This window comes from Solanum lycopersicum, chromosome 3 (assembly GCF_036512215.1).
Source record: "Solanum lycopersicum chromosome 3, SLM_r2.1".
Classification (NCBI taxonomy): domain Eukaryota; kingdom Viridiplantae; phylum Streptophyta; class Magnoliopsida; order Solanales; family Solanaceae; genus Solanum; species Solanum lycopersicum.
The window spans coordinates 11,527,890-11,599,978 of record NC_090802.1 but is presented as its reverse complement, the minus strand read 5'-3'; the positions used below and the strand labels follow the sequence as shown (position 1 = coordinate 11,599,978).

The 72,089-nt window shown below is 34.0% G+C and overlaps 4 protein-coding genes and 1 long non-coding RNA gene across 5 annotated transcripts; 1 reads left to right on the top strand and 4 right to left on the bottom strand.

Moving 5' to 3' along the window:
* Positions 1-37,823: 37,823 nt before the first annotated feature.
* On the bottom strand, positions 37,824-38,336 carry LOC109119706 (uncharacterized). Its single transcript, XM_019212617.1, has 2 exons — positions 38,081-38,336; positions 37,824-37,975 (listed from the first exon to the last, which is right to left on the bottom strand). The coding sequence occupies exons 1-2, from the start codon at positions 38,334-38,336 to the stop codon at positions 37,824-37,826; spliced, it is 408 nt and encodes a 135-aa protein (XP_019068162.1).
* A 1,898-nt stretch (positions 38,337-40,234) lies between these two features.
* LOC109119814 (uncharacterized) lies at positions 40,235-42,461 on the bottom strand. Its single transcript, XR_002027299.3, has 2 exons — positions 41,713-42,461; positions 40,235-40,578 (listed from the first exon to the last, which is right to left on the bottom strand). It is a non-coding gene; the product is annotated as an uncharacterized lncRNA (long non-coding RNA).
* Positions 42,462-43,432: 971 nt separating this feature from the next.
* LOC138347399 (geraniol 8-hydroxylase-like) lies at positions 43,433-44,672 on the top strand. Its single transcript, XM_069295697.1, has 2 exons — positions 43,433-43,445; positions 44,338-44,672. The coding sequence occupies exons 1-2, from the start codon at positions 43,433-43,435 to the stop codon at positions 44,670-44,672; spliced, it is 348 nt and encodes a 115-aa protein (XP_069151798.1).
* A 2,140-nt stretch (positions 44,673-46,812) lies between these two features.
* Positions 46,813-50,108, bottom strand: LOC104646245 (uncharacterized). The gene is made up of 4 exons (XM_010319539.2): positions 48,734-50,108; positions 48,414-48,614; positions 47,884-48,296; positions 46,813-47,763 (listed from the first exon to the last, which is right to left on the bottom strand). The coding sequence occupies exons 1-4, from the start codon at positions 50,106-50,108 to the stop codon at positions 46,813-46,815; spliced, it is 2,940 nt and encodes a 979-aa protein (XP_010317841.2).
* Positions 50,109-50,837: 729 nt separating this feature from the next.
* Positions 50,838-55,534, bottom strand: LOC101250966 (methylesterase 10). Its single transcript, NM_001322328.1, is given in 3 exon segments — positions 50,838-51,240; positions 53,134-53,271; positions 55,111-55,534. Coding segments are annotated over 3 exon segments (825 nt in total). The 5' UTR covers positions 55,513-55,534; the 3' UTR covers positions 50,838-50,955.
* Positions 55,535-72,089: the final 16,555 nt, after the last annotated feature.

Here is a 72,089-nt window from a genome sequence, read left to right as displayed (position 1 = left end):
ACTTGATGTACATATGTTTATCACGACAACATTACAAGTGAAATGAATGCATTTCTTTTGTTCTTCCCCTTCAGAAAACAAATGCAGTATTGATTTTAATATCCTAAAGAGAGGGGGGAAATCGAAAGGTATGGTAAGCTGCTTTAAAGAGAGCTGATGCTAAACAATGAGTCCATACATGAATAAATCGGAACCAAAAATAACATTTCCAGTTACTAGAAAACAAAATCAAGACATATCTCATACAAAGTATATCGATATATTATGAACTCACTAACCGTTGATAACTATACTAGCCCCTAAAAACAAAAGTTTTTTTGAGGAGTACAAAGGGAGAGTAAATTGAGGAATGGATACCTTTATTAACACAGCGAACGCAGGGCAATGAGCTAGCAACTATAATCCTCCCACCACGAAACAAAACTCTGAGAGATTCGATTTGAAAAACAAACAGTAAAGGCAGTAAACAAAGTGAGTAGTGTTCTGTTTTCCTCAACTTACTATATCTCTTTATATATTTTCTCTGTTTCTACCTCCGTTTTCTGTCAGAATTTTCCTTAAACTTTCACGCCTAAACAAAAATTTTACAATTCTTTTTCTGGAAAGCTAATAATAATTTTTCCCTTCTAGTATTTGCCTCCTCTCCCAAAAATCTCTAACCCTAAACAAATGAAGAAAGGGGGATATTTATAGGGGGAAAATAGGTCAAAAGGGAAAGTTGGGGAGATGGGAGAATTTTCAAGATATCTGGGGTGTAAATTGCAATTCCCCTACCTCTCCATTCAATTTTTCAGCAAGGACAGAAAAACCAGCTGGCTTTGGACGAAAATCGACCATAAATCCTCCAAAACTCGAAAGGGGTACGAAGCAGTGAACTTTGGGGATTGATTTGCTCATCCTTGCTACGTGGTTCAATCTCGCTATATCAAGGACGATACGCATGATCCTGCCACTGTCCAAAATCGCTGCAATCATACAACTTAAAAAGAGACGTTAGAATTGACGTTGTTGATGCTGTGAGCTGATTTTTGTCTACTTAACGTTGACATGATTAACACGGTGGATTCCGTCAACTCTCTCTCGCGTGGAAAGGGTGAGGCGCATAGGTGTCGCTGGAATCGTCATGATCCGGGGTGAAAGCACCGTGAAGATCACTTTGTGAATTGCCCTGTTTCTAGGGTTCTTTACATGCTCAAAAGGAAAGAGGGTTGGGTCGGGTTAGGAAAAATGGGTCAAGGGAATAAAAGAATTAGGCTGATTTGAAGGGTTGGACTAAAAAAATCATTTAGCTGGGGCCGCTGATAGAAAAATGGGCTTGGGAAATTTGAGAGGAGTGGGCTGAAACAAATGTTTATGGTGCGCTAAGCCTGAGAACAGAAATGAATAGGAGAAAAGGGTTGCTTGCCAGTGTCAAGGTTGGGCTGGGAAATAGGTCACTAAGTTGCCCAAATCTGGTATTAAGAAAATTACCCATTTAGCCAAAATAAAAATGTGATTGGCCAAATAGATTAAGGTTCAATAAGACGAATCAATATAATTAGTTAACAAGTTTCTTAAGGTTAATAAAAATAAAATAAATAATTCAAACAAAACTAACTATTCAAAACACAATCTAAAATAATTAACCAAATATTTATATAAAACCAAGTATTACTCTTAATATCTATTTTTTTTATTTCAAAAATTAATAAAATTTAAATAGTTGTACGAATAATTTCTTATGACATATACATTAGCTAAAACAATATAAGAAGCGTCAAAACCTTATTTGAAATAACTCGCAATCTAAAATTTTATTTATTACTATTATTTTATTATATATATATATATATATATATATATATATATATATATATATACTTATTTATGAAATTTATTATTTTAAATTATCTAAACTCGAAAATTTTGCTAGTTAATTATTATCGAGGAGGGCCAAAATTGGGTCAACAATTATCCCTCATTTTACTTGGATTGATGCAAGAAATTTGAGGAAAATGAAATTGACCAAACCAATTTTGAGTGACCACCCATTCATATTTAAGCAAGGAATTTGGTACAGACTTTAAGAAATTATGGCCGAACCCCGAAATGGGTTTCCTACATATCTCAGGTATATGAGACCCAGGACACTTGTATTTCGATAACACTTGATTTAACGCACGATTTTGATAGAACTCAAATGTCTTTTTGATACCGAAATGCTTAAGAATAAGATTCAAGAGCGAATGTTGGATTGCAGTCAAGTTTTCAACATTGAGCCCGCCTACATATCCTTAAACTGTAGGAATCAGGCTGCTTGTAGTTTGACTCGATTGGTTGAAAAGAAAATCTATTATGCTAGATAATCCTTGGTTCTAGACAAGTGACAAACTAAGCGAGAATGAAAATGAGGCTTGTAACATCTTAGTCATGAAGGTGGAGTTCTTCACACCGATAGGTAAGAACTTACACACACACAATTTCCAAAACTCTTGGCGCATTGTCACTCAGATTGAAAACTTGCTTCCAGCGGATATCAAGATTTTCGAATATGAGACCGACACTGACAAAACCCAAATGAAAACCCACATGCCTTCTTATAAGGGTGTGGTTTGATTGTGGTGGTAGTCACTCTTCTGCTCGCGTCCTAAGAGTTTGAAACTCCTCTTTGGACTATGTCCCAGTTCGCTGCTAAGAAAAAGTTCCACATTGTGCTGCATCCTTTTTGATGTCGTCCGCACCTGTGGTTTGTTTTTGGAGAATTCATCATTTTGGATTCTCTCGACAGAGACTGATATAAAACTCATCACGATAAAAATGCAATTAAAATGAGAGAAAGTGTCTTTAACCATCACTTAATAGTTCTCCTTGACATTTGACGTCAACTCGATCGGTTTTGACGTAAAGAAAATGAAGCTTATGTCTTATGTTTGCAATGTAATCTTCAATGTACTCTTCATGTGATGTAAACATAAATAAAAGTTGATGCAATGCTAATATTTATTTTGATGTCAGTGTATTCTTCATCTGATGTTGACATAAGTGAAAGATGATGCAGCGCTGATATTTCTCTTGATGTTGTCTTCGATGCTCTTCTTGATGTTTACTTTTATCATAAATAAAATAAATGTAGCTGATGCCGGTGAGTAAATATTTCTCTTGTGATGCATGACTTCTACCCTGGTAGTGTATGATTTCTTGTGGAGCATGAATATCTTCCCGCGGTACGTGATTTCTGCGAGACATGAATATCTTCTCGCGATGCACGAATATTAACACGCGATCCATGATATTCCACAATACATGCATGATCTTCTACGGGTTATGAATATATTCCTACTATGCATAAATTTCTATGAGGCATGACTATCTACTAGCGATGCATAATTTTTCGCGAGGCATGAATATTTTCTCGCGATGCATAATTTCTGCGAGGCATGAATATCTTCTCATGATGCATAATTTTCTTCGAGGCATAAATATTGACTCGCAATGCATGGTCTTCCGTGATAAATGAATATTGACTCGCGATGTATGATCTTCCGCGATGCATGAATATTGATTCGCGATGCATGATATTCCGCGATGCATGAATATTTACTCGCGATGCATAAATATTAACTCTTGATGTCGTCCTTGGTACCAAATGAAGATAGTGTTTCAATCGAGCAACATAGTGATCTTTTTGGTGCCTTCTGGATAATCATATCGTCTCAATTGAAAATAACGATAAAATGATTTTTCAGATAGTGTATTATCTCGATCGACAATAAATTAAAATGAACCCTCCAGGTAATGTATAATGTCATATCCGATATTATGCTGCAAATGATGTCCTTTACAAAAACCGCAAACTCTTTCTTGAAATTTTTGCTTGATTCAACCTCGAATCTAGCTGGACGTTCTTTATAGAGTTCATGTTGTTGGAAATTGACTTAAATAAACCATTCATACTCCCATGTCTCTGGCATGAGGAGTGCAAAATAATTCCTGTGTCTATAGAAACTCGTTTAAATTTTGGGAGAGCTTCCTCCTCCCCTCGACTTCTCCATATTAATTGATCAGAGGAATTTCATGATATCGAATGAAAGCTATAAACCTGCATCCAAAAAAAGTTGTTAGTTTTAAAACAAATTGATCTTTGTCAATTTCTTCAGTTGCCTACTCCTTCTCGTGCTATCTCAAGTTGATCTTCCTGATCTTCCAACTCTTGATAGATAAGAGAAAATATTTTATGCCAAAACAAATGAAACATAAAAGGAAAATATTTTAGGAAAATAAATTTTTGAGAAGTAATATTTTTAAAAGGGTCACTGCCAAGTGTCATGTCACGTTAGACTTTGTGAACTTCTTTGAACTGATGCTCTGAGGTATATCTGATTATTCGATGGGGGAGTATCCAAAACAATTCTAGACTGTCTATAAACTCATGTTTGAAATTTTGAGGCCACCCTCAAAATTTCTGTCCCTGTTAACCGTATCGGCTTATCTTCGACTGTCGCTGAATAAATTGCTTAATTTTTGAGATCCTCTCAAAAATTCTGTCCCAATTGCAAGTCTCGAAATATCTTCAGACTTGACTTGTTCAGAAAAATCTTCTTCTTGAGAATTTTTGAGTCCCTCTCAAAAATTCTGTCCCAGTTTCTATTGTAAAGAGGAATAGAAATTTACGGGAATTTGACAGAACCCTTATGGCGCATACGTATCCCGTTGAGGCAGGAGTCAGTTCAAACGTAGTTTCAAACACACTAAAATATTAAAAGGGGATAAATGGGGTGACCCAGGCAGACATAGGCTGCCTATGTGTCTCATTCTTGAGAATTAAGGTCAAACGTAGTTCATTACAAGAGGGATAAAATTTAAACAAAGAAAATACAAGCAAAATAGAACAATTATAAGTAAATGACAGAAATACAAACTGAAATTGCAGATGTAGTATCTCTTGACAACATCTAAGTTGATCGGCTTTGGCCACACAGTGCCATCCACCTCCGACAGGACCAAAGTATCTCTAGATGATACTTTGCAAACCATGTAAGGACCTTGCCAGTTTGGTGGAAATCTTCCTTTGTACTTGTCTTGATGAGGAAAAATGCGTTTAAGGACCAACTTACAAACTTCAAAAATTCTAGCTCTGACTCTCTGTGTAAATCACGAATCATTCTCTGTCGATATAATTCACCATGACAAACGGCAACCATTCTCTTCTCATCGATCAAAAATAACTGATCAATTCTCTTGCTAACCCATTCAGCATTACTAATCTCAACTTCTTGGATAATTCTCAAAGATGGTATTTCAACTTCTCTGGGTATGATTGCTTCTGTTTTGTATACTATCAAATACGGAGTAGCTCCAGTCGACATTCTAACAGTCGTTCAATGACTCAACAAAGCATATGGCAGCATATCATGCCAACCTCAGTGATTATCAATTATTTTCCTCAGAATCTTCTTGATATTCTTATTGTAAGCCTCTACAGCTCTATTCATTTGGGGACGATAAGCGGTTGAATTTCGATGAGTGACCTTAAATTGCTCACATATATCTCTCTTCAAGTGACTGTTGAGGTGTGCACCATTATCAGTAGTGATGGATTCTCGCAATCCATACCTGCATATCAGATTGTTGCGAACAAAATTAGCTACAACTTTGTTTTTCCCCGACTTATATGAAACTGCTTCAACCCACTTGGTGAAGTAATAAATGGCAACAAAAATAAATCTGTCCATTAGAAGTGGCTGGCTCTATCGGACCGATGACATCCATTCCCCAAGATACAAATTGCCAAGGTGAACTCATGGAATTAAGTTCGTGAGGTGGCACTTGGATAAAATCACCACGCACTTGACATTTATGACACTTCTGCACAAACTTGCAACAATCATTCTACAAAGTCATCCAGAAATAACCGGCTCGAAGGATCAACTCGCCAAAGTGAGCTCATTCATATGTGTGCCACAAACTACAGCATGTATTTTTTCAATAAGTTTTGCATCTACAACAATATCGACACATCTGAGAAGACCCAAATCTGGAGTCCTTTTATAAAGGATTTCTCCACTTAGAAAGAAATTGAGAGCCATGTCTCATCTTCAGGATAACTCTCGGACTCCAAATACTTCTTTATATAGAAATACCATGGCGAATCGTCTGGCTCTACTTCAACATGTGAACAATGGATTGGATGTTCTTTAAGCTTTATATCCAAAGGATCAATATAATCAGTATCCGGATGTTTAATCATTGACGCAATTATGACAAGGGAATCCGCCAACTCATTATGTATTCTAGGAGTATGTCTGAACTCGATCTTACAAAACCTCTTGCACACCTTCTGCACATATTGCACGTATGATATAATCTTCGGGTTGTTCACGACCCATTCTTCTTGAAATTGATGAATCAAAAGATCTGAATCTCCAATAACCAACAACTCGTAGAAATTTATGTCTATGACCATTTTCAACCCAAGATTACATGCTTCATATTCATCTATGTTGTTCGTGCAATTATCGGAGCTTAGTCACCATGGGATAGTGCTGACCGGATTCTTGCACTAAAACCGCTCCTATACCTTTCCCTTGGTGATTGGCCGCTCCATCAAAGAATAATCTCCAACCTGGATACGCTTCAGAAATATCTTCACCAACAAATGACACTTCTTCATCGTGAAAATAAGTCTTAAGCGGCTCATACTCTTCATCAACAAGATTTTCTGCAAGACGATTATCCAAGGCCTGTTGCTTAATTGTTTTCTGAGTGACATACACAATATCAAATTCACTCAATAACATTTCCCACTTAGCTAACTTTCCGGTCGGCATCGACTTCTCAAAAATATACTTCAGCGGGTCCATTCTGGAAATGAGATATGTAGTATACGAAGACAAATTATGTCTCAACTTCTGAGCAAGCCAAGTCAAAGCACAACATGTTCTCTCCAACATAGTGTAACGAGACTCATATGGAGTAAACTTCTTCCTTATGTATTAGATAGCTCTTTTGTTCTTCCATGTCTCATCGTGTTGACCGAGTACGCATCTGAATGCCCTATCTGATACGGACAAATACAACAACAAAGGACTCCCTTCTCGCGAAGAAACCAACATCATTGGATTTGTTCTTAATAGCGTTGAAAGCAGTCTGACACTCTTCATTCCATTTTTTCGGGGCATCTTTCTTCAGCAGCTTAAAGATAGGGTCACACACCATAGTCTGATGTAGTTCAACCTCCCTAAGAAACTCATCACCTATTTTCTCGTCTTCGGCAGAGGTTACTCTTGTATTGCTTTGATCTTGGAAGGATCGAGCTCAATACCTCCTCTGCTAACTATAAATCCCAATAACTTGCCATCTGGAGCTTCAAAAGCGCATTTGGAGGGATTCAATTTCAAGTTGTAATGATGCAAATGATAAAAGAACTTCCTTAGATGTGTCAAGTGATTCGAACTCTCGCGGGACTTGATTATGATGTCATCTACATACACCTCGATCTCCTTATAAATCAAATCATGAAATATAGTCTTCATAGCCCGCATATAGGTAGCACCAACATTCTTGAGGCCAAATGGCATCACCCTATAATGATATACACCCCAAGGTGTAATAAAAAGCTGTATTTTCTGTATCTTTCTCGTCCATCAGAATCTAATGATAATTTGCGTAACAATCCACGAAGGACTGCATCTCATGTTTAACACAATTATCGATCAAAATATGAATATTTGTCAATGAAAATTTATCCTTAGGGCAAGCTTCATTGAGATATCTGTAGTCGACACAAATCCTAATTTTCCCATTTTTCTTGGCAACCAGAACAACATTGGCTACCTAAGTCGGGTATTGTGTCACTTCCACCAATTGAGACTCGATCTGCTTGGTAATCACTTCTTTGATCTTTAAACTGAATTCAATCTTGAACTTTCGAGCCTTCTATTTCACCGGACTAAACCCTGGATTAATTGGCAATTTGTGAGATACAACATTAGTACTCAGCCCTTGCATGTCACCGACTTCCCAGACAATCACATAAATATATTCAGCAAGCAAATGAATTAGGTCATTCCTCTGAGTTTCATTCAAGTGAACGCTGATTTTGGCCTCTTTAACACACTCTTGGTCTCCTAGATTTACAGTTTCAGTTTCCTCTAGATTCGGATTATTCTGGTTTTCAAACTGTACAAATTCTTCAACAACATATTCTGGTACCTCATGTTCTTCCTCGTAACCATCAACCTTGTCATCACCTGCCTCATTTTGTTCGTTCAGCTTGTGACATGACACGACATTGGTAGGTTTAAAACATACATTATTAAAACCATAAACAAACAAAGTATAACAGATGAATAAATAAACAAATTTTAAAATAAATGAGGCCTTCTTTCAAATTGGGAAAAAATGGTGCAAACTTTGTCCACGGCATAGGTCCATGTTGCATTTTCAAACATCACGATGGAAAATTAAAAATTCAAACAATTAAGAAAATTCAAAGTGGTGGGTCTCGGGCCTCTTTCGGACTACCACTGATATAAATATGCATAATACGATGCCCTTCTACCAAGGAGTTTGGGGAATCAGGATGGGCGTGGAGGTTCAATTCTGCAGCATCTCTCCTGGCTCAGCATCATGGAATACTGTAAGATCAACCTCTTCTTCAATGATAGCATCAATCTCTTCAAAAAGACCACATATTCCTTCCCTAGGGTCCTCCTGCTCCACATATTCACAGACTGGAAAGGATTGATATAGATGAGGGATTGGCTTGGCCAATGCTTGATCCTTCTTCTTCTTTGTATTCTCATCATCATCGGTGTGGACGTACCCCAATCCATACCTTGAACCTTTGACAGGAACTTGAAAGGGCTCAATAATTCTGTGGGAATTCCTTCCCTATCCGAAACCTGGTTCAAATCCACTTTGCAACATCACAGTAGCAATCATTTTATACACAAAAGGCCTGAAAGGCTGTAGGGCCAAGTCTTCACCAGTGGCATTTACAAGCTCCACCGTGTAGAAATCAATACCTCAAGACACTTCATCGATAATCGGCGCCTGTCTGCCAAAATGAATGCCTTCGCCATGAATGACTAGCTCTTTGTTCTTCCAAATGAGTTTCATCATCTAATGCAGGGTAGAAGAAGCACAGCTCCAGCCATGTGAATGAAAGGCCTTCCTAGAAGAAGGTTTTAGCTGGTGTAAATATTGAAATTGCGCGTTAAACTTGGCAGGGCCCAATTGGATAACTAGATTTACGACTCCCAAGGTATTTCTTTGGACCCCATCTAAGGCTCTCACGTTGACTTGATTTTGCTCAAGTTTTCCCAAGTCAAACTTTAACTTCCTTAAGCGTCAACAACGGGCAGATGTTTAGACCAGATCCATCATCTACTAGGATGCGATTGATAACCTTTTCGCGATAGACAAAAGTGATAAGCAGTGCCTTGTTGTGGGACTTGCCTTCAAAGGGAAGCTCATCGTCATAAAAGTTGATTCGATGCTCTCGAATAACCTGGTAGATCATAGCGGCCCTATTATCGCTGCTTGTGCCCGCGGGTACATACGTATCATAAATCCTTCATCAAAGTCTGCCTGTGCAATTGAGAACTCATCAGCAAGGCCCATACAGAAATCTGGGTTGGAGTCTTCTCTAAATGCTTGACAATAAAATAATCTTTCGGCTGCGTTCTTCTCTAGAACTCCTCTGCCTCACCCTCGCTTATTGTCCTTTAGATTGATCCTTATTTTGACCTCCGAGAGAAAGCTTCTCAAGAGTATAAAATCTTCCCAATCGAGTCATGCCTTGTGCAATAGCACTATCAATCACAAATATTGGTTTGATAAGATTTTTTGACGGTACCAAGGCAACAACCTTTGCGGGTGTCAAGATAACAAACTCTTTCTTCTCTTTGATTTTCAAGAAGCTACAACCTTTTCCAATTCGTCATGAACGATTGCAGTCACTTTCATCCACACCAATCATCGTCTGTTTCTATCATACTGATGTTAACGCCTCCATGATTCGGCAAAGGATTGGTATTGACATTAGGTGCAGCTGGTTGGAGAGAAACCATCTCTTGGTCAATTAAAACCTGAATATTGTGCTTGAGGTTGATACAATCCTCAGTATCATGCCTAACACTGTTAGAATGATAAGCACATCTCTAATCTGGCCTATAGAATTTCAAATTGATATCCATGGGTATAGTGTTCACTAGGTAGATATATATTCGGCCGCAGCCAGTTGGTTGTACATCTTTGTTCCTCTTTGTGTAAGCGCGGTGAAATTAATTGAAGGTTTCTTCTCGAAGTGAGGTCGAAGGGGATCATATCTTCCTTATGGGGGAGACATCTATTGATAACCTCGATTGTTCGGACGGGGAGCTTGATTTCTGGGATATGAGTTTTTCCGGTACTTTAGCATTGGATCTTGGTAGTTCGGGTGGGGATTTTGATATGGTGGAGCTTGGACTTGATACGCAGGAGAGGGTGTTCGGTAGCTCGACTGCATGTTATCACACTTGGGAGCAACACTCTGGTAGGAGATAGAATTTGGTAGGGTGGAGGATTTTGAGTAAATGGGAGATGAATTTTGGTAATTCGAGGGTGGACTTTTGTGTAGTCGAGCTTTGATGTTTGGATAAGTGAGGTAGCATTCTGTTAAATTGGAGGATTATTGGGATGAGTAGCTTGCGTGTAGCAAGCTTGGTAGAAATTTTGGGAAGGCCTAGAGCGACCTTGGGAATATGAAGAGCTTCTAGGGGTTTTGTTTTCCTATATGAAACAACAACAAATTTCTTCTCTTTTCTTCTTAAACGTTCCTGATGATCTGGGTGATGCAGCAACACGGGCTTTCTTTCCTGTTTACGACTCATCTTCGATAGTCTCACCAACTTTGACTATCTCGGCAAATTTTGCTTTTACCAGCAACAGGATTCGGTCATAATACTCGAGCTCTTGCACCCGTACGAACACTTCTACAATTTCCTTTTCTGACATTGATGGTTTGACCCTTGCAGCTTCCTTTCTCCACCAATAAGCAAATTCTATGTAGCTCTCGGTAGATTTCGGCTTCATATTCTCCAAAGAATATCGATCAGGAATGATTTCAATGTTATATGCAAACCGATTGATAAAATCCTTTGCTAGAGCATTCCAGGTGGGCCATTGTCTGGTTTCATGTGAGGTGAACCACTCAAGAGCTTCTCCGCACAGGCTTCGGCTGAAGAACCGCATCAATAGAGCTTCTTCCCTACCAACTCCATAGAGCTGGTCGCAGTAGGCTCTCAAATAAGCCATAGGGTTCCGCACTCCTCCAAAAGTATCAAATTTCAGGATTTTGAACCCTTTTGAAAGATCAAATTTGGATGAATACATAAATCTTCATAGCTAAGCCCGGCGATATCAAGGATGCTTTGGAGCTCTTTCATGGATTTTTTGATCTCCTCTTTTATGTCCACTTTTGCCTCTTCTTTTTCCCTCCACTCCCTTTCTTGTTCCTCATAATGGCCCAGCTCAGAACCGTGCATAGCATGGACGTTAATTTGGAAAGTGGTTATTTTAGGTAAAGGTGGATCTACAGTGGGACTCTGAGAATTTTGAGCAGTTTGATAATTCTGTGGGTAAGTCTGAGAATTGGTGTTGTGATTTAAGTGGTGGTGGGGTATTGGGGGATTGAAAGTATTTTGGTTTTGATTTTGCGGTGGTGGAGAGGTTTGATGGTGGGTATTGAGGATGGGGTGACATTTGGGGGTGGTTGTTTTGAGGAGGAGGTGGAGTTTGGTAAGATGCGGAAGCATATTGGGGATTTTGGGTAGTCAGATCTTTAATTGATAGATTCTTAGCAGGTGTAGATGGCTGGTTCTGAGCTGTATCCATATTTGATGAAGGGAAGTAGATTGAGGTCTCCGACCAGCAGCGTTAGCAGTAAATCCTGGTGGAGGCAGATCCTGTCTCCTTTGCATTTCTACCCTCATCTCTGCAATCTATTGCATCAGTTGCAGAATCAACTCATTTTGGTCCTCTATGGTGGGTTGAGACACCATAACATCAATAGGACTTACTTTTTCATTACTATCTCCCATAACTGTCTTTTTTTGTCTGAATTTTGTTTAGAGAAGGAATCTGCACGACCTATTGATCAGGTGAAATAGGGATGATCTGCCAACTTTTGATCAACACAGATCTGTTTCAAAGTACCTGAGAAGGAAAACAACTCACAGGCAGATTTGCTAGTGCAGATTCAGAATACAAAATGCCTAATATCGCATAGAGAGTAGATAAATGCACAAGTTGCTTTGTTTGAGGATATCTTCAACTCACGAGTAAGGACGGAAACACATTTTTAAAAAAGTAAGAGTTTGCTTGTTTTACTTTTTACACTGTCTTAGAAAAGCTAAATCATGTTGAGTTGTGGTCTTCTTGTAGCTGCTCTTTGACGTCCGTTAATTTGGTCTTCGTATCTTCTCGTAACATGAATGGGTAGAATGAAAATTTTTAAAGATAGGGGCCAGGCCTGGAAAGGTTGCCTACGTATCTCAAAGGAGAATTCAGGCCCAACGTAGTTCGAGTACAAGATAAAACATTTTAATTCATTTGTTCATTACGATTACAAGGAAATTGAAAGGAAACAATAGAGATTTTAAAGATAAAATAATGACGACACGTTAGTCATTTTCCTTTTTGTTGAAGTATTAGTCTATTCCTTCCTGACGGCCCTGGAATGGAGGTTTCTAGACGATTTCCTCGTTGTCGACTTCCCCGGTCGCTCCATGGTTAGCGTTATCGGGATCACTATTAGCTTCCTGCTCGTAAACGGGGTATTTTTCGAGCATTCTCTGAAGTTTATCAATCATGTTGCTATAGAAGGCTTTGTTCTTCTTCCTTAGTGTGCCATCATTTCTCTCATGGAGGCGAATTCTTCCATTTCCACTGTAAGCTCCTTATCAAGTGACACACTTTTATCTAACAAAGCGATGGTTTCCAATTCTATCCTCGACTCTCTCGCTTCTCTTTCTTGCACTTTCAATTTCAATCGAAGCATGTCCAACTTCACTTGCAAGTCCTCTGTCTCCATCTCAAAAATTTTCTTTCTCTTCATCTGTGATGCCAGTTCCTCATCCAACGTCACGATTGCAACTTTGTAGATTGCGGTAGCCATGTTGACTTTGCGCTCTTCCTCCTTAACCTCTTGAATTTCCCGAGTGATTTGTTCGATCTTTTTTGTAGTTCTTCTTTAGTGAGTTCCATTTGGATGTTCTTACCTTTGTCCGTAGCAGTGATTTTTTCCTTTCCTGAGATGGTAGAGTAATGTTTTCGGATTTGTGGTATAGGAGGTGTCATTTGAGTGAGAAACTTAAGACTCTGAAAATTTTGGTCGGACATTTTGTCATAGTGACTTGTACATTTCTGGGAATTTCTTCCAAGGAGTGGGTTAACGATATCCTCATTCAAAGCAACATATCACATAAATAGTTAAAACACATATATCGCGTCCTAACCATGCATGTGACCCTTTTGTGGCAAAGGTAGTCCAAGCGATATGAAGGATGTATTGCATTATTTGAAACATATTGTTGCAACCCCCAAAATAAACTTTGCTTAAAATCATAACGTCCGTTACATAGTTTCAATCAAATCGGGTACCTTCAGGGAGGGGAACACAATGCGAATACAGATAAAAAACAATCCTGCACAGGGGAATTAGATGGTCGACGACTCTGCTCCTTCTCTGGCTTTCTCTACTTCTTCAGGGATGATGCACTTGCTTGTTAACACGTACGGCTCAGCGAACACAACTTTGGAGGATGTCAGCACGGCTTGTAGAGTGTTCATATGCTCATCTACGATCGCATCCAAATGCATTAGACAACCCCTTGCAACGGCTAGTTCTTGTGACGTCACAGCTAAAACCCTCTGTCTTTCTAACTCTTTTGACTGATACTCTTGCTCCTTTCGCTGAAATTTTTGCTCCTTTAAGTCCCATTCTTCCTTAAGATGGTATGCATGGATATGAAGCCTTGTTTGTACGTTTTTGATTTCTCGACCAACGCGCGATATTGGATTCATTACACTATGAAGATCGTTCGGCAACCATATCTTGTATTCATCGACATACCTAACTTCATATTTGTTTTCAGCCATGTCCCATTTCATGTTGGCATGTACGGCCCATTCTTGAGGATGATCTTAGCAAAAAGTATTTTGCCACTGTCGCTGTAATCGACAACAAAAAAGCTAGCATCCCCTTGGACGGGTATGATTTGTGTTCTACCAAATTGTCGTGTCACTCTTGCTGGGTTGTAGGGCTGCAATCCTCTGATGAGAGGAAGGACTAAAAATGGAAGTTTGACCCCCTGTACTGCTATCCTCTCGGACTTGAAGTTTGGTAACCCATTATATATCTCCTTCTCTCAAATCATAAAATACCCTTTCCCACGCATCCTGGTGGTATGAATTAGGAATCTGCAGATGCTTAGGTAGAATTCATAATTATCGAGAGGACTTGCCTAGCTTGGCTTGGACAACTCTTGTGGCTGGAACCCATTCTTACACAAACTTAAAGATCGATAAATGTCGGCCAAAATGACCAGAGCCAAACTACAGTATTTCTTTTCTTCTTATTTCTTACCAATTCCTATGAAGATGGCGTCTACTACCATCACGACTCGGGTGTCGATTTCCTTTACTTCATATTTAGGGAATACCATTGTTCCGAAAAGACATGCAGAGAACGCAATGACCTGAGTTTGTCTCCATGTATTGTGATCATGGTATTCGTTTGGAAATTGCACGAAATAACTATCGTGCCCCCATCTTTCGAAGACTCTCATTAGTGGTATACTTTTGGAATCTAACCAGCTAGCCCTTACCAATAACAACATGTCTCTTAATTGTCCACTAGTTGGCCTTTTTGGCAGAAACATGTGATGATCGGGAAATTTTATCCTCTTGCCACATGTCCCAATAGAGTTCAAACAGTCCTTAATTTCCTTTAGTGTTGGTGTGGTTTCGACATCTCCAAATCAAAAAAATCATCTTCTTATCGTACTAGAACCGAGTGATAACCTCAATAAACGTGGGCCAAACATTGAAGTCCATCATTGAAGTAAGTGACTCAGGTGAATCAAGATTTCTCTCTTTTGTCAATCTTTGAGGTTGTCCCACCATACACGGAGAATATTTGGCATCTTAGTGACCATGTTGAATTGGAGGAACTGACTCGATATCTATGAAAACATACAACTAGTTAATTTCCACTCCTACAATACAACAAACATTTAAAAAACACTACCTCCTTTAGATTTAACACGCAAATATGATCGTCCTATCGAGCCGTGGGCTCTTTGGACTTAAGGCGGTCTTTGTAATAGGCCCAACACTCCTTGGGTGTTGGGTCTTCTTAGGCCAATGCGCTATTTTTTGGGATTGGTTTTCACTCTATTTTGGTTTAACTAGAATTGGGTTGTATTTTAGAGTAGAAAGGGTAACCCAAGCGGACTACTTAGGTTGGAACAGTTAAAGATCGTTGACTATCAAGTATCCAACTACACTCGTCAAGGTGCCCCGAGAAAATTTTGGTTAATGAATGACTGTGAACCCGCATAATTGTCCTTTAGTGGAAATGAAAAAGTCATCGTTTGACGGAAAATGTTATGCCATAAATGCAACAGTTTAATAAAGCGATAAAGTAAGCAAATAAACAATTATGCATATAGCCAAATAATGTCAATTTTAAGATTAGAATCCTTCTGTCTCCCCAGAAGAATCACCATTTCTGTTTTATCAAAAAAATAATTTTTAATATGTTTTCGACTTTTTAGAGTCGCCACTTAATTTTCGAGAAAAATTAAGAAAACTTCTAATTTCAAAAGACTTAACAGAAAAATCAATTGAAAATAATTTTAAAGGGGTTCGGGGATTCCTATTAACGTCTTAGGAAAGATTAAAAGCACCTAAGATGTCCACTAACTTGCGGTTATCTGACAACTAATTTATTTTGGCAAAACTTAAAATCACGATAAAAATATTTCTTACAGTTTTTTGAAAAATGAATGCCCAAATCATTTAGGATTGTTTTCAAAGTGAAAAATTATTCATCTAAGTGAATTATAATTGGTAAAAACCTTAAGTCATTTACTTGATTTGATTGAGTCGTTAAAATCAAAGTGGCATTTTGCGGGGAATCAAATTTTCGTAACCCATAGAACCAACAACAAGTAAAACAAATAGCTAAATAAAAGCAAGTAAAGAGAGAGCGGGAAAGATATTTGGGTCCAAATCTGGGTTCTGTTTGCCTGGACCGGATTTTGGACCCTCCTGCTTTCGAATTTTGACTCGTTTGTTTTGGTTCTTTGGCCCGCTTCACATGTGTCTGTCCTAAATACTAATAATACAATAAGAAAATAAATAAATGGGATTAGGCCCAAAAACAACAAAATATAAATTTAAAAAAAAATAAAATTTGGCTCCGAATGACCCAACTTTCTTCAACTTTTCAATTTACTTGCTTCGGATTCTTCAACTTTGGGAAGTGCGAGTATCTAAGTTAGCACTATTTTAAATTAAGCATAGGGTGCTGTGCGCACACCACTCATCTCTTGCTTGTCAATGTAGTGTGTTGGGATGAACGTTGACATATCTTGCTGGTACTAATGTTATGTCATAACAGCCCAGAAAAGTTATGGCTCATCCATCACAAAAGAAGCGGGCAAGTAGCGTAAATGTATTTATAGAACTTCCGACTACAATAGGGAAAAACAAGAGGTATGGAGCCAAAGCAGTGTCAAAAGAAGGCAAAAATTGGCATAAGAAGCATACTGAGGCTTCTTACTTTCTCTATTGTTTGTATTGATCTTGATAGCCTAGGTCGTGAATTTCCTTAGATCTTAAGGCGGATGCGAGAATTGAGAATAAATTTTAAATTTTCTGAGCCGGATGAATGCAACCTTAGCTTCGTTCATGAGTTCTATGTGAATTGGGTGTCGGAGACTCGCTCCCATTATGTCACTGTCCGAGGAATGAACGTGCCTATCACGCCTGCAAGCATCAATGCCATCTTGGGCACGTATGAGGAGACAAACCCATTGGTTTTAACATGGATGAACATCAGACTTCCCTACCAGGACATCCAACAATTGCTTTGTGGACCACAGTCAATGGCTTAGTGGACCAAGCATAGCAACAAGAGATATCACAAATCTCTTTGTATGCTCACCTGCTCCAAGAGATACGTGTTTTGTTGAAGGTAGTGATCAACTGTCCGATTCCAAGTTAGCACTACACGGATATCACCCATGACCAACTGTGTTTTTTATATGCGTTGATGACAGATACAGGGCTCAACATAGGGCCATCATTAAATCAACAATGCAGAAGGCTCAGGTTTACAAGGGCTACACGTATGCATTTGGGGGGATCATTACGAAGATGTGTCCTCTTGCAGGTGTTTTGGAGGAGAGACTGGATTACATGGCACGATTGTACCCAGTGGCAGTGGATATAAATCGTACGAAAGGGTCATACACTAATTTAGGCCCTACTCTCATAACTGTTGAGCCCTACAGAACAGATGAGCTGATCATGGCAAGAATGTACGGCTTGGAGATGCTATGGCATAGAATTGGTGGTAGGTCATCTAATGTGGAAGATCTCGGTAAGGTCAACAGGTTTTACCCATTGAATGCTCATGCCGAAGCATTGTTGGGTATTGGTTTGGAATTAGTCGATAGATAATGATATCCCAACAGATGAGGAGAACTTTCACACAGGTTCTGATGTTGACTCGTATTCTAACAAAGAGATGGACCCAACACATGCAGGTGATGATGCAGATGGCAATGACGCCATGGAGGATTGATCAGGGAGTTGTTCTACCTTATCCTTTGAACTTGGTTGAATTTTCGTAATGCACTGGGGACAGTGCTATTGTATAAGTGTGGGAAGGGGTAAGCAGTATGTCTTATTGGTACATATTTTATGAATTTTCTATATTTGTTTTGATTTTGGGTTTCTTGGTAGTTTTTTTTGGTTCTTTAGCCAAGGATTGTCCCTTTGAACCGTACAAAAAAAATTCTAGGAGGATTGAGTCTGTAGTCATATATTGAGTCAAGCTGCCCAATGATAGATAAATGACAACCTTCTTAAGGGCAATCTCATCATTTGAGTCGTTGGTTGGGTTGTGCTGAAGCTGTAACTCTCTGAAAATCGTATGTATGAAAAAAAAATGTTTGAATTGATGTATGAATGTAGTGAAATTGTAGGCATGTGATGGAAATGTACAACTTAAATTTAAATGACCATTCAGCATAACATGATTGTGTGCCGAAATTCGTCTTTATGAATACAATTGGTGCCATGAGTGGTTAGCTTTGTGATGATATCCATGACATGTTTCTGAGTCTAGAACTTGTCTAGGTTGTTATTGAAGGGAAATGTAGGTGTTATTGTGCTTAAAAAGATGAGAGCAACACACCCAACCCTAATTGAATCGTTCATTGTGAAGATCCTAACGGTGCAGAATATAGGTCTAAGAACTTGCATGTTCCTTTAACAATGAATAAGTGAAGTTTCAAGAAATCAAAAGCTATAAAGGAGGTACATGAAAAAACACCAAAGAAAAACGGTAGAAAGATTGACACACCATATCCAGATCTGCACTACCAACGGTTTGTATTTTAATATTATCTTTATAATTTTCTGTATTCACATTTTATGATTTTTGTTAAATAGTAGATCCATTATTGTTAATTAAAATTTATTATGTGTATTGATTAAAATATTCATTTGTTACACAAAATCCTAAATTTTGGTATATTTTATTTATTTATTACAATTAATGTATCAAATAGTTAAAATTCAAATAATGAGATAAAACTGTTGATATTTACTATAAATTTATCAAATGATGGTTTTGTTTATCATTTATTCATTTTACCGGATAAAGCATTATTGGTCATTTTTTTCGTCGTCAAAAGTGTATGAAAGTTTAAAATTCAAATCAAAGGATTACATGTATGTTGTAAAACAGCATAATGTTTCATCATTTGGCTTATTGTTTCTATTACGTATCGTTTTGACTGATATATAATTTGTAGTTAGAATTATGTATCAAGTACAATTTTTACATTTTTGTGTATCATGTTAAAGCTTATTGTGTATATTATGTATCAACATCATTTTTTTGAATTGCATAATATGAATTATGTAGTTAAACATATTTCAAAACACCACCTCAAATTTGGCTCTACTTACAATACAAATTTCACAAGTGACTTAGCTAGCGTTTGCCTATAGATTTCCAAATATTCTTGGCAAATATAATTTGAGCAAAAAATTGGGTAAAATTTCACGATGTGTTTGTCCATAGTATTTGGGACATAAATTTCACCTTTTTAGAAAAATATGATTTATACCCATAAGTTTTAAAAACTTTAAAAACTAACTATAAGTTCGTTGCTACATAACAAATCGTGTTCATGACACTAGAGCAATCTGGTAGTTTAGAGTGAGTGAAACAAACATCATTCCATATATCGTGAAGTAGACAAAGCACATGACTTTGTTACCTTGATCTAATTTTTCATTATTTTCATCAATAATCATATCATCATTTAATATTCACTCAATACTTTGGTGTTCACGTAAAAAATTATGTAATACAATGCAAACAACTACTATAGTGGGTATTTTTGTAAAAGATAAAAGTTAGGGGTAAAATTTCAATTTTCAAAAGATCCCAACTAATGAGATTTGACCTCAAATACTAGAAAAAACTAGTTTTGGGGAATTTGGGATATTTGCCAAAAAATTTATCAAATAATGATAAATTATATGGACAAACAATATTTGCCAATTTTTTTCCCAAATATTATTTGGGAAATCATGGCCAAGCGGGCCCTTAGTGTTGTCAAGAGGGGATGAGGGTATCCAATAATTCAAGGATACTATATTTGGTTCATAACTGAATATTCCTAAATGCAACTATCAAGTTCAGATTATGGTATACCATGGTTTCACAATACTTTCAATGCTTTTTCTTTAAGTTTATTATGTGTTCTAAGGCCTTTTTGTAGTAATTCAAATGTATTTTTATCTCTGTTTGCAGGAAAACTGTCCAAAACGGAAACCCAGAAGACTTGCTAAAATCAGTGCAGAAGTGATGACCTACGGACCCATCGACGGTCCATAGGTGGTAATCGTCGACTGGAGGTTCAAGCTGCTAAAATCAAATCGGGGAATTCTGACTAAGTGTGGGGATACGGAAGGATCGGTGGTCCGTCAACTAATCGACGAACCATCCTGGAAAAACGTTGATTTTAACAAAAAGTAGTCACAGTACCCAACTTGAAGATATCACTAAGAATGGAGGACCGGAGGCATCGACGGACCATAAGTCCAACGACGGGCTGTGTTATTGGTCCGTCGGTTGTAACAGAAAGATGCAAAAGTGGAGGCTGAAAAAAATTCTAAGTGTGGACCGATGAAAGCAGTCGACGGTCCGCTGTTCCATCGACGGACTATCGTTCCATCGATGGACCGTCAGTTTGATCATCGACTGAAGACGCATTTTGGACAGATTTCCTTATTTAGAACTCCTTTTATTTTAGGACTTTATTATTATAATTAGGGTTAAAAACCTCATTTTTGGGGTTATACTTTTTGTTATTTTTCATACTCTTGTTATTGGAAGTTGAACTTTGGATTTTGGGAATTATTTCAAGTTTTCGGAATCCATTCTCAAGATATTTTCTTTAATTCAAGTGTTAATTCTGGATTTTCTTCAAATTTGTCAAAGTAAGTACATGAATTCTTGTTTAATAACTATGAATTGTGTATTTCTAAGCATGGTAACTAAATCCACAACTAGGGTTGTGGGAACCATGGGTAATTAACAAGGTAAAACTAGCTAAATAACAATTCTAGAATAGGCTCTTGCATGTATTGATAATTCTTTTATTTAGAAGTATTTTTAACGAGTGCACGCGTTAGAACTTGCCCTATTTCTAATTGCCGAACCAAGGAGGTAGTTGATAGGAAAAGAATTATCAACATAGATTTAGTATACACTATCTAATAGGCTAGTTTCAGTTAGTGCATGGTAGTAACTTAGTCATACATTGAATATGATGCTTAATATGAGGTAAAGGTAATGTTTAGTAAAGTAGATACACGTAGTCGTATCAAGGTACGGAGTGAAATTCTCTAGTTGCCGGACCAAGGAATTAGGGAGACATAACTTACTACTTGCATGCAAGACACTAAGAAAGAATTGTTATAGCTAGGATTACCACATTATGAACTAATAGGGAACACTTACACCCTAGTTTATCTCATCACTTGATAAACACCAAAGTTGTAAACTTGCTATTTGTCTTACTTAGAAATAATTAAACATTTTTGTGATACAACCCCCCCCCCCCCCTTTAATTAATTGTTTTCGGAGGATTTTATCGACCGGAAGCAAGTGTTTATTTCTTTTAGAGGTAGAGTAGGATAATCCAGCCGTAGAACTTCATATTCGTTATACTAAAGAAAATATCTTAAATTGTAGTATAAAAGAATTTGCGATTATTACTGATTTTAAATGTAAAGGAAATAGTAAAAAATTTACATATCCAGTTTCATAAAAAAGTAGGCTAGTTTAGAGGAATTTTTCTGGGTCTGATTATAAAGTAAACAAACAGCATGTGGTAGATCAATTCTTAATGGGTGGTTGGGATAAGATTGATGATGCCTTTCAGATGGACATCATGTACTTCATTCATACTTTTGTATTATTTCAACTTGGTACTGCAGCAGTTCCAATTGAAGATTTCTTAATGGTTGAAGACAATAATTATCAGTAGTTTGCGTGGCGACAACGGGCCTTCGTAAGGTTAATGAATTCACTAGACAAGAGTTCAAATTTGAGAAACAAATGTATTACTTAAATGGTATTCCATACACACTTAATATATGGGTATATGAATGTGTGTTTGTGCTATATAATGACATAATTTTTAAAGAAAGAAATGTTATTCCCAGGATATGAAATTGGAAAGTTGTGGCTGAAAGCCCAAATTTGAAATATTTATGGAAAGCCTTTTTATGGAGGTAATTAATATTCAACAAATTTTTACTTTCTTTTTTTATGCTTCTCGATACTTTTTTGTTGCTTCTATTCATGATTCAACATTTTGTTTTACAGAATAATTGTGCAGATATCAGTCAACTGCCGAGGAAATCAAATCACTTGATTTTCCTCATATCATTCATGTATCTCCAACTGAAGTTGCCCCATCAATTATTAATCCTAAGGTCGAGAACACATGAAAGGTGTCTAGATTTGAAAACTTCTCCTCTAAACCTCCAGATCAATTGTTAAAGAGATCAATACGAGTCTCTAACACATGATAGAGCAACCATATCAGCCATCTAAAACTCCAGATTTACCAACGTCAGAAGTTGACAATGTATCTGGTGTTCCTAATTCGAAAAGTAATTTTTGATTATTCACAATTAGAATTAGGGGTGTGCACTATTTGGATTAAACCGAAAAAACCAAACCAAGCCAAACCAAATTGTATTTTGGATTGCTTTTTTGGGTTTTTGGTTTGGGTTTGGATTTATAAGTTACTTTGTTTGGCTTTCTGGTTTGATTTTAGATTTAGAAAAATGAAAATAAAAACAAACCAAAATCATATATATATATATATATATATATATATATATATATATATATATAAAAGATTAATAATTACACATATAATATTTAGATTTACCATGTAGGGTACTAGGTTTACCATATCAAAGGCATTAATATAACTATAAATATCACATATTACTTGAACTTTCATGAAAAACAAATTAGCGGTGCTACTCAACTTTTTACATTTTGTCGTTTGCTCTTTTTTCTTGCTTTAAGCTTTCTGCTTCCTTGCATCATTACTAGTAAGTTTTTCTTCTATTTTTTTAATGTTATTCTTATCTATTAATCTATAAAATATATAAATTTATTAATAGTTGATTTCAAATAGTTTTTATAGTAATATCTTAACATATTTAAAATCTACTTCTCTTAAATGGAGATGTACAAACAATATGCAAATTTTGTTAGTTAATAAATAATAAAGCATGTATGACACCAGTTTTAAACTCTCTCTGTACAATATTTGTATATGATGTACAGTAATGGCTCCAAGGTACCTATATAAATTTGACGTGAAAACATATATAAGGAAAAGGAAAAGATGTTTGGAAGACCACCATCTGCAAAATTTTCCCATTCTATGTTTGTTTATAAGAAATATCTTGCCATAATTGGGGGATGTCATGTACTAATGTTAGTCAAGTATTAAATTGTTTTGAACAACATTTTTCATATAATTATAATTTTTTTTACTATTTTACATATATGGAAGAAGTTCAGACTAATGATGTTTCGACCACGGTTTCAAATGAAGAGATATCCGAGACTCCTATTTCAAGTGATTCTTCAAAAAAAATCCATGAAACTAAGATCAGTGGTTTGAAAACATTTTGAAAAATGGATTGACGGAGATGGAGACATTAAAGCAAAGTCTAAGCATTGTGGTAACAACTATGGAGCTGATACAATCAATGAAACATCACAAATGCTTACTCATGTGAGAAAGCATTGTAAGGTATATGTCCATAATAATGTTGATAATACTCAATCACTGCTAAACTTTGAACGAAAGTTAGATGGTTAGAATGGTGATGTAATTGTTAACACTTAGAAATTTGATCAGGAGTTAATAAGAAAAGCTTTAGCTTGGATGATAACTATATATGAGCAACCTTTTAGTATGGTTGAAAAAGAAGGTTTTAAATAGTTTGTGAAAATGGCATAACCTTAATTTCAAAATGCTTCTCGTATAACTATGACAAGGGATTGTTTTGAGTTTTTCTGTGAAGAGAAAAAAAATTAAAATCTTTCTTTAAAAAATCCCATAAAAGAATTTGTATTACAATCGATACGTGGACTTCGGTGCACAGAATAAACTATGTGTCTTACCGCTCATTTTATTGATAGAGATTGGAAACTCCACAAAAGAATATTAAATTTTTATTCAATTTCTAACCATAATGGTGATGCTATAGATGATGTGATTACTAAATGATTATTTGATTGGGGTTTAGAGGATGTATTTACTGTTACAGTTGACAATGCTAGTTCGAATGATACTACAGTGAAAGGGCTATCTAAATAATTGAGTAAATGGAAAACTAATTTGATGGATGGTGCACACCTTCATTTGAGGTGTATGGCTCATATAATCAATCTAATTGTTCAAGATAGTTGAAGGAAGTTGGTAGGCGGTGAAACGTGTTAGGCAAGTTATAAGATATGTTAGGCAATCCCCAGCAAGATATAAAAAATTTAAAGATTGTTGTGACATTGAAAAGATAGCATGTAAGAAAAATGTTATGTTTGGATGTTCCTACTAGATGGAATTTCACATATTTAATATTGGATACAGAACAACAATTTGAAAAAGCCTTTGTAAGGTATGGCTGCCTTGATTTTGGTTTGTTGAATTATCTTCTTACACATCTTCGTGAGGATGGAATAGCTGCAGGTCAGTTATAAGTGGTGATTGGATGAAGGTGAGACATTTGAAAGAATATCTTGAAACTTTTTATACTTTTACCATAAGAATTTCAGGTTCATTTTATATCATATCTAATGTTCATTTCCAAGAAATCAGTGGAGTTTATTACTTCTTGAATGGGTTGATGGAAAATGAAAATATTGTAAATTCAATGGCAAAAATGATGAAAAGGAAGTTGACAAGTATTGGGGTGATCCCTCTAAAATGAATAAGATGATACTTTTGGCCTGTGTGTTTGATCCTTGTTCAAGTTTGATTACGTGCCATTTGTACTTGTAAAAATGTACGGAGAAGTGCAAGGGTGCAAAATAAGAGACGAAGTGAAGTCATACCTGGTTTCATTGTTTAATGAATATCAAACGAGAAGCTCAATGAGATCTCATTCTCCATTGCCTATTGTACCGGATAGCAACACATTTGATATTTCAGGAAATGCATGGCAACTACAATACCAGAAACATAGAGTTGAATGTGGAAGTATGAGTAAAGCGGAATCGGAAAAATATCTTCTTGAAGAAACTGAAGCTGAAAGTGATAATTTTAATATTTTGCTTTGGTTGAGAATTAATTCAAGTAGATTTCATGTTCTTGGTGATATGGCTCGTGATGTGTTAGCAATATTAATTTCTACTGTTGCATCAGAAAGTGCATTTAGAACGGGAGGTCGTGTTCTAGAATTCATTCAGAAGTTCTTTAACTCCTAAATTGGTGCAAGCTATAATTTGTCTTCAATCTGAATCTCAACCTATTAGATTGGAGGAGGATATAGATTATCTTGAGCAACTTGAAGATGGTAAAATTTTAAGCTTTTGAATATTTTTTTAATTGTAAAGAGTTTAATATGTTACTTGTTTGATGACAACTTTTAGCAACCTATACAGATTTGAGCAGTGAGGAAAAAGATACATCCATAAGTGAAATATAGTCAAATACGTTTATTGTAAGTTCAATTTTATTTGTTTTATTTGTTTGCTAATTGTTTTTATCTATTTATTTTTTTAAAAAAAAATTCATCATATTGCAGGTTTAAGACTTAATTGAAGTCATGAGTTGAATTGTTGGTTCAACCTCAATGCATTTTGTGTTTGGTGATCGTACTTTAGAGTTTAGAGTTAGTTTCACTGAAATTATTGATAGTATTGTGTTTTAATGTTTAACATATGATTATAATGGAAAGGTATTTGAGAGAATCAATATTATTACTTTTCCTTAAATGAAGTTTTTATTTTTGAAGCATGCAAATATAACTTTGATTATGTTATTAATTAGTTACGATTTGAGTTATAACAGAATAGCCAAACAAAAAAATCGAAAAGAGAAAAATCAAATCGAACCAAATTTATTTTGATTCGAATTGGATTACACTTCTTTAAGATTGAAAACCGAAAATCCAAAACGAATAGAATAAAACCAAACCGACACACCGTATGTACACCCCTAATTAGAAGTACTGAAGCATTACTTGAAGGGTTATGCAAGTACTACAATCATTTGTTTTATACATCTTGTCATTTAACATTAATTCTTTGAAACATGTGTAAGTTGAATATAGGTGGAAAAACAAGTTAATTATCTTGGGGAGTTGATAGAACAAAATCATTCTGATTTTATCAAAGTTGTTGGCGTGAAATATAACAAAAGTAAAATGGTATTATTTTCCCTTTTTTGTTTTCCTTTTCATTTTGTGTTATACTGATTTTTTTTATTAATGAAGGATATTGGTGGCATTTATATGCCATATATGGTGGATGATTTTGTAGAGAAAGATAACGTTGATCCACAATTCACTTCTGACCAATTCTTTTAATATTTTATTTCACCAATACACATCGATTTTTTAATTATTGATCACGATGGTGATCGATCTCCTATTGATGTTAAAGAACATGTTATTGAGATCAATATTACAAAGGTATGTATTCGATACATAAAAATATTATATACATTAATATCATTCTACCATTTGAAATAGTTAGTGAGTGATCCAGAATTTTACAACAATGTGTGCTTAACTTTTTTGTTTTAACATATATTTATTACCAATTACATAGAATTATACATGAAGAATTAATTGATTGGAATGATTTTTTTTTCTATAAGTAAAAACAAGGTAATGAAAGACTTACGATTAGTATCACCTTTTGTATGAAAAATTAAAGAACATTCTAAAAAAATTGACGTCATTATATTATGATATTCATTTGTGATATAATCCATGAATGAGAAAACTCACTCATAGGTATATTTTTCTTCTTTTATTTAAAAATAGTAATAATTTAGAAATATTCAAGCCTTCATTAGTGGTAGTTTATTGAAATCTTTTAGAAAGATTTTTTTTTTTTGCTACAATAAATTTGTAATTTTACATTTTTCTTTTCACTTAGCTAAAATTAAATTACATAAGACTAAAAGAAAAAAAAATATCAAGAGAAACTAGAATTGGGCAAACTAAGCACAAATGAGAACTGAGAAGAAAACTAATTTAAAAAGGCACACATTAGATGGGAATCGATCCATCATCTGCCAACATTCTAAAAAAATTGACGTCATTATATTATGATATTCATTTGTGATATAATCCATGAGCGAGAAAACTCACTCATAGGTATATTTTTCTTCTTTTATTTAAAAATAATAATAATTTAGAAATATTCAAGCCTTCATTAGTGATAGTTTATTGAAATCTTTTTAAAAGATTCTTCTTTTTTTTTTGCTACAATAAATTTGTAATTTTACATTTTTCTTTTCACTTATCTAAAATTAAATTACATAAGAGTAAAAGAAAAAAAAATATCAAGAGAAACTAGAATTGGGCAAACTAAGCACCAATGAGAACTGAGAAGAAAAATAATTTAAAAAGGCACACATTACAGGGGAATCGATCCATCATCTGCTAACATTCTAAAAAAATTGACGTCATTATATCATGATATTCATTTGTGATATAATCCATGAACGAGAAAACTCACTCATAGGTATATTTTTCTTCTTTTATTTAAAAATAATAATAATTTAGAAATATTCAAGCCTTCATTAGTGATAGTTTATTGAAATCTTTTTAAAAGATTCTTTTTTTTTTGCTACAATAAATTTGTAATTTCACATTTTTCTTTTCACTTATCTAAAATTAAATTACATAAGAGTAAAAGAAAAAAAAATATCAAGAGAAACTAGAATTGGGCAAACTAAGCACCAATGAGAACTGAGAAGAAAAATAATTTAAAAAGGCACACATTACAAGGGAATCGATCCATCATCTGCCCAAACAAGAGCCTTAAGCACGTAATATCAACAAATGCGCCATTACAAACTTAATGTTATGGGTCCTCACTAACCTTTTATATCTTTTTTCTTAACTTTCTTTCTTACCTACCTAAATTTTACGTCGAGATCAATAGGTGCTCGAACACCCATAATGCTATATGTAGGTCCGCCTCTGGGAATAGTGAATCTGACACACTGATAATTTCGATAAAGTATCCTATTAGTGTATAATTGTTATTATGTTGTCTAGTTATTATTTTTCTTCAATTCTGGCTCATGAATTCATGAAGAGAGCTTTAGCTAATTATTTTTCTATGAAATTGGGTAATCCTAATCTTCCTAGTACTACTTTGTTTGATTTATTTGTTGGGGTATTAACAGAAGAAATATATATAATTAAATTGGAAAAAGGCATAGATTTCTCCTTAAATTTGTACCGAAAAGTTAGTTACACGCTTATATTATCATGGCGATCTATTACACACCTCTGCTATTTAAAGGTGACTTAGTTTACCCCTAAAGCTGCAGTGAAAAAATAGTAATAATTATATAAAAAATGTGTGTCAGGTCATTAAGAAAGTAAAAAAAAATCAAAATATCTACTATACCCCACCCCCACATCTCTTCTTCTTCACACTCCACCATCCTCATCTTCTTCACACCCCATTAAACTTAAAATAAACCAACAACAAGAACCAATTAAGAAATAAATTACTTCAAATAGGAGTAAAATTTTGAGAGGTTTCAATTGGAGCTTCGTCGGACATTTTGAGTGAATTAGGCAATCGATTGAAAATGGGAAGAAAATTATTTTTCTATTATATTGATTTTTTTAAGAAACCTCCATGAAAAACATGGAAAAAGAACAAAGAAATATATCTCTAGATCTGAAAAATATTTACAACTACAAGATGCAACAAATATTAATAGAATCTCATTTTCCATGACCAATGAATGGAAGAAATTAAAGAAACCTTCTTGTGAGTACATTTTGGAATTGAAGAACTCTTCAACTCCACAATTAAACTCCAGATTTCAGATAATCTTTTTGATGGTCATTCCTAAAAGTTTCTTCTTTACTATTTTGCTATGATCAAGACATAATTATTAGAGAACTTAAATAATTGATTGGAAACTAATTAGTGTAAGATATAATTAATAAAATAGAACATAAGTAATAAAGAAAAGAAAGTAAAAAAGATTTACAAGATACAATTTTTGACGTGACGCTGATATGGCAGCAAGTGTAATACACTACATACATTGAGAGTGGTGTTAAATATATCAGGGTGATATTAAACTCACTTTGAAGTAGTTAAGGTGTGTAATAGATTTTTATGATGGTTAAAGTGTGTAACTGACCTTTCAATACAAATTCAGTGTTAGAAGTATTCAAATTCATAAATTCACTATGAAACAAGTTTATTCACTTGTGATTTATCATTTGAAATGTCATTAACTCTTTCTTTGGTGGCATACATTGTCCATAAATTCAATAAATTACGGGATGAAAGTGAGAAAAATTGCTTCTTTATAAATACCATAAGCACATGCCGACATAAGGTTCCCATGAACTCAAACTTACGACAAGGACAAGTAGCACCTTTCAACATAAGGTTCAATCTAACCGTGTATGTAGGAGTTTATTTTTTAAATAAATTGACTTTATATATATGTATTTCATTCCGAACCTCAATCTTTTCTGAAATAAAATTCTGAGACTGAATCAATTCTTCTTGTAATTTTTGAAATATTCTTCTGGTATATATATACCTTTGTTTCTTCATCCTCCATTGGATATAAAGTCTTCAATATAGAATTGGAATGTTTTGTCTTATATTCCCTTTCCCTTATTTTTTCATACCTAGAATTAAGTTAATCCTTGAAAAATTGTTCATACTTTCCCCTCTTTGAGTTGTTGATATTCCTACACGAAAATTTCTTCTCACATATGCTGAAATTCATTTTTCACAAATTGCATATATTCTTTGCAATCAACTATTTTCTTTCAAATCATAGGTTTTTCGAATATCAATCCATTCAGCTTATAATTCCTTAGGCATTGTTGTACCATGTAGAGACTTACTAAATTTAGTTTTGAAATCATCAAAGCTATGATAGACGTGATTTAAATATTCAGGAATCTTCTTCTAAATGTGTCACATGCAAAAGTGGTGTGCACAATTTTAAAACACATTTGCAACTGCATTTTTTATTATAGAATCCTACTCCGTGATAATTGAACGGGGCAAAAATACCAAACATTTCCTCTTGAAAGTGAAAAGTAAGCACTCAAAAATTTCTTGAGTTTCATTCCAAAGAAGAGCACAACTAAATAAAATGGATTGATATTAACTCCGGTAAATGAGACAAAAAGCATCTTATATCTATTTGTCAAGTATTTAGGGTAAAAATGACATCGCCAAATTTTTTATAAGATATCCTAGACATAGCACCTACCCAAAACCAATAAGAGAAATGGCTATCTACATCCATTTGTATTGTATAAATGGCTTTCTAGTTGTATATACGTTTGTAATTAGTCGTTTAGTCAATTGAAGTAGTAGTCATTTAGTGACATAGTATGTTATTATTAAATCTATATAAAGTTGTATGATCCTGTGTTTTCACAAACTGAAAAATAGGAAGACTTCAACATATAATTATGTTAACCTTCGAGCCTCTGTTTCTTCTTAAAGTTAACTTTCTGCCTTTTTGCTTCAACATCATTGGTATCAGAGCCATGAAAAGTAATGACAAAGCATTGAGCATGGCACAACTACTCATTCCCTTCTTCAAGGGATAAAACTATAAATTTTGGAGTATTTCTATGAAAACACTACTCAAATTGCAAGATATTTGGGACTTGGTAGAACGGGAATTTGCAAATCCTGATGAAGAAAAAGATACTAAACCACTGATTTTTATCCAACATTCAGTTCATGAGTAGCCACTTTTCACGGATCGCAGAAGCAATCACATCAGTGTAAGCTTGGTCCATTCTGCAGAAGGAGTTTCAAGGTGATTCAAAGGTCCTTGTGGAGAGATTGCAATCACTTTGGTGTGATTTTAAAACCTTGATGATGAAAAATGGAGAATCAATTGTTGATTTCTTGTCTAGAGCAGTGGACACTGTCATCGGAATTCGATCATGTGGCGTGAAATTTTCTGATCAAACGATTCTGGAGAAGATACTGGAAAGCTTGACTCCAAAATTTGATCATGTAGTTGTTGCTATAAAAGAGTCTAAGAATGTATCAGTTTTTTCCTTTGATGAACTAATGGGATCTCTTCAAGACCATGAGGCGAGACTCAATTGATCAATTGAAAAGAATGAAGATAAAGCATTCCACATGAAGGAAGCAACAACCAAATATGGTGAGAAAAATGGTCCAACAAGCAGAGATCGAGGAAGAGGAGGATTCTGAAGTGGTCGAGGTTGTGGCTATAGAAGAGGCAGAGGAAGGAATAATGGGCATAGGCAGTCCAATGAGAAAAGTAACACAAAGAATGACATTCAATTTCATCATTGTCAGCTCTACGGACATATAAATGTGAATTGCTGATATAAAGAGCAGAAAATAAACTATGTAGCAACAGAAAATGATGGAGAGAATTATCTCTTTATGACTTGCATTAATACGGATCACAAGACAAATGATGTATGATTTGTAAATAATGGTTATTCAAATCATACAACAGGCACCAAATATTTGTCTAGGAGCTAGATGAGAAGCAAAAAAACGTGTAGATTGACTCTGCAAAAGAGATGTATGTTGAAGAAAAAGGCATTGTGGATACTGACATTAGCCACGAATTGTAAAATATTGGACAACGTTCAATTTGTAACTATTTTAGGATACAATTTGTTGAGTGTTGGACAACTAATGTCCGATGGGAATTCTCTTTGGTTTGATGATGATGTTTGTGTCATTATAAAGAAGAAGTCAAGCAAAATGGTTTGCATCACTATGACGCCAAATAAGATGTTTTTGCTGGATGTTTATAACATAGAAAGTCTTGCTCTTGTTGCAAGTGCAAAGGATGAGTCTGTTGCATTTGAGGTATTATCATTTTAATATAAAGGACATGAAATTTCTAATTGACAAAGGTATGATTCTTGTACTATCAAAAATGAATTCTATGAATTGTGTGAAGGGTGCATTTATGGAAAACAAACTAGAAAGTCTTTTCATGTTGAAAAAGCTTGGGGGGATTTAAAGTGTCTTGAATTAATACATATTGATTTATGTGGACCTATGCATACTACATCTTTTGGTGGGAGTCTTTACTTTCCACTATATATTGATGATTGTAGTCTAATGATTTGGATCTATTTAATATAAAGAAAATAAAAAACGTTTCAAAAACTCAAATACTTTAATGTTCAGGTTGAAAATCAAAATGGTCTGTGCATAAAAATGTTTTGCACAAATAAAAGGAGGAAAATTCTTGTTCAAGGACTTTAATCTCTTGTCTGAGGAAAATGACATTGGTAGCGAGTTTACAACACATTACGCTTCAGAGAAAAACGATGTTGCTGAGCAAAAACATTGGACTATTGTGGAGATGGCAAGAAGCATGTTACAAATGAAGGGAGTTCCGAATTAATTTTCGATGTATAGCGACATCAATCCATTTATTGAATCTATCTCCAATAAAGCTTGTTATGTAGCAAACTCCATTTGAATCTTGGAAGGGTAGAAAATTATTTGTGAGTTATTTAAGATTTTTTGGTTGTATTGCTTATGCTTTTATAAATTCCCAATTTCATCGTAAGTTGGATGAAAACTTCAAGAAATGTGGTTTTGTTGGTTACTGCACACAATCTAAAGCATATAGACTGTATCACTACAACAACAAAAAATTAGCGACAATAAATAGTACATAATAAAGAGTGTTTAAGATTTTACGGTCATGAGTTAAGTGTCATTAGATCCAATGTCGCTAAAGCCTTTAGGGACATATACAAAGAATATTAATTGCCGCTAAAAATATATATTTAACAACAATTGCTAATTAATTATCGCTAAAGCTCATTTTTAGTATAGTGCATAACCCTCTTAGTTGAAGGATTTTGATTATAAGGGATGTAATATTTGATAATATGACAAGCTGGATTTGGAGAGGAAGCAACGATAAAATGCAAGAACAAATTCCTATGCCCACTAGAATCACTTTTGATGCAATTCAACAGCCAACTCCTACAGCTACAGCATTCGGTTCTAGTACCACTTCTCTAGATTTATTTTCTTCAACTTCATGGAGCAGAAACTATTTATCTACTACTCTTGAAGAGTCTTCAGACGAGCCAATTTCTTTAAGAAGATCAACAAGGCTTAAAAAATTGAACCCAAGTACGTCAATGACATTTATACAACTTGTTAATTTTCTTTTGCTATTTCAGATCCTACACTTTATGGAGAAGTAACTGAAAAGAAAGAGCGGCGCAGAGCGATGTTAGAAGATATGAAATCTATCAAAAAAATGGCACATGAAAAATGGTGGAACTACCAGAAGACAAAAATGCAATTGATTTGAAATGGGTGTTCAAGACAATGTTTGCAACGAATAGAAACCTGCTGAAGCATAAAGCTCGTTTTGTGGCAAAAGTATATGCATAACAATATGGTATTGATTTTGAAAAAAACATGTTTTCCGATTGCTCGATTTGAAATTTTTAGACTTGTTCTAGCATTGATTATAAAGTCACAATGGCTAGATTATCAATTTGACGTCAAGTCGGTATTTCTTAACGGAGACCTATAAGAAGAGGTCTACATAGCACAACCTTAAGATTTCCTAAGGAAGAGTGATAAAAATAAAGGTCTATAAGCTAAAAAGGGCATTATATGGTTTGAAGCAAGCCCCTAGATATTGCATTATTCAAAGTATGATCTGGTCAAGTAAGTGTGTTAGTAGTGTCATATATTTTAGAGCTAGTTATTAGCTAATATATATGTTGATCATGGTGCAATACTTTCTAGTTGTGTTTTTTGTTAGTAATTTTTTGTTTAGTTAATGAAAGTAGTGGTCATTTAGTGACTTAGTTGTTTTTTATTTTTTAGTCTATATAATGTTGTACTTTCCTATTATTTCACATACTGAAAAATAGAAGAGACTTCAGCATACAATTATCTTAACCTTCAAGTCTTTGTTTCTTTTTAAAGTTTTCCTGCCTATTTATTCCAACAAAAATAATGAGTAAATATATAGTTACCATAAGTATCAATGATGATAGTTTTAAATTGTTTATATGAATGATGGTGATACGAAGAAATAACAATACCACGATGAATCAAGAACAATGAAAAAGAACGACAATGGAATATTATTTGTACGTTTAAAAAAAAAGAATCCTAAACTAATTTGGTAAAATAAATTTAAAATCATAGTTACCTTACAACAATATAATTAATATTTGTGTTGCATAAACTAAAAGTAAAAATAAATTGAAAAACTTAACTTCTATATGCCTTAGAATTAAAGGATGGTGCAAAAAGATTTCCACTGAAAGAGCACGCAAGTTAATCTCTAATATTTAATGGCACAGAATTCGAAATTAATGAAATGAATATGAGGTAATAACATTTTCTGCCATAATTTATTAAAAGGGAATCGTTAGGGTGGGTAGTAGTCTGGTGGATCCTTGTACTTGTATTCGTTTGTATTTTGGACCCTTCTACTTACCCTTTTGTCATCTAGATCCTTGAACTCAATAAAAGAATGATTGTTAAACCCCTCTAACCATGTGTCTACCTCACTCTCCCTTGCATAGATGACATGTAAAATTCATGTCACTCACATTAATACCACGTCATAATTATATGTATTATCTATTTTAAAATAAAATATTCATTTATTCCAAAATAGTGAAACCACCATCTTCTCAAAGCTTCCACCATCAACCTTCATCATAACCACCCAAACTCCATTTTCGGCCAGCTTCAACCAACAATATAGAACCCCATTGTTCTGACCTCCATGGATCCACCAGTGACCTCAAGGTTCACCAACAAGCAACATGAACAACCAACACATGTTGCTATTTCATTTTTCCATTTCTAGCAAATTATTGGGCTCCAAATCACCGGAAACAAACCACAAAGTCACCAAGGACGCATTTTTCAATCATTTCCAGCTAAAACAACCACCGAAAAATTGATCTCGACTTTACCCAAAACCCCATACAAGTCTCCACTGGTATCCTAATTAAGTGTTTGGTCTTCATTTTGATTATGGCCTCATAAGGTCTAAGGCTCTTAGGGTAATATGATGTGCAATTTCCTATTGCAATGCATCGATATACACGCCTTTGTCCTCTGTTATTGATTGCAATCTTTCATCTCCAAAATCATCTTGAATGAAACAAAACAAAGAAGAAAAGTTAATCAAAATTATGAACAATTTTTTTGTATGTTTTGATTTTAAAAATTAATTAACCCTTTTTTTCGGCGAACAGCCGCATAATGCAACTTTCTCAGACCCAAAACCTGAAACTCATTTGCTGTACAAAAACACTATCAACCACTATCGACACCATTCTCCGGTGAAACAGCCGTCAACAGTGAGCTCACAAACAGTGGCGAGCCACCAAAAAATCTGCTACCTAAGGCGAAATCTAGTCAAACCGACACCTTTAGGTCTCCACTCGATCCAGCCGTGAAATGGCAAAAATCCACTGGAGAAAGCTGCCACATCCACCATTCGTCTTGCCGGATGAAAGAAAAAAATGGTTGAGCAGGGATGATTATGCCTGAAAAAGTAGGTGGGTGGGATGAAGAAGAAGGGTTTTTTTATTTTTTTTATTTTTTATAATTAATTATTTTATTCTTTTATAATTTTTATAATTATAATTTTAAATATGGTGTTCAGTTGCTTTTACACGCGTGTATTCACTATGTCTAGCCAACTCAGACATTCAAATGCCACATAAGCTTATCCAATGGTCAGAGAGACTTATTAAATTGTGTTTTATTGAGTTCAGGGGTCTAGAAGACATTAGGATAAGTAGAAGGATTCACAATACAAACGCATATAAGTATAAGGGTACACAAGACCATTCCGCCTATCTAATATACAGAGTTTTTCTAGTCTAAATTGTGACTGGAATTTGTATTAATCCCCCCAAATGTTAATAGTTAAATAAGCCAAATAACATCATGTATAACCATAAGAAAATAAATCCTTACAAAACACACACTAATTTTAACCTTTTAAGGTTTTCAAATTTTAAATTTAATAAGTTTCAACTTTAAATGTATGTCTTGTCAATTAACTTCAACACCAATAAACATTGTTTTGATTTTTATGGAAAAATGCACAAGTACCCCCTCAACCTATGTCCGAAATCTCAGAGACACACTTATACTATACTAAGGTCCTATTACCCCCCTGAACTTATTTAATAAGTAATTTTCTATCCCTTTTCGGGCTACCTGCACTAGCTTGGAAAAAAAAGTCAACCATTGTTGGGTCCACAAGATAGTTTCATGTAGGCCGAAAAGGGGTAAAAAATTATTAATAAAATAAGTTCAGGAGAGTAATAGGACCTTAGTATAGTATAAGTGTGTCTCTGAGATTTCGGGCACAGGTTAAGGAGATACTTGTGCATTACCCCAATTTTTATTACTAATAATAAATATATGACACCAACTAATTTATTATATCACACGAATTTTAAATTGTAATTTAATGAGTTAGACTTTTAGATGACGTCCTTTACGGAAACTGTGAACTATTTCTTGAGATTTTTGCTTAATTCAACCTCGAATCTAGCTGGACGTTCTTTATAGACTTCATGTTGTTGGATATTGACTGAAATCATTCATACTCCCAAGTCTTCGGTATAAGAAGTAAAAAATAATTCCTACATCTATAGAAACTCTATCAAATTCTGGGAGGGCTTCCTCCTCCCCTTGACTTCTCCATATTCATCGATCGGAGGAATTTGTTGATATCGAAGCAAATCTATAAATTTGCGTCCATAGAAAAATTGTTAGTTTTAAAACAAACTAATCTGTGTCGATTTTTTCAGTCGTCTGCTCGTTGTCGTGCTATCTCCGGTTGATCTTCCTGGTCTCCCAAATCTTGATAGATAAGACAAAATATTTTATGCCAAAACAAATGAAACATAAAAGGAAAATCTTTAAGAAAATAATTTTTTGAGAAGTAATATTTTTATAAAGGTTATTGCCAAGTGTCATGTCGTGTCATGCCTAACGAACTTCTTTGAGCTTGATGCTTGGAGGTATATCATATTATTCGACGGGGAATATTCCAAGTACTCTAGACATGTCGATGAACCCATGTTGAAATTTTGAGGCCATCCTCAAAAATTTTGTCCTAGTTACGTGTCTCAAATTTATCTTTGACTACTGGTGAGCAGATCACCGAATTTTGAGATCCTCTCAAAAATTTTGTCCCGGTTGCAAATCTAGACATATTTTCAGTCTTGACTTGTTGCAGAGAATGTTCTTTTATGAGAATTTTTGAGTCATTCTCAAAAATTTTGTCCCGATTTCTATTGTAAAGAGAAATAGAAACCTTACGGATATATGACCGAAGCCTTGTGGAGCGTACGTATCACATTGAGGTAGGAATCAGGTCAAATTTAGTTTTCCCCTCACGATTGACAATAATAAGAAATCACAAAGAAACCGACCGAGGCTGACATAGGCCGCCTAACGATTGACAATAATAAGAAATCACAAAGAAACCGACTGAGGCCGACATAAGCCTCCTACGTATTTCATTCTTAAAAAGTCAGGTCAAACGTAGTTCAAATAAAATAAATATTTAGAGGGGATAAACGGGGATACCGAGGCGACATAGGCCGTCAATGTATCTTATTCTTGAGAATTCAGGTCAGACGTAGTTTTACAAGAGGGATAAAAATTTTAAACAAAACAAATACAAGCAAAATAGAACAATTACAAATAAATGACAAAAATAGAAACTGAAACTTCAAATGTAGTATCTCTTGACAGCATCTGAATTGATAAGTTTCGGCCATGCGGTGTCATCCATCTCTGACAGGACCAAAGCGCCTCTGGACAATACCTTGAGAACCATGTAGGGTCCTTGCCAATTTGGCGCGAATTTTCCCTTGTATTCGTCTTGATGAGGAAAAATATGCTTAAGGACCAACTATCCAACTTCGAAAATTCTGGTTCTTACTCTCTTGTGAAAATCACGAATCATTCTCTGTCGATACAACTGACCGTGAAAAATGGCAACCATTCTCTTCTCATCAATCAAAGTTAGTTGATCAATACGCCTGCTGACCCATTTGGCATTACTTAACTCAGCTTCTTGGATGATTCTCAAAGACAGTATTTCGACTTCAGCAGGAATGACTGCTTCTGTTCCATATACTAGAAAGTATGGAGTAGATCCAATCGACGTTCTGACACTCGTCCGATAATCCAATAAAGTATATGGCAACATCTCATGCCAACCTCGATGATTTTTGATCATTTTTCTCAAAATCTTCTTGATATTCTTATTGGTGGCTTCTAGGCTCCATTCATTTAAGGATGATAAGCGGTTGAGTTTCGATGAATGACATAAATTGTTCACAAATATCTCTCATCAAGTCACTGTTGAGATTTGCGCCATTATCAGTAATGATGGATTCTGGTACTCCAAACTTGCATATCAAATTGTTGCGAACAAAATCAGCTACAACTTTCTTGGTTACCGACTTGTAAAAGCTGCTTCCACCCACTTGGTGAAGTAATCAATAGCAACCAAGATAAATCTATGTCCATTAGAAGCGGTTGGCTCTATCAGACCGATGACATCCGTACCCCAAGCTACAAAAGGCCAAGATGAATTCATAGCATTAAGTTCGTGAGGCGACACTCGGATCAAATCACTGTGCATTTGACATTTACGATATTTTTGCACAAACTTGCAATAATTAATCTACATAGTCATCCAGAAATAACCACCTCGAAGGATCTTTCTTGCCAAAGTGATCCCATTCATATGTGTGCCACAAACTCCAGCATGTATCTATTCAATAAATTTTGCAGCTTCAACAACATCAACACATTTGAGAAGAGCCAAATCAGGAGTCCTTTTATACAGGATTTATCCACTTAGAAATAAATTGAGAGCCATACGGCGTATCAACTTCTTCTGGTTGGACGTAGCATATACATGATAAATCTTGGACTCTAAGTACTTCTTTAAATTGAAATACCACGGCAAACTGACTGGTTCTCCTTCAACATGTGAACAGTGGACTGGATGTTCTTTCAGCTCTATATTCAGAGGATTAATATAATCCGTATTTGGATGTAAATCATTGAAGCGATAGTGGCAAGAGCATCGGCCAACTCATTCTGTATTCTGGGAGTATGTCTGAACTCGATCCTACAAAATATCTTGCACAACTGCTGTACATACTGCACGTAAGGTATAATCTTTGGATTTTTCACGGCCAACTCCGCTTGAACCTGATGAATCACTGAATCTCCAATATACAACAACTCATGGACATTCATATAGATGGATATTTTCAAACCAAGAATACAAGCTTCATATTCAACCATGTTGTTCGTGCAATAAAATCGGAGCTTCGCTGTCATGGGATAATGGTGACTAGATTCTAGCACTAAGACTGCTCCGATGCCTTTCCCTTTATGATTTTCCGCTCCATCAAAGAATAGTCACAACCTGGATATGCTTCAGAAATATCTTCACCTACAAATGACACTTTTTCATCGTGAAAATAAGTCTTAAGTGGTTCATACTTTTCATCAACGGGATTTTCTGCAGGATGATCAGCTAAATCCTGTGCTTTTATCGCCTTCTGAGTCACATATACAATATCAAACTCACTCAACAGCATTGGCCACTTAGCTAATTTTCCAGTCGACATCACCTTTCGGAAGTTATACTTCAACAGATCAATTCTAGAAATGAGGCATGTAGTATAAGAAGACAAATAATGTCTCAACTTCTGTGCAAGCCAAGTCAAAGCACAACACTTCCTCTCTAACAAAGTGTAACGAGACTCGTATGGAGTAAACTTCTTACTTATGTAATAGATAGCCTTATCCTTTTTTTATATCTTGTCGTGTTGACCAAGTACGCATTCGAATGCACTATTTGAGATGGACAAATACGGAAACAATGGACTCCCTTCTCGTGGAGGAACCAATACCGGTGGGTTGGACAAATATCTCTTGATTGCATGAAAAACACTTTTGACACTCTTCAGTCCATGCTTATTCCTATTTAAACTCATTTAGTTGTCATCGATTTGATTAAGTTGTTTAAACAAAAAATAGCGTCTCGCGAGGATTTGGGTATTTAATGACAGACAACAAATTATTAAGCAAATAAGAAAGAGAGAGAGAGAGAGATTGGTTATAATTCGGGCTTTCTGTTTGCCTGGATCGGTATTTGGACCCATTTGTTTTGGATTTTTGACCCATTTATTTTTGTACATGTCCCATACTAATCAGACAGTTAATACTAATGGCCTTTGGCTCAAAAATTAACAAAATATAACATTAAAAAATGTGTGAACTTTGGGCCCCAAAACTTCAACTTTTCAACTAGCTTCATATTCTTCAAACTCTGAAAAGTACGCCGATTTTTATGGCTGACTTGAGAGAAGAAATTTTGCGGGGCCTTCCCAGTGGACTTTCGAATTGATGAAGTCAACTCAAAAGGATCAACTAGGTCTCATCCCAACAGGAAAATGCTGAGAAATAGAAGTCTCAAAACTCATGAGGGAAAGTTCATGCGCAAAAGATGAAAAAGAAGAGTTATATTCATATTAATGCTTATGGATGCCAAGTACTATGTTTGAAGTATAATAAGCAAAACATACCACAATTGATTCACTTCTAATGACCTCATTTTACATAAATAAAATAAAAAATATTAGAGCTATCACATACTGAATATCAATTGATTTGTCAAGAGAAATATTACATGCTCATTTACTTGAGACAAAGAAAATGAATTCACATGAAAACACTTATAGATTTATCCAACTAGAAAAATAATAATGACGAATAACAAGGGAAAACCATATCATGTTAACATGGTATTTGGTAGAAAGCTAGACTTAAGACAAGGTATTCAATGAAACTACAAAAACAAAGCAAACGAAGAAGAAAGAAAAAGAAAAAAAAAGATCATAACAATAACAAAATTTTACTACCAACAGATTATCATAAGAAACTTTCAACAAAGCACGACTCACATATTAAATCTCATCAGACAATATAGGCCGCAACTGTTAAAAACTAAACATGATAACGAGAAAAACCAAAAGCTTAACTAATGGAAAGAAATCCAAATGCAAATGCTTTTATGATGATCTAATCTTAAGATATTAGCATCGTCTTTAAGGATTCAAATATCTTATAAACATATAGTTATCCTAAAGAATGATACCAAACCTAAATAATCAAGTATTATGCCTCATGCTTAAACAAATAAGAAACAACAACTAAAATAAAAAAAACATAAAATGAGGCAGTAAAATATTCTTATCATACTCTAAACAATAACCGAGATGCAAAAACAAAATCAGCCCACAAACAGAAATAAACCCACCTATAGTGGTTGAATCTAGAATTTGAATATAACAGACTACAACATGAGGTTATACATGGGATAACAAGTTATTAATTTAAAGAAATCGTCTCGATATTAAGATGGGATCAGCCAAACGACTTTGAGCAAAAGGACTGACCCTTGTCAACTTCCAACAAACAATAAATCAAATACTCCCAAAATAATAACATTCGAAGCAACTAATGCGATTGAGATTTCAAACAATCAATGTATCAAGTATAAAAGCTACTTGAATCGAAATGGGCATTACCTTTCGAGGTGCAGCAAGCCGAGATGAGAAACGAGTTGGAGACGACTTCTTCAACCCAAACAGATGAGAACCTAAAACACAAGTGACAAACTCTATTTATCCTAAGTTGTTCTATTGGGATGGGTAAAAATAGTAGCCAACTTTTTTAATTTTCCTTACTGAGACCAAAATTTCTTCCTTTTTTTTCGATTCTCTGTAATTCCGTCTTAATATTTCTCAAAAAAAATCCCTTCTCTCATAGTAAAGACGAAAGAGTATATATAGGAGACAAACTAGTGGACTTTTAGGGTGAAAATACGATCGGATCTTGATGGGAAAGGCCCACCCTAAGTTTGAATTTCAAAAACCCTTTTCCAATTTTGGATCGACAACCCTTTTCTGAAAAAAATCGTCTCATTTCAGAAAGGGAGGGGAGAATCGACACTTGAGATCGGTTGCCTCGTACTTGAGACTCTACGTGGACTCATCTCGCCACGTCAAGGACTAATTCGCGTGCCTTGCTCTGTTGTTGCGAATCAAATGAGTTGAGGGCATGATATTGGCCTGCTCTTCCCCACTTTCCGTTACACTTGCTCTCGCTGTTCACGCGCCTGAACCTCTCCATGGCTTGCTAGTATCTGGATTCACTGGCGTTCTAATTTTTGCGTCTGCTCACGCGAGGAAGAAGAGAAAGGCGAGTGGGTTGGGTATCGACTTTGTTTGGATTTTTTTGTTGATTGCATTGCTTGGATGGAAATATTTAATGGGTTGGTGAAATAAAGGATTTAGATCGGCTAAAAATAATTAATATGGATTGGGCCGCTGAAGAGTTAGAGAAGGGAAAGGACATAGGGCTGGGAATTAGACCAATAAATGGCCCAACTTCCGGTCTTAACAAAATGAGTTAATTTATTTTGCTAATAATAATATAAATTAATTAATTAATAAGCTTCATAATTTTAACAAGATAAAATAGTTAACTCAATTATAACTAATGACTCAAATCATAAACTGGCAACTTAAACAAAATCAACTTTATAAAGTATTAAGTAAGACCAAAATCTTTTGGGAAGATTTTTTGAATATTTATAAAACAAATTAATTATATATACAATTATATAAATTTATATATTACTTAAAATATAGTAAGATAAACTAATAAATTTAACTATAAACTAAGGATCCGAACTACAAGTTTCTAAAACCAATTTAAGAAAGCGTTAAGTAAAACTAAAAAAAAATTGCGACAATTTTCAAATATTTCGTAAAATAAACTAATTGTATAAAACATATAAACACACACACACACACGCACACATACATATATATACGTAATATACATACATATATATTACTTATACAATTAAGAAAGTCAACTAAAACAATTTTAAAATGACTAAAAAAAAATTTTGAATTTGAAAACATCAATTATGTTAACTCGTTTGGAAATCAAGAAGCTCGAGAAATAATTTCCAATAGGGGGGCCAAAATTGGGTGTCAACGGGATGGGTATTCTTACTTGTTCAACTTTATACAAATTTTACTTTGTACTGGTTCACAACTTGGATGTAAGACATCGATATCAATTAACCTCAACTGTGGATGTAAGACATCGATATTATTTAACCTCAACTTAAAAGGCATGTTTATGTCTTATTGTCTTTATGTATTCTCAACTCTAACTTGCTCTAAATTGAGAGTTGAGTCAGGTAAGGAATTTAGAGAATTAGTCTACAAATTTATGGAGGAGTTCGGTAAGCCCAACATAGTAGATTTCTTTCCTATTCTTAGAAGGATGGATCCTCAAGGGATCAGGCGACGCATTAGCATTCATGCTAGAAATTTTCTTAAGCTTTTTGAGGGGTTGATTGATGAATGCGTAGAGTAGAGGAAGCTGCATACTAATACACGTAGCAATGACAATGTTCTTGATGTCTTCCTCAATGTTAACCAAAAAGATCCTGTGGCAATTGAAAGAAAGGACATAAAACATATGTTCCTCGTATGTACTGTTTATTTTTTACCAAATGTTGCTATGTTTGGATTCATTTGGTTTCTTTTTGATGTTATTTGTTTGACATGTATATTTTTTCACCTCTAATTTTAGGTGATATTCTTTATTTTTAGTCAGTCAAAGAAAAAAGAATGATATAGTTCTATATGAATGTGAAATTAGGTCTTAGTCTAACTCACACCCTAAAAGTTAGTTCAAAGGGAGGAGGATTGCACAAGCCTTATAAGGAGTCCACCCATCTCATTAGCTACCGATGTGGGACTTTTGTCATTCTTGAACACCCCACCTCATGCCCAGTGCTTAGCATCTGGTGCGCGGACAATTTTGATTTTGGGGGTCCCAACATCGGGTGAGACGGGCCTTGCTCTGATACCATGTGAAATAAGGTCTTAGGCCTAACTCACACCCCAAAAGCTAGCTCAAGGGAGGAGGATTACCCAAGCCTTATAAGGAGTCCACCCATCTCATTAACCACCAATGTGGGACTTTTGATTCTTGAACAATGAAGTAATAATTTAATTTTACAATGTCTGCTTGACTCTGAATTGGATGATTTATAACCTCACAAACTAGATAGTCTCAACTAACAAATATACACTCTAACTTTGTATTGTATGATCTTTTTGTTGCAGGAACTGAAACAACTTCAAATACAGTAGAATGGGCAATGTCAGAAGTCATGAAAACCCCAGAAGTTATGAAGAAAGCCCAAATCGAGCTCGAAAAAGTTATTGGCAAAGTCAAGATAATAGAAGAAAGGAATGTTCCACTCCTTCCTTATTTGAAATACATTGTGAAAGAAACCATGCGATTACACCCACCAGGTCCCTTGTTTTTGCGCACCGCCAAACAAGATGTTGAATTGTGTGGCTATGTCATCCCGAAAGGCTCTCTAGTTCTAATTCATGTATGGTTTATTGCCCGCAGCCTAACAATTTGGGAGGATCCTTTGGTATTTAATCCATAAAGATTTTGGGGTTCGGAATTTGAGGTTAGGGGAAAGATTTTGAGTTAATTCCATTTGGTGGTGGACGGAGAATAAGCCCTAGGTTACCTTTGGCAATGAGGACAGTTTTAGTTATATTGGGTTGATTGTTGAAATCATTTGATTGGAAGGTTAAAGGGGAGATAGAACCAAAGGACTTAGACATGGAAGAAAAGTTTGGTCTTACACTAGCCAAATCGCGTCCTCTGTGTACTATACCTCTTCCAGTTTCTAACACACAAAGATAATCCAAGTATTATTTTTATTAATGCACTCTATAAAACGACCTCTAAAAGTCTGTCACTAATTGGCCTTGTACCATGATTTAATGGATTAAATTAATAGTGAGTCTACATTTGTTTTCTTTCTATGCAGAGAGTTTGAATATTCGGACAAAAATGGATATATTTAGTCATTATTTGTCTCATATTTTAATTTTGAGTATTAATTAATTGTTTAGGTTAGAATAGACAGAACAATTTTGTGGGACATGTGTATGTTTTTTCTGGAAAAGATGATTTGTAAAAAAAACAAAACTGCCTTTTTAATTCTCAATTTCCATTAAAGAAGAGAGGGGAAGTGCACAATATTTTTATCCATTAAAGATCAAAAATGTTTTCAGCCGTTAGGGCAAAACTTTTCCTTTATTAGATTGTTTGATGCTCACTTTTTGCTTCTATACTTGCGACTTCGAGCCTGATATAGCGTGATTAAAAGGAATTCTAGCAATAGTTACATAAGCTATCTCTTTAGCTATACTCTCCTCCTTTTTGCTCCTGTGTTCAAAAATTCTGTTGTTTCTCTCTATCCATAAGCCATATATACCTTCTGTCAACACTATCTTGAACATTTGTGTTGTTGCTCTCTTTCCCTTCCCATGTTGGATACAGCATTGCTGAAATTGTTCCCAAACCAATGGAACAGTACCTTGATGATCTATCCTTCCCAAAATACTCTCCTACAGCTTCCTTGCACATTGACATTGTAGAAACAAATGTTCTATAGTCTCTTCAGCATTCTTGCATAACACACACACCTTATCTACTTCAATTCCCCATTGAGTTAATCTATCAATAGTTGACAACTTTTGATTCATCATAATCCACATTGTGATATAGACTTTTGGTCTTGCTGAATTACTATACATGAGGCATGTCCATGGTGGCCTTTGTTGCATTCCTTTCATTTGATAGTATATTTGTCTGAGTACACCTTTCCCTTTGTTTTGAACTTGCTGAACTTGATCAACTATCAATTTTGCATTCATTACTTTCTTAACCATCCAGCTTGCATAGTTACTCATCTTTCGTTCCCTCTGTCCCTTTATATAATATGCATGTATCCATTTGACCCACAACTTATCTTCTTTGTTAGCTAGATCCCAACATAGTTTAGCTATTGCAGCCCTGTTCCATATTTTTATATTGACCAGGTCTAATCCTCCTTCATATTTAGGACAACACACTTTATCCCATGCTATTAGAGCGTTCTTTGTAACATAACCTACCCCTGACCATAGATAACTTCTGCATAAACCTTCAATCAGCTTAATTATCTTTGCAGAAATAATGAACAATTGTGCCCAGTAAGCCTGCACTCCAAACAAAACAGTCTTAACTAGTTGAGCTCTTCCTGCATAGGACAGCTTTTTTGCTGTCCAAGAGTTGATCCTTGCCATGATTTTATCAATAAGAGGATACCATTGGATTGTAGTCAGTTTCTTTGAAGACAGAGGCACCCCCAAGTACTTAAAAGAAAGCTCTTCTATTGTATATCCAAGCTGTTGAACAATTTGAGGTCTCACCTCCCTCTGGACTCTACCACAATAGATTGAGCTTTTAGTAATATTAGCTTGCAGACAAGAAGCTTGGGAAAACTCTGAAAAACATTTTTGAAGTGCCTTAATGGAATTAAGATCATCTCTAGAAAACAATAGCAAATCATCTGCAAAACACAAATGAATGATATCCAGCTTAGAGCACTTAGGATGGTACTTGAAGTTCTTCTCTTCTTTAAGTCCTTTGAACAACCTACTGAAGTACTCCATAGCTATAGAAAAAAGGAAAGGTGACATTGTATCTCCTTGCCTGAGCCCTTTAGCTGCATCAAACCTTTGAGTATTCTAACCATTGACTACAATAGTGTAATTCACTGTTTTAACACACTGCATTACCCATTGAGTAAATAATTCAGGAAAACCCAAGCCTACCACCACTTTCTCTAAGAAAGAACATTCTACTGAATCATATGCTTTTTGTAGGTCAATCTTAAGCATACTTCTAGGAGATACATTCTTCCTAGTATAAGCCTTTACCAATTCATGAGCTAGAATTATGTTGTCTCCAATTTTCCTCCCTGGAATGAATCCTGCTTGACTATCACCGATAACAGTGTGAATAACTTCATGTAATCTGTGAGTTATCAATTTTGAAATGATTTTATACAGGACAGTACAATAAGCAATAGGCCTATATTCTTTCACATTCTTTGGACTATGTACCTTTGGTATTAGAGAAACAAGGGTGCAGTTAAAAGGCTTAAAAAGATTCCCTGTTGTGAAGAAACTCTTGACAGCATTAATGACATCATAATCAATAATCTTCCATGTATACTTAAAAAATAGAGCATTGTAACCATCATTACCTGGAGCCTTATCATTCCCAACAGACTTCAAAGCTTCAGCTATCTCCTGGTCAGTTATTGTTGCACAAAGTTGAATTATGTGTTGTCTTGACAAAACAGGCCCCCTTTTCATCACCTGAACATTTATAGTTGGAAGATTATTTGTTGCTGTGCCCATTAGACTTTTGTAAAATAAGACAAACTCATCTTGAATCTCTTGGGGATCATACAACATCTTTCCATCTATTGACATCAAACTTCTAATATGCTTCTTATAATTTCTCTCCTTTATCGCAGAGCTAAAATATTTGTTGTTTGCATCCCCCAGCTTAATCCATTTTGCTCTTGCTTTTTTCCTAAGAGCACTTTCCTCAATCAAAGACCACTTTTCAAATTTTGTTACGAGATCTTTTTCTTTAGTAACTAAATCATCATTTGCTTGGTTACAAAGCTGATTTTAAATATCTGCAAGATCATTTCTAGCTTCCTCAATATGCTTGACTATATATTTAAACTCTCTCCTATTCAGTTGCTTCAAGACAGGCTAAAGAGCCTTCAACTTGCACCACACCATCTTCATTAAATCCCTTCCTTTCTTCTGCTTCCACACTTTCTCCACCAGTTCTAAGAAGGATTCATGTTCAGTCCATATATTAAAGAACTTAAAACTTTCTTTTACCTGTTGGTAATTTTGATGAAGTAACAATTGCATTGAGCTATGATCTGAAACTCCTTGATTACCATATTCTAAAATAACATGTCCCCATTTATCCATGCATGCATCATTCCCAAAGGCTCTATCAATCCTGCTTGAGATTCTAGCATTACCAATCTTCTTATTATTCCAAGTATAGTAACTACCTTTCCATTGCAATTCATTCATGCACATAACCTTAACACAGTCTGCAAAATCCTTTATCTCATTCAAATTCACAGGAGCTCCAGCTAGTCTATCCTTGGGTGACAAAAGAGCATTAAAATCTCCTATTATGATCCATGGTTATGTAACATTTTGAACCATCTTGTTCATATCAGTCCATAAACTCTTCCTCTACTCTATAGTATTAAATCCATATACTACTGTGAGATTAAACTGATAACCTTTACTTCTTTCATTTATATGACAATGTATCATCTGAGCTGAACTAGTTATTAGATTAACATCATACCAACTATCATCCCATATAATCCAAATTCTCCCATTAACAGCCTCCTTGTAATTGTTCAGACTTTTCCATCCTGGAGCTATACCATTAATTGTAGTTTTTGCATTTACCTCTTTCCCTCTAGTTTCAATTAACCCTGCTAAGGATACTATATTAAGCTGTAAAAATAGCTTTATCTCTTTCTGCTTATACCTATTATTCATGCTCCTCACATTCCAAAAACTCCACTTCATTAACAAGTTTTATAAGCTCCACCTCTATCCACAGGCAGTGAAGCCAGCTTGTTATTCATGAGGCTCTCAAATCCATTTCTCATTGGTATGGCTGATAACATAGGAAAATTGGAAAAACTAAATTCCAGCTGCTTACTTCTTGTATTAGGCCTTAGATTAAGTTTTGGTGTTTGCTTTATTTCATGATCTCTTCTTTGTTCTATCTCTTGTTTCTCCTTTTGCACAGAAGAAGAATCATCTTCTATATTCTCTAGCACCTTTCTTTGTTCACCCTTCTTCTCCTGCTGTTGGATTGGTCCTTTATATTGCCAAGTCTGTGTAACTTTTTTCCATGGCCTTCTCTTCTTTGGCAGATCCTCCATTGTTGTTGATTGACATTGATGTCCAATCTTCTGACATTTATCACAATATAGAGGCTTCCACTCCATCACAACATCCTGCATAAAAGTTCTACCATTTGGATCCATGACTGTTATCTTCTGAGGAATAGGCTTAGTAACATTCACTTCAATAAGCATTCTAGTATAAGATATTCTTGTCTGCTTTGTAGTACACTCATCAGCAAATAATGGCACTCCTATAGCACTAGCAATTCGACTCAGTGATCCAGCTCCCCGATAATCTAGAGGCAATTTAGGAAAGTTAACCCATAGAGGTATTTCAGTTAAGAACTCATTCCCAAAATCAAAATCAGGACTCCGTTGCTTCAATATAATAGGCCTATTACTTATAGTATATGGCCCTGAATATAGCACCTCATTCATGTCATTCAAGCTCTTAAACTTGATTATATAGTATCCTTTCTCATGAAGAAATACATCAGGTTTATCCACTTTCGACCAGTTCATCAGTATGTACCTACTCATAGTATTATATCCAGGACATTCACCAATTACATAGACTATAAGTGCACATTTCCACTTCTCTTCTTCAATCTGTACCTCTTTCCCTTCCAGCTGAACCATAGTTTGCCCATTCACTATTTGTGGAGGAAAGTAAGTCAATTTCATTCCATTGTTAGCTGCACGATTATTTTTAAACATATTAACCCAAGGCTCCTTATGTTCCTTACTTTTCTCCCTTTCTATACCTCCCTTACTGTTGTCAACTTCAGTTACTGTTCCATTGATATCCACCTTATTCTCACCATCAGAATGTTCTAGATCTGAGTTACCATGTACCTCTTCCTTCTCCAGTGAATAGTTTAAGCTCAAATTCCTTGAAACTTTAGAACTCACAGAGAGTCTATCTTCAAAACTACCTTCCTCCTTTTGAGCTTGTTCCTGCTGATTCAACTTGATTGCTTCCACTCGAGCTCCAACTGAGCTACCAACTGTTAGTATTGATGTTTTCCGGCCTCGGCCTCGGCCTCGCCCTCTTCCTCTTCCCCTCGCCATTTTCACCTGCACTGCGCATGATAGTTAAATACTTTTAAATAGTTTTCAGCTCGTAGAGCAAGATATTAACGACATAGATTGGAGAACGAATTTGTACTTAGAGTAGACACACAATATACCTAAATTTTCTTGCTAGGTTAATTTACAAAATCCGTTAATGTATTTATGTTGAAGTCCATAGACATGTAGACGTGAAAGTAATATGAGTAGACGTTTAAGAATTAGAAAGATTTTCATTCATAATATTAACTTAAACATAATTTAGAAGTTGAATTTACTGAAGGTAACGTGATAAATTGTAATATTTTTTAATATAATATATTTATATGAGTTTCCCTACATAAAATCTGCTATTTTCGATAAAAGTTCATTTATCATTTTCTTTATATTAGCTAGAATATAATTATAATTTTGAAATTCATTACTTGAATAAATAAAGTAACATTAGTTAATTTAATAAATATATTAATCATATTAAATATAGTTGAACACTCATTTAAAATAACAAATCTTTTTAAAGAAAAAGAGTAATAAATAGGTATGTTTTGAAAATATCAGTAAAATGCCTCATATATGTTTTTAGCCAATTTTCTAGCTCTTACACATTACAATGAGCGCAAGGTCATTTAGACATGGGAGTTTAGATAGAAAATATTATAACTTACACCAATAACAATAACATTTCATGATTTAAATATTAAACAAACAAGACAAATCGAAGGACATATATCGAGACAAAGGCATGACTTTTGAAATTCTTATTTTCGTTCTAACATGAATGACCAAACGATAAATTCACCATTATTACAATAATAATTATATCTTACTCTTTGAAAAATTGAGATCATCAATTATATGAATTTTCAATTATTTCTTGTAGGCATAAAAAGAGCTCGTGAGGTCGAGATATCATAACCATATGGCCAGAATTGGCAATAATTTTGACTTCATGAGGAGGACTTTTGTGTATATTATACATTTGAAATTCTTCTTGCATGACTTGATCATCTTGTGTTACAATGTAAACTCTTTTTACTGATCCATACTTTTCTTGTGTCAATAACCCTTCCTTTGACATGTCTTGTATGAAAAACTTTCCTGGTCTAATCAACATTTTTGATAATTCCAAGTCCTAACAAAAATTGCATGTCTCATCAAACTTTTTAATATATGTAAAATCCAAGGAGAGATATAATTGTAAAGCAATATTAAATATTTGATGGAAATTTGGACTTTTAAATTTGGGACCCAAGTGAAAATTCTCCTAATGTGAACAGAATATTAATAAATAGTGCAAATTATCATGATCTCCTTATGTGTCACTTGTATTATTTGTTATACTATTCACTCCGTCTACTTTTAATTTTTATATTATGTTTTTTTAAAATTAATTTAATTAATTTTTAAGATAAATTAGATTACATCAATTTAATATTTTAAAAAAATAAAAATAAATATTCAAAAATTATTATAAATTATATTTTTTTAATATCAATATAATTCAAAAGTATATTATAAAATATTACATGAAATTTTAATAATTTAACTCTAAAAGAATATTGTGACAATTAAAAATGGACGAAAAATATTATACCTTTAACATTAATTACTATTTTTCAAGATATAATACTAGGGATAGTTTAGAACAATAATCACACGAATCATTAGCATGTCAAATCCAAATGTCACAAGTAAAAACAAATTAAAAAAGTACTAATGACAGGGATAGTTTAGAACAATAGTCACGCTAATCATTAGCATGTCAAATCCAAATGTCACAAGTAAAAACAAACAAAAAAAAAGTAAAAGTACTGATTAATATTAGGATCTCAATGAATATATGGTTAGTATTTCACTAAATATGTTATCATCATTGTATAACTAAAGCCTTACTAAAGAAGCTAATAACTCACATTTATCCGTAGTTTACTCATCTTTCAGCAGGTTAATATGAGTTTAGTTCATAATTTATCAGCTGTTACGTATCACTAATTCATCAACTAATATAGTTATAAAAAAAATCTGGACGAGTTAGTAAAAATTGAGTTTGTAAACGTCTTTCCATTTAATTTCACTTTCTTTTGGCCCCCAATCAAAAACAAAAAAAAACGAATACACAAATGAGTTAGAATTACCAACATTATTGATAATAACGAAGGATTGATTCTTAGATGATTACTCAATTATAGTATTTTATAAATTATTTTTTTAAAATTATTTTTAAAATAATAATTATTAATTGAGTGAGTATGAGAAATCTATCTTAAAATAGATGAACTTTTTTAGCGCTAATGCATCATATAATATTGGACATGTTTCAAAGGACACATATACGATCCTAATTGGTGTTTATTCATTTCAATATTAAATTAAAATAGAGAAGTGCATAGGTTAATAGGTATATTTTTTTTTTAAAAAAGGTCATTATTTCTTGATTGAACTTATGTATCCACTAATGTCATAATCTAGTAACCATTAACACCCACTAACCACATGTTCTACAATATTATTATCTCACTTTTTTGCTATGTAATATATGGAAAATTTCACACTTATAAATAGAAAAATATTGATGTTTCTTTTTGTGTGAAAGATGAAAAAAAGAAAAGAAAAAAAAAGAAAAAGAAAAATTGAGTGGGATAATATTGTTGTATGTGTAGTCAAAGAAAAAAGGGAAGAGAGAGAAAAATATTTTAGATCTCAACACAAAGAAATTTGATATTGAATGAAGATATTCTAAGGATAAAGCTTTAAACTCTTCCATTAATATAGACTTATTTGAGTTTTACGATATTATTGAATTGTTATATTTAAAAAGACAAGTTATGAATTGTTATATTTAAAAAGATAAATTATGAATCATACAATTCAATTGATACATATCATAAATCTTCTTAAAGAGATAATATAATATGTCTTAGTCTGAATATTTATTTTTTATTTTCAAATTTATTATAATTTATGATATATTTATCGATAGATCTTATAATCAATTTTTTTAAAATAAAAAAGAAGGGGTAATAACCTCTGGTTGGCAATTCTTGTAAAGATTAGCCTGCATGTACTGTGGGCCAAAAATAGCACTTGTTGGTGGATTTTCCATGCCTTGATCAAACTTAAATTGGCAATCCATAAGTGACTCCACTGAAGTCCTCTTGAAGTACTGCAATGCACCCATAATTATATGACGGAACGACAATAGATAAATTAAATAAGGCCAAATACATACGCAGGTACCTAAAGTTGTTTGTGTTTTTTCCTCAGGTACCTCAACTAACCAAGTTTCCTATTAAATCCTTTAACCCCCTATAATTTGATCCTTTTAAATATTCTTGGCTGATGTGGAGCCAAACGTGATTTCACGTCCTTTAAGCGCGTGCAGACTCTTTAAAAGCGCGGATGTGGATCTTGAACCACCCACCAACGATCTTCTTCCCCCTTTTAACCCTAATTTCTCCCGTTCTTCCATTATTTCTCCTCTTTTGTTTCTCTTCATCATTATTTATCTTCTTTACCTCATTATATATATCACTTTTTCATTGATTTCTTCTTAATCATCAAGTTCCAATGTCGAATTTATCTTCTTTATCGATTTCTTCTTCTTCAACTGCGAAGGTACTATGTCAACTCGAAAATCGCGAATGAACCCCAAAATCGTCTGCAATCTTCGATGATTCCTTCAACAAAACACTCAAAATCACTGTAAAATCTAAGAATTTCAGCTGTAAAAGTCATTGAAAGGGAGAGATTCTTAGGGTTTTCTCGTATAGAAACGGGTTAGAAAATATGTGGCACTGACGTGTAATTGGGTTGGAGTGTATTGGTCAAAATTTCCACGTGGAAAAGGTTCATCTCACGCGCATAATTGTCAAAAATAATTTATTAAAATTTGGCTCCACATCAGCCAAGAATATTTAAAAGGATCAAATTATAGGGGGTTAAAGGATTTAATAAGAATCTTGGTTAGTTGAGATACCTGGGGGGAAAGTGCGAACAACTGTAGGGACCTGCGTATGTATTTGGCCATTAAATAACAGTGACATATTTATATTATGTTTGGATCATTGTTATTGATTATATTATTTCGCATTGTTACTATATCTACAATATTAGTTTTAATTGTTATTTAAAATGTATTGTACTATATTGTTAACTTTCGTTATTACATAGTAATAAAAAATTATATTTTGTGGAACAATCAATTTGGTGCGTTCTTTACTTAATTTCTTTTTCCAACTATATCTTTACATAATATTTCAAAATACTTTTTACTCTTTACCTTAATTATTTAAACCTAGTCAAGTCTCCTATCCTATAATAATTAAGGATATTTAAGTAAATTTATAAATTATAATACAGTATGATACGATCAAACCAAACAATTAAAATGTTAATAAACAATAACAAACAACACAATCTAGCCAAACATTGTATCTACCATATAATAATACAGTATAATATAATATAATATATTATAAAATAATAAATAACAATAATTCAAATAAATTAAATAATAATAACATATTTAGTGAAAGATATTAAATAATATTACGTAAAATCTTCGAAAGCAAATTATGTTTATGAGAAAGAAAATACTTACAAGATCTGATCATTTACTATTAGGATCTAGTAGGATCAAATCCTTTTCGAAGATTTCGTTTATGAGAAAGAAAATACTTACAAGATCTGATCATTTACTATTAGGATCTAGTAGGATCAAATCCTATTCCATGAAATTTACTTCAATCTTATTCTAACATAATAAATTGAGCATTAAAAAATAATAAAAGTAACTCTTAAAAAGCTAAACAGTATAACACAAATTGAGATAAGGTAGAGTACTTTTTTTTTTGTTTTTCTTTTTGATGAAAATTGAACTCATGGATTGCAAAAATTACCTCATGAATAAGAAGAGCTAAAAACAAAAAGTCATAAGTAGTCATAAATAAATCCTCAAAAAGAAAAAAAATCATATAAATTGAAACAAAATAATGAAAATTACCTCAAGAATAAGAAGAGAAGGTGGATCCACATGATTAGGCATATAAGCAGAGATAAAAACTCCTGTTGAAATTTTGTGTGGGAAAGCTTCCATAGCAAGAGAAATACAAAGACCACCGTAACTATGACTAACCAAAATAATCTTTTCATCTTTAGACAAAGATATCATAAGATCCATCAAAGGTTGAATATAATCAAATATTGAATCAATTTCATTCAATTGTTTCATATTAATTCCACAACCACCAAGGTCTAAAGCAGTCACTTTATGACCACATTTTTCCAATAAATTGATAATTTTGTACCAACACCAAGAACCATGACAAAATCCATGAACTAGGATAAAATGCTTCTTTGGAATTTTCTCCATGTTAAAACTTTTAATTCCTCCAATTTTCTCCATATTATTATTGTGTAGATAAATGCTACTTAAAAGATAGCCACATTTGTATTTATTTAAACTTTTCCTATCTCTATTATATAGTTTTTTTTATTACACTCGCTTATTATGTGTTGGAGTTTTTGGTCAAAATTATCCTTAAACTACATCCAAATTTAAATTACATCCTTAAAATATTATCTTTAGTAAGAAATATATTTCAAGTATTTAAAAGTGAATAATTTTTATCCGTATATTTTAATTTTTCGGAAAATGAACAAATCAAGTTATTTCTTCCTATTTATTATTCTTAGATTTATCAAAAATATTATCGTAAACTTTTTTGATTATTGAGTTTAGCATTATACAAAAAAATTTAATTTGACAGTTTATTCATTTATTTTTCATGTATTTTATATTAAAAATATTATTAGTTGAAATATGTTTCTTCTCAATTCAATATACTAGAAGCAGCGGTTGTGGAGACTTCCGCTTCTAATAATGTAGAAAGAAACTCAAATGCGAGACATACTCAATATTTTGATCACTTCAATATCACATTGGTCCAAAAAATTTATTGATCTAAACACAGTTTGGCTATGAAAAAGGTAAAGATAATTAAGCTCCAACTTCTTTTCGTTACTAAATAAGAGAATAGCAGATAATGTACCCTCGCACATTCCAAATAATTTTTATTTCTATAAGCAATAATGTCTAAGATTTTAAGTATTTTTTTCAAGAACTTCATATAGCAAGTGATGAATATGCAGGAAAACTTTTGTTGATAGTCACGTGAATTGCTCATATATTTGTAGGATCCCTTAGTTTTTTTATTATATCTCACATAAGAATGAAAATTGTTCACTTTTAAATACTCGAAGGATGTTTTCTACTAAAAATAATACTTTAAAGATATAAATTAAGTTTGAAGTATACTTGAAAAATGTTTTTTACCAAAATAAAAAGTGTTTTGACTAGAATTCACATTTGAAATTATTTGTAAGTAATAGTCATTGCATCTAATTACAAAAATATTTTTTTAAAAGTACACAATTACAACTCTATTTATTTTAAAAAATAATGGAATTCTATTTTTTTTTAAAAAAAATTGTTAAGCTTGAGAAGAAAACAATAGTTAAATAAATAATTCATTATATTTTAAAGAAGAAATACACCGTGGGTACTTTATAATTTGGTGGTAGCCTCGTTTCATATATATTGTCTCCATTTTAAATGTGCATATATAAGTACTTTAACTTTGTTTGCAATGGAAATAAATTGTAATCACATAAAACAAGTAGAAACATAACTTTATTGATCAAGATAGATTGTGAGTTCAATTCTATTGATCCCTTCATTCTATTTTTCTAAGATCTATCCATGATTTGAGGGTCGCTAATAACGTAGTTCTCGAACTAGAATGATTTAGGTTTGATTTCTCTATATGAATAATCCATCAATTTGAGGAGTATTCGAGATCTTGATCTCTTTATGAAATTTTTGAGATGTTTTTTTACGAGAATTCAGTTGTCTTTATATAGGCATAAACTAGGGTTTAGAGTTGAGTAGTTTCCAAGAATCCTAATTTGAGTCGAACACAATTTGTAAAGTCTTAACTCGAATTGAACGCTCTTGTAGACTCCAAAAAATTTCAATGTCTACAAATGTCCCCTGCTTCAAGACTTGTCGGAGTTTAGATTTGATGAAACTGATAGAAGAGGCTTGAAGTACTCATTCTTCCACCTTCGCAGCTTCAAATTTAATTTAAGAGAGAAGAGATGAAGGCAGATTGGGTCCCACTAGGCGTGCCGAATTTGTTTACAATATTTTAAAGTGACAAAAAATAAATTTCGATCACAATAAAATAAGTAAAAACGTAACTTTATTAATCAAGGTAGATTGCGAGTACAATTTTGTTGATCCTTTGATTCTACTCTCTTAGGATTTATCTATGATTCGAGGGTCGTTAATGACGTAGTTCTCGAACTAGGATGATTGAGGTTTGACCTCTCTACATGAATAATTCATCAATTTGTGGAGTATTCGAGATCTTGATCTCTTTATGGAATTTCGTAGATGCCTTTTAAGAAAATTTAGTACTCTTTATATAGACATAAACTAGGATTTAGAGTTGAGTAGCCACATACACAAGCGAGAGAGAACTTTAAATCCACCCACATGGCGCCACTACATAGCAGGATTCTCGTTTAATTTATTTATTTCAAAACTAGCCTTCACCTTTTATGAAAACTTGTGACTTTTAAATAATTGCAACTTTTACGAAGAAATTGAAAGCGAATGAGAGCGAAAAGATAGCACAGGGATTTATATAAAAATAAATCTTTGATTTTTTTAAATGTGTGATCCCCAACCGACTAAAATAAAATTGAGTTGGGAAAGAAAATGAGAGAGAGAAAATAGTGAAGAAATTTTTATAAAATAAATCTTTCGTATTTTTCTTAAATTCATGGGTCCCAACTGAATTACCGAAATAGTGTAACATTTGATACACATTTACTGCAAAATACAAATATATGAAATAGTAGCTATAAGATTTGTTTTGATTTAAATGTTTGTTATTATTATGTATAATTTTTTCTTTAAAAAATCAATGATTTATAATTTTTTGAACAATTTATTCATTAGAGGTTCTTGAGTTATGTAATAATGACAAATAATCAAATTTATATTTATGTTGAAATATTGCTAATATTTTTTAAAAACCTATTTTTCCTATCATTTTTAATTTATAGATTTAATAAAAAATTATTTGCAAGTTTAATACAATTATTATTTATAATCGTGCGAAACGCAAATATATTACTTATTACTCCTCATAATTCATTCCTTACACTCTCTTTGCCACACCAACTTTACTACCAATTATTTAATACCTAATTAAACTTGAATTTTCACGTTACACTACTCATCTCATATTTAGAAAATAATTTTAAAAAAAATCTATTTTGAGAAATTCCTACCACTCAAGTGAAGAAATCCCAAAATTAGCTCAGCACGAATTTAGTCTTATCTGTTGAGCTAAGCTAGGATGGAAAATTAAGTGGACCAAACACAGCATATGCCCACGTGAATAATTGGTTATTAATCACCCATGACGCTTGCGTACCGCATTTATTTTGATAGTACCATAGTTATAAATGTCCTTTTTTAAATAATATTAAATATAAAATTATCTATTGATTATAGAGAATTAAATCTTCAATTTATTTTATGAGGTGTCAATTTTGTGTTAATATTTATTAAATTAAAATTTGATTATTATGTACAATATAATTTTTTGATAAAAATAAATTTGTCGCTATTTCATGTTATTTTTATCACCTTTCACTAATAATAAATACTCTATTTTATTTCAAAGACTTAATACTCTTTTCGTTCGAAATTATTTATCATTATTTCTATTTTTAGAGTCAAACTATAAAAATTTTGGCTAACATTTTAAGATGTATTTTTTCATTATATTAATATGCAAAAAAAATTGCAATTTAAAGTACTTTTTATATAATTTTAGAATTTCTAATTTTTTTGTTTAAAATGTCAATTAATTTGATCTAATTTAACTTGAAAAACTAATCAAATTGACTTTTGAAAAGCATAACATGATAAATAATTTCGAACGGAGGCAATACCAATTACTTCTTTCCGTGTTTTTCTTTCACACTTTTCCAGATTCATTTTATTTTATTAAAGTGAAGAGAAATTAATGTGGTAATAAAAAATGTAGAAATCAAATAAAAATATTCAATAATGATGATTGATAGGAAAACAGATTAATATAATTTCGTTCTTATTAAAAATAGAAATAATATATTTAAATTTTATAATAAAACATGATTAAACGTAATTATATTTTAATTATGCAATGTACTTTCTTTCGTATCAAAACTCCATCTTGTTTTACAATTCATAATGGTGTCCATCATGTTATGTAAACACAAAACACGTTACTACTTCCTCCTATTACAAGTTTTTTTATTTATGCTTATTGAAGGTCTGGATTTAATTAGTTTACATTTCAATATATTAGGTATATTTTCTTTTAAAAAAAGAAATAAAAATGTTTAATTTGATCGGATCAAAAAACAAGAGTCTTAAGATCATTTTCTCTTTAAACACATTAATTTTTTATTTAGAAAAATATCATTTGTTTCATAATATAAACGCCTAGTGCAGGTTATCTCTCCTATGTGGTTTGCGAGCTATTGTACAGAAACAGGGGTTTTACCCTATGCGCAATCAAAGGATAGCGACTGCGGATTTTCCTTGTCATAAAAAATAATAAAATTGTGTTAGAAGACTCTTAATTTTATGATTTTTTTATGAATGAAGTTGTTTTAATTGGTATAACACCTCTAAGTTTTTTCTAAGTATGGAGCTTGAGAATTAAAAAGAAAACATTGAACAAGTTTATCTCAGGATCCACGATGATCATATGTGGCCTGACAACTAATATTTGACTATAAATGATCCTTTTTATAGTTTGATTTTTGTTATGTGAAAAGAAACTTTACACATATATGCCATACATAAAGTATTATTATTATTATTAGTTAGAGACGCTATACAATATGAAACCATATATTCTATATTCGATGTACTTTACAGCAACCCTGACTTATCTCTTCATTCTTTGATGTGATTAAAAAAGCATGGCAAATACTAGATTTCTTGGTTGGTATCTTATCAAATATTGATCTAGTAATCTAGTTCATGATTTAGTAGTAGTCTAAATAGAATATGAACTATTAATTCGTTCAACTTAGTTTTTCAATGTATATTTGATTGCATTTTGGAATATGGACATCTATTATGAAAGTAAAACCTATTGAAAAAAATGAAATTTGTAGTTCAAAAGAAAAGAAAATTAATGTGAAGAATTGATGACAGAGTGTGTTTGATAGGAAAGAAAATGTTTTTAATGGAAATAATTTTTTTGGAAAATTAGTAAATTTCTAACTTATTTTCTCATATTTGGTTAGTAAGTAGAAAACATTATTCGGAAAAATATTTTTTAATGTTTAGTTGACAAATGAAAAATATTTTTCAAAAATATCTTTTATTTTTAGCTTGAGACTAAAAAAAACTCATTAAAAAAAATAATTTCTAGTCGAAAAATCAACCCCAATAATTAATTTAGGACCCGATACCTAAACTATACAAGACCCCAATGATCGTCTAAAATTCGACTCTGAGCGAGATCTGACCCAGAATTCCTTCTTCAAAAAATATAAATTGATGGGATTGCAGGGGAAGGGGGTTGGCTGGGTGGCATAAAAACTGATTTTTTTTTTAATAAAAAATTTGATTGGGGATAGCACAGGATTTGGGAGGGGGGAGTAAAATAAAATAAAAATTGACATACTACCAAAAATAAAAATAAAAAATTTAAAAAAATATTGACGGGTGGAAGGGAGGTGGTAGCCTAGTTTTTTTTTAAGGGGGGGGGGGGGGGGCGAGGGGGGAGGGAGGGATTTGCATAAAAATTAAATGAAATTTTTTCAAAAGCAATGTATATTTTATTGGGGGTAGGGGTTGGGTTAGGTAAAAGAAATTCAAATTCTTAAAAAATTTATAATATTTCAAAAATAATTTTTAATTTTTTGTCTGATTGGGGGGGGGGGGGGGGGGGAGGGGGGGAGTTGGTTTGTGGATAGGGATAAATATTTGAAATTCAAAAAAAAATTATTTTTTTAATTTTTTTTTGAATGGGATGGTCGGTTACAGGGTATATGTAGGGTAAGAAAAAAAATTGAAGGATAAAATAACGTTTTGAAAAACATTTTCCTTAAATTCTGAAAGGAAAGTTATTTTTTTTTAGATTTGAAGAAAATGAGTTGATTTTCCAAACATTTTAAGCCAACCTAGTGAACATGTAGCTCGTCTCCTGCTTTGACTACGATTCCTAATCTACCTAGTAATCCTAAGGACAACGGATAACTTATTTAGTGTAGCTAGGTCTCCTAGTTAGATACAATCTGTATTACTATATCGAGTGCTCCATCAAGTCTTACAGGAGCATAGTTTACTTTGTTTTAGTTTCAATTTTAATCATATATGTAGTGTTTGTCAACTCGGCAAGTCACAAAAGTTACAATCTTCCTATTTCAATTAATAAAAGTTCATCTATTTTACAACTCGTATTTGTCCATGTTTAGGGACCTGCCCCTCATTTATCTTCTAAAGGTCAAAAATATTTTCTTGTCTTTGTTGATGATTTTTCCAACTTTATCTAGGGAATTCCAATGAAATTGAAATGGGAAGTTGCTTCCATTTCCTACAATTCAAGTTGCTTATGGAAAATCAATTTAACACTAAGATTAAGTCAATCCATTCAGATTGGGGTGGTGAATTTCGTGCTCTATCTCCCATCCACTCTCAATTCGGTATCTCTCATTGAGTTTCTTGTCCTCACACACATGAAAAATACGACAAAGTTGAACGCAAACATCGTCATATAGTTGAAACCAGCTTAAGCATCTTAGCACACAGTTCTTCTCCTTTCTGTTACCGACAATTCACGTTTGGTAAAATCGTATATCGAATAAATTGTCTCCCTTCCCCCTCAAACAACAACATATCTCCATTTTAACTTGCATATAACAGATTACCTGACTATACTTTTCTAAAAGCCTTTGGGTGCCTCTTCTTTTCTTACATTCGCCCCTATAATAAACATAAGTTTGACTTTCGTAGTGTGTCATGCGTTTTTCTTGGGTACAACTCTATACACTATGGTTATCTCTACCTTGATAAAGCCCCCCCCCCCCCCCCCCCCCCCCCGAGGCCTCTATATAGCTCGACAGTTCGCTTTGATGAAACCACATTTCCATTTGCTTCATTGTTGATCCTAGGTCTCATCTATCAACTCTATCCAACTCAATAACTTGGGCATTCTCTTCGATCTCCTTACCAAATAATTTATCCACACTACTCCAAATTCACCGCTTCTTGCGTCCAATATTCCAGTCACATCATCCTTTAAATTTTCTTCATCCATTTGTTCATGTCCCTCGACCAGATCTCCATCTGATACGCCGAGTGCTTACTCGTCATTGCCAACATTTTCTCTAGTTGTTGATCCCACTGGCTACCATTATTACCCAATACTAGTAAACTATGCTTCAATTAGGTCTCTATGTTCTATTACAACTAGACATGAAAAAATTAAAAATGTTCTTGTTCCTACCAAACATACCCTCAGTTGACACGCCAATGAAATTCGGTAAAAGGAAATACGTTTTTAGTGAGAGTAATTAAAGTTTGTTTTTCGTAACAATCATCTTTTCAAGAATAAATGTTTATTGGATAACATATTTTTATTTTATTTTAAATAATTTTTACTATAATATTGTAATGTTTAAAGACAAAAGCAAAATGTTCAAAAAGAAAATCACATATAGTAAAACAAAAGAAAATTGATGATCACAAATCTCTGAAGTTTGTTCCATTTTGAGATTATCTAATCTTGGTTCCTATTGCTTTCTTTGCTTATACAATGCCTTTTGTTGTTGTGATGAATATGTATTGTGAGATCCAAATATTTTGTTGGTCTGTGGATTTGGTTGCTTGTCATCATTGCTAATAGTTGAACTGCTCATTTCTCTTTTCCTTTTCTTTGTTGTGCGTGTGTGAGCCATCTCGAAGATGTTGTTTTCGTAAGTGTTGATTCTTGTGTTTGCTGTTAATTTATTCTCTGTGCTTGTTACCTTTTGTGCCCTTCTCTATATTTGATTTTAATTTTTCCATTTTAAATAGTTGTAGTTGTGTTGATATGGAAATATCAGTACTTTCCTCAATATTTTGTGTCTCAATTCAATAGGATGAACAACATAGGATGCTAATACCACACATCAAATCACCTCTATTGAGTCAATCCGAATATAAGTGATTGATAAATATTCATTCTCTTTTGGTATAGAACTATTCAATTGATGTATAATTATGTTGGTGTCCTTTATCCTCCTTAGTTGTTTTCCTGCAAAAACAAAAAATATATATCAGCTAAAAAAATTGTTTTCCATGTTCTACTCCCACCAATGGATTTGTTCATAGAAAACAATGTTCTTTCTCCACTTGGCTCTTATTTGTAATCTCTTGCATGGTCTGCTTCTTATGTTTTGAAGATTGAGTTTATCGTTGTTAATCAGCTCCTTCCTTGTACTCCTTGGTACCAGAAGGATTCTACTTCTATTTCTCCATCATTCAGTGCCGCATTAGCCAAATAATCGGCAAATTGATTTCCTTCTCTCAAAATATGAGTGTTACTCTCACTGTCCTTTCATTAATTTTCCTCCAGATTTCCTCTACCTCTTTCATTATTTGCTAGGTACCTCCCAAATCATCGGGATAACATTCTTGAGTAGCAATGAATCAGTCTCATTATGACTTGTTGATATTGTCTCTCCTCTACATATCTTATTACTTGCACTATGACCTTAGCTTCTGATTTAGTGTGTGTGTGTGTAGTGCAAGTTATTCATTTCTTTTGCTTTAGCTTCTAGCAGGTTACCATTCTCATCCCTTAGACAGAATCTCCAAGAGCCTTTTCCAGGATTTCCTAAGAAACACTATAGGTATCGCATTTTACCCATCCAATATCTGGAGTTCTCCAGTTTACTAATATCACCTTTTTTTGGGAGTGTGGGACTTCAGGGATTGTAGCAATGTATTTTACTTGTAGGATACATGTCTGAAATTTCTTAAACATCACAATATTGTGCATAATCTGGTATATTAACTTCACCCTAGACATCCTTCCACCATGTCTAATAACATTCTTTCGTTTCTATAATTCCTAGACTATTATTGATGGAATTGCTAGAAATGCATTTTTAACATGGTGATTTACTCGAGCTTCCCACCACATATCAATAACTTGGCTTAAACGTAGATTTTGCATGTTAAGTACCAGAGGTATGTAGAACGAATTCTATATGTATTGAGCAATATGGAAAGTTAAAAACACATAAGAAATAGTTTCCACTTTTAGATTTTTACAATATTAACAATTGGAAGGGAACTGAATACCCCAACTCTTTACTATGTCATCTAGAGACACCTTAGCTTTGCATAATCTCCATAGGAGAAAAGAGATCTTCACTAGTAGGCCTTTTATCCAAAATTTTTGTACAGTTGCATTGATTCCATTCTCTACCTAATTAGGTCAGAAGTTGTCCCCACGGTGAATTTACTGTTTGTGTCCAGCTTTCAATAGGGCTTATCTTGAATTTCATTACTTGATGGAGGCTTTATATACCTTGAATAATCTGATCTGAAATATTTGTTCATAAAATTTCTTGAAATCTTTCTTCATTCCATCTTTCTTCTTGTACTCGTCCTTTACTAATATTGCAATTCTCTCGATTCCTAAATCTGGTGAAATAATTTTGTATAATGCTCCCAATCCTAACCAATTATACAACCAAAAGTAAGTATTTCCTTGTTTAAGTTGTCAACCTATTTCTTTTTCCATTAAGTCTCTGCATTGTAACTTTTTCTTCCAAATATATGTCCCTCTTTTCCACTACACAATCACTGGATGGTCTCTTTTAAAATATTTATTACTTGTATACATTCTCCATAAAGATTGTTTAATTCTGAAGTTCCACCACAATTTTTAAAAAAATGCCTTTGAAACATCTTGTAAAATTCTAAATCTCAAGCCTCATTCCTCTAGTGGGTGACAAAGATTTGTCCAAAATACTCAATGCTTACTAGAGTATCCAACATAATTACTTTAGAAAAAATTTGAAAACATTCTGTGTACATGTGCTAGCACACTTACAGTGGTCGCAAGCAGATAATAGATGTATGAGCATGCTTAGAAGAACATGTTTAATGAGAGTTACTCTCCCACCTATATAAAACAACTTTGCTTTCAAAGAATTGAGTCTATTGAATATCTTGTCTATGATCTCTTTTTGATGAACAATCAGTCTTTTCCCGTGACAAATTGGTACTCCCAAGTATGTAAAGGGGAACTGCTTTTTAGGAATTTTTGTAATTTCAAACACCTTATGTTTTACCTCTGGAGTCACATTATGATAAAGAAACAAAAACACTCATCTTTGTGTAGTTTTGTCCATTTACTGCTTCATAGTTTGAGAGAGTATCCATAATTATTTTTTTTGAGAATGATAAAATTTACTTCTATATATTCATAGGTGTACTACAACAAAGTATAGTACCCCATCACAAAATTCTCTTTACAAAATCCTAATTATTCTAATTACAACCGGTCAATTGCATTAAGTACATTTTGAATGTTGTTTATAGCTACTTGTTTACACCAAAAATAGTAAAGGCATAAATAGTCTGTCTTGATCTTCTGTATGTTGCTCTTTTTGCCTTCAAAATGTCTCTGATTTGTTTCCTACCATATGGTCAATGAGATATATGTAGGATCCATCTTCTATATCTCTTCCTTTCTCCTACATTTCTATAATTTTTTCAACTTTTTAGCACTTCTTTGATTCCCCCAGGTTTCACCCACCTGATCTTCCTCTTGTGTAAGAACATCTGCCACAGTTGGTTTGCCTATTTAAAATGCAAAAAGATATGGTAGACTGTCTCCATTTGTTCTTCACATAGATAACATCAACATCATAGTGTCACAGACTTAGAGTCTTACTAAAGCTTCGTGCGGCACTTGACAACTTACTCACAAATCTTTCAAGATCTTGTAAGCCCTTTGAAACTAAAATCGCTAAGAGAATGAAAGAAAGACTTTGGAAAGATTTTAGAACTTTGGAAGAAGGTATTTTACTACTTGGAATATTGCTTACAACTTGGATGGATAATTTATGATTGTGAGGCCCTCTATATATACTACTTTATAGGGGCCTAAGTGTAAATAATAATTACTTTACAAGTCCCTCCAGTAATTATACTTAAGTCCTATTCTAGAATTCTCTACACTTTCTAGGGAATTCTAAGACTCTCTTGAAAACTATCTAAGTTATTCTAGAGAATTTTAAGGAATTCTATAGCATTGTTGAATTATTTAAAAGATTCTAGAGTTCTCTGCAAACCTCTCCACAACTCTAGAATCTTAGCCCTTATCTGAGTGCAAAATTTGACTGTGAAGTTAGGGGACATGACATTAGGTTTTGTTTCCTCTTGTTAAGGTTTTCATGAGTGGGGATTGCTTCTTTTGTTCGTGACCATGTAAAGCAGTTTACCTTATAAGGCACTTCCATTTTCCAAATCATTCTCTATGGCTATTCTATCTCCTGAGTATTTGTTCCTGTTAAATCTTTGTAAGCACACCTGATAGTGAAAATACCTTTGTTATCAACATTTAACATCAACTTGTCCTTTTTTCTGTAAGGTTGAGATTTTGAGGGAGCGTATTCTAAAAGTCTATTATAAGTACACTTTCCAATCATTTAATTCCTTCTTAGGTGAAGATTTCAACCTTTCCCTGTCCATAGTTCAGCTGCAGTAGCATCTTGGACCTGGCATAATTTGTAAAGTTCAAGAAAAGTTTGATTCAGAGGTCATTTCACACATCATATATCCTTTTAGGAAGTCACCTTCTCTCCATTTCCAAACTTGCAACTTGTTATTGCTGAAACTAGTTATCATAGTTTTCTGATGGATCTCCTACACTACAATTATAAGGAGTTGTCACTTCCTCTGTCATCTATCTATCCTTCATGTCATATTTTGACCTGATCACTTATTTCAGTAGAGTTTTTCTAGAAATTAAAACTTCCATAACCACTTCATCATCAAACTTTTGTCCCCCTCATTTCTTGTTTACCAGTATCTCCTCCCATATCACTAGATGATACTTTTGTTGTCGTCACTTCCTTTCCATATAAAGATTCTCCTAACAACTGTTGACACCCAATTTTTGACCCACGTTGGTAAATTAGTTATCGAACTTCGTGAGTTTTTCAAATTACTTAAGTTAATTAGTTTTAAATCTTGCGAATATATATATATATCCTAACGTTGGATAGTATATATATTATATAATTGTGTATATAGTTTGTATAATATATATATATATATATATATATATATATATATACACACACACACACACACACACATATTATACATATATGTATATGTATATCCTAAGTCTACTCCTAATTTCTAGGCGGCCCATTTCTCTCCTTCTTTCTATTCTCAACCCCGTTTACTCCAGCCCGACATCTAGGCCCACTCCATTTTAGAAAACCATCCAATTTCCCAGCCCAACACGAATTGATCCCAAGCCCATTCTGTTAACCCAATTCCTTTCCCTACCCAACCCACTAACTTAAAATACCCGCCCAATACTTGACCCAACCCAATACCCTCTCCCTTCTTCCCCTCACCCACGCCATTTCCCAGAACGGAAAACCTCCAGACACACCAGAAAATGCAGAAAAGCAAAAAACAGACCTCCCAAAACGGAAACCTCCCTCCCCAGACGCGACCTCTCCCCGCGTCTCTCCCTTACGCTCTCTCCCTTCCTCTATCCCCTACTCGTTTTCCCTCCCCCCACGCGATGCCCCCAACGTTCCCAGAAAAGAACAAACAATTCCCAGAAACAAAAAAATGCAGAGAAACAGACACCCCCCAAAACGGAAATCCCTTCCCTTCACACGACCTCATCCCCCAAGCGCGACCCCTCTCCCTCTCTCCCCACGCTTCTTTTGCCTCCCCCAACGTCTCTTTCTTCAACACTGTACCGTGTACAGTGCTTTTCGGCAAGCAGACCTGCATTTTCGTCCTTGAGACGGGAGATGAGGACACGTCGCATCGCCTAGGACACCCAACTGATCTCGACCGTCTCTCCTTCCTTCCTCGTTCGGAATGGAGTCGAATTTGCAGGAAAAGTGTGTTTCTCCTTTAAGGGAAAGGATTCGAATTTCAAATTCGAATCTGAAATGGGTCGAGAAATTCGTAATCCCTCCCTCCCTCTTCCGAAAACCCTAATATCCCCCTATATAAACCCCTTCCGTCCTCGAGAAAAGGGGTTAGAGATTTTCATCGAAAAAATCGGAAAAGCAGAACTTAGGTTGGACATTTTTTTGGTTTAAGAAATTTTCAAAGGGTTAGAAACTTTGGAGGTTTCTGAGCGTCGGAATTCTTGTGGGAAAAACTCTGAAAAGGCTTTGGTGTTTGACTTCTGCTCGTATAGAAGAACAGGGAATCTTGTGTCTAAAGGTTTAGTTTGAATTTTCGTGGTAATATTTGATTCGATTTCTACTGTTTAACCAAGAAGAACAGTTGAGAAATTTGGAGAGAGTGTTCTGTTCCTCTCTTCGCTCGCTCTAAAGAAATTCACGAACAACAGTGGACTTCACCTGCGTTCCATCCTTCTTCCCCGCCTTGTCTTGTCGTTTGGAATAGCTCGCACCCGCTCGTCATCGTCCCAGTTGCTGCTATCGAAAAGGTAAACTTCCCCTGCCTCTTACTATCTTGTCGCCTCTTTTATAAAAAAAAATGCTTCTTCGTCGCTTTGTGTTTTGAATGCCGTTGCTGGTCGATATGCTATTTTTTTTGTTTGCTTATTTTCGTTGTGAAATCGAATCTGTTAAATGTTCGAATGTTGGGTACGGGACCTGTGTTGCCATGAAATATAAAATAGTATGTCTGTCTGTTTGCTCGATTCCGAGACTTAGTGCACGTTGTGATTTTGTGTTGTTATGCATGCTGGTCTTGTGTGGCCTCCTATTTTGAGTTTGTCATAGTTAGCTGCAATCGTTTTCATTGTTTTAGCCGTAGCTCAACAATGTGACATTGTATTTCTTCGCTCCTACGAGATTGCTGGTTATGCTCAAGTTTCCTTAAGCTGCTAAAGTTGTGTATATCCTATTTCTTTGATGTAATGGTTATTGTGTTTTTCTATCTCAATCTGAGAAAGAAACGATAATGAAAATCGAGTGAGCTTCTAGTTAGTCAGCATGTTCTTGATTTTCTGATGTTCTCCTTTTATCTCCTACTAGTATGGCTTTGCTTCACAATCTCTCGTGTAGATCCTGTTTAAATAATTGCTAGAATGACTCATTACGAGTTTTCACTTGAAGGAATTCCTAGTTTCTAGTTGCTTAGTCTAAGTCTTTGTATGGCATGAAGTGGTTAGCTATTAGTATTTATTTCGCATTGTTTAGGTAGTGAAAATGTATATACACAACACTATTGGATGTTTTCATGATCATGCTCATCACTTGTTCAAGATTAGTTTTTGGCCATTCTCTAGTCAGATTATCATTCTAATTCTACAGTATATGCATTCATTGTTTATCTTCTTTGGCTTTTCGTTGTTTTGAGATCTAAAGGATATCACTTTAGTGCTTGGTTTTCCTTCGAGGCTAAATTGGTTATTGTTTATTGATAAATGATTTGTAAAGTTGCTTCAATTCATAGCTTGTTCCGTTGCTACTTTGCCTCATGCACTAATTCATGACGTTTGCTTGCATGTGAACCTCTTTTCGAGTCTATTTCGGACTCCATTTCGCTATTTACATTTCCGGGGAGCCATGGATGCTCAGAAATTTCTATCGAGTCAATCTTTCCGAGGTGTGATACATAAAGACTAGATTTTACGGAGATTGAAGAAATTTGAAGAAAGCAAATCAGAAGACCCTTTATATATATATATATATATATATATATATATATATATATATATTTTCGCATTTCTTTTGTAATGGGCATAAGCCCTTGTTGTTTTACTTTCTCGTACTCTATTTAGTATGTTTAAACTAGGACAGGTACAAATGGGTTTAAAAAAAAACCCAAAAAGCAGGTGGGTTCAAGTTTCGGCCAAGGCGAACAACATCCGAATCTTGGACCCGAATCTCTCTCTCTCTCTCTTTCTCTCTCTTTATTATTTGCTTATGTTGTCTTTTTGTTTTGAATGTCGTACAGTCTAGGATTAGAAACTCCAAACCCCACCGAACGCCTTTTACTTTATCGAAATTAAAACGTAAAATTGAAACTTTAAAGATAGATGTTTAAGTTTGAGTGAAAAGTTTAAAAGGTTTAACTCTAACGGAATCTTAAAACGATAAGTGTGCAAAACTTGTAACTTGTTTAGATGAAGCTTTAAAGGAGTTTAACTTCGGAATAGATTCGCAAATTACAAGATAAATAACAAATGTTTCAAATCTGTAAAGTTTGGCTAAGAAATTTTTGATAGAGTTTAAACTTCGATCGCAAAAGTTAAAACAAAAATAGTCAAATAGTTAGTCGCCGGAAAACCGTATTTAACGGAGTGTCTTAGGTGCTTTAAACACCATCCTAAGACACTAATATGAATCCCGAACCCCCTAAAAAATGTTTCAAAACAATTTTTTCTGTTTAAGTTGTTTAGAAACAAAGTTTTTTCTTGATTTTTCTTAAAAATTAAGTGGCGACTCCTAAAAAATACCTTAAAATAAAATGAACTCTTTTCGAAACCAATAAATTTTCGATAAAACAGAAATGGCGACTCCGCTGGGGACTGGAGGATTCTAACCTTAAGACTAACTCTATTTGACTAACTTGTTTAATTGTTTAATTTTCTTTAGTTTTAGAAGTTGCATTTTCATGGCATAAATTCCACCAAACGGCAAATAGTTGCATTAGAAAATGGAAGTTACGCTGCTTACCGCGACTTTCTTCAGAAAAACCCAAGAAGTCATTTGGGAGTATCGAATAAATAGTCGGAATGCGGTCATCCGACGTTATTCGATAGCTTCACCCCGATGTTTGTCCGACTCGGGTAACCGTCTATTTGAAAACAATTCTAGAAAAGCCTAAGTTAGAGCGAAACTAAAACCAAAATTAGGCATCAGCCTAGGACGACTTAATACCCAAGGCGTATTAAGTCTATTTTAGTAGAAAACCACCAAAATCGCGTCTAAGGTCTTCGACCTCACGACGCCTCATGTTATTTGACATTCGAAAGTGTATGTGTGAAAAACCAATTTAGGGATAGGGGAAAGTCTAACGGGTTTCTGTTTTGCAGATATGGACCGCTTCCCGAAATTCAACATGGTCATCTCCGCGCCACCCCAACTAACAATGTGGCACAACGACTTAGACGGAGATCATAGGCGGACTCTCAACAAGTATGTAGGGGCCTTGACCGAGCTAATCAACATGGACGGTTGGCCAGAGTTGATAGAGGTACTCACGGGGTACTGGGACAGCCAAAGAATGGTCTTCCGTTTTGGAACGGCCGAAATCACCCCTACATTGGAAGAAATAAGAGATTGCATAGACACTGTGGGCACGGGTCTAGAAAGAAGAGTCCGAAAACAAGAGGACGTGTTTATCCCCAACAAACCTTCCGTTGAGAACATCTCGGATTGGTTAGGATTAAGAAAGGATTTCACTCATTGGTGTCAAGATTCCCACATAATGTTCAGAGATCTCTACGTCAGATTTGGACACACGAGTTTCTATGCCGCGTATAATCGGGAATTTAAGATTTCTTACAGGGAATGGAACAAGCTCTGCCCGTTGGCATTTGCCATAGCTTTGTTGGGAATGATGGTCTTCCCGCACGGCCCGAGCCTGAGCATCAACACCAGAGTCATAACACTCGTCCAGACGCTGTTCAAAGGGTACGAGAATCAAGGGACGACAAAGTA

Coding starts and splice junctions, on each gene's coding strand:
- LOC104646245 (XM_010319539.2), bottom strand. CDS start 50,108: ATGGCGAGGGGAAGAGGAAGAGGGCGAGGCCGAGGCCGAGGCCGGAAA. Junction 48,297..48,413: donor TATAAATGAAAGAAGTAAAG/GTTATCAGTTTA, acceptor GGATCATAATAG/GAGATTTTAATGCTCTTTTG. Junction 47,764..47,883: donor GAAGGGATTTAATGAAGATG/GTGTGGTGCAAG, acceptor ATTTAAAATCAG/CTTTGTAACCAAGCAAATGA.
- LOC109119706 (XM_019212617.1), bottom strand. CDS start 38,336: ATGATCAAAAATCATCGAGGTTGGCATGAGATGTTGCCATATACTTTA. Junction 37,976..38,080: donor AATGGTTGCCATTTTTCACG/GTCAGTTGTATC, acceptor TTCCTCATCAAG/ACGAATACAAGGGAAAATTC.